This window comes from Balaenoptera physalus, assembly GCF_965194825.1.
Source record: "Balaenoptera physalus genome assembly, chromosome: X".
NCBI classification, from domain to species: domain Eukaryota; kingdom Metazoa; phylum Chordata; class Mammalia; order Artiodactyla; family Balaenopteridae; genus Balaenoptera; species Balaenoptera physalus.
In genome coordinates this window covers 86,603,219-86,675,307 of record NC_138903.1, presented here as the reverse complement: position 1 = coordinate 86,675,307, position 72,089 = coordinate 86,603,219, and the positions used below count along the sequence as shown (strand labels likewise).

Sequence of the window (72,089 nt, the reverse complement as noted above, 5' to 3'; positions counted from 1 at the left end):
TGCTTTAAGCATTAAGTTTGTGGTAATTTGTTAAAGCAGATAGGAAACTAATATATGGAGAATCCATTTCCTTGTCTTTTCTACATTCTAAAAGCCACCTGCATTCCTTGACTTCTTGTGCTGTCCTCCATCTTCAAAGCCAGCAATGTCAAATCTTTCTCTGACCCTTCTTCCATTATCACGTCTCTTTCCTTTATTTTTAAATAAATTTATTTATTTTTGGCTGCATTGGGTCTTCGTTGCTGCGCGCGGGCTTCCTCTAGTTGTGGCGAGCAGGGGTTACTCTTCGTTGTGGTGCGCAGGCTTATCACTGTGGTGGCTTCTCTTGTTGCGGAGCACGGGCTCTAGGCGCATGGGCTTCAGTAGGTGTGGCGCGTGGGCTTCAGTAGTTGTGGCTCGCGGACTTTAGGGCGCAGCCTCAGTAGTTGTGGTGCACGGGCTTAGTTGCTCCACAGCATGTGGGATCTCCCCCGACCAGGGCTCGGGCCCGTGTCCGCTGCATTGGCAGGCGGATTCTTAACCACTGCACCACTAGGGAAGTCCCTATCACGTATCTTTCCGACCTTAGCTGGGAAAGGTTCTCTGAGTTTAAAAATTCACATGTTTAGATTGGATAATCCAGAATAACCTCCCCATATCAACATACTTAATCGTTTTCACATCTGCAAAGTCTCGTTTGACATGGACGTTAATTTATTCACAGGTTTCAGGGATTGGAACATGGACATCTTTGGGGGATAGGGGCATCATTCTGCCTACTACAGAAGGCTTAAGTTCTATGCCTAGTTCATCAGCTCTCTAGAGATGATACTTTGGGAAAATGTTATCAAATCTCTAGATCATAGATTTCTTTATCTGTGTAATGATCATAATACCTTGCTATGTCACAGGGTTGCTCTCAGCATTAAATGAGTGAAAGCATGTGAAAACACTTATAAACTGCAAAGATTACATAAATATAAGGGATTGTTATTTCAGGAAGAATGGAAGGGCAACAATAACAGTAATTTAACTAATGGATAATGAAGGAGATATGAGTATCTACCTGTCCTGCACATCAAGCCTTAACAAGCTATTTATGGGCATGCTTAGGGGTATCCCTGTGAACTTACAGAGTCCTCTCATATTCTCTTTTCTGAACACTTTCATTTATCTCATTAATTCAGGTTGCCATACAGCCACTGGAGGGTGGCGTCTTATCATGACCTAGTTGCTGCTTGCCACAGTGCCCTCCGTGTCCATCCCACATTCTTTTGCTGCTCCTGAAGCTGTATACTCTAGAGGTGTCAAAGAGATGCAATAATTTCCTCAAATGCTCATTGAGCTGAGGCCACAGTATGTCCATATAGGATATCCTTTTCCTCCATTTTGCATCATATTTGGTCACCTGACCACAATGGCTGGGCCATTAAAGATTGGAGACAATGATGACTTAGACTTCATTCAAAGTTACTTTCACTCTGTGTTTTTACCAAACCAGCAAACAGGATTGGAAGGAATATACACCAGAAGCACAAGAAAATCAGTGGTGAATGCATCCTATGCAGAAATAGAGATCTGCAATGTTAGAGGAGTCAAATACCATGAACTTGCTGCCTGTTAGATGATTTTAGCTGGGAGAGGGCCCACGTCAGCACTCAAGGGTCTAACCATTACTATTCATTAAATTCTCACTATACCACAGTTAAATACTTCTGTGTCCTATTGCTTACTGACTCCTTATGGCTACCTGCAACCTGACCATGACATTCCACATCACGTGCCTCACAAGTCCTTTGTAAATACAGGTCTTTCTGCTTGTGCCTGCAATGCCTCTATTCAAAAAGCTCAGAAGTCTTTGGGAATAGATCAGGGGACAGACACTGGGCCAGCCTCCCCACGCCTTCTCCTCCATCACATCTTTGCCAACCAAGTGACCACTTACAAGACTCTCCCTGCCATTTCCTCACCTCCTCCTCATCTCACTCTTTCCACACCTCCTCTCTTCCTTCTCCTAGGCCTCTTCTCCCCAAGTGACAAAACCCATTTAAATGGACCCTGTGGATTATTCCTATCAGCTAATTAGATGCACTCGGGTGTATATGAATGGCAGTTAGGCTCAACTGGGACCACTGCTAAAATTATATTTGTTGTGATACATAACCAATAACAGGTAGAGTTATGATCACGTAACAGATACAGATCATGATTCAAATAAAAGACAAATGTCTTAAAGCCAAGAAGCTTGCAGTTCTTTATAGAACCACATCCATTGTAACTTTGGGCAGAACTAATTAACTGAGCTCCTGAGACATGGAAAAATCTGTTCCTGTCACTGGGCAGACAATAGCTAATCAGTTTGACTGAAAGTTGAGGTCAGAATGGTTTAGAAAGGATACTGCAGCCACACATGGAGAAAAAGCTCTATAAAAGAAACATCCACATCCACAATGACAATTTCATGGTCTGTGGGAAGAATCTGGAGTATGTGCACATATATTAATACCTTCCCCACCCACTATGAGATCTGGGATATACTTAGAGTTTGCACACCCTTCTGATCTGATAGATCAGAATGATGGATTCAGACCAGAGACTATCACCAAACAAGTACACAAGGAAAAGAAAAAGGTAGACATCTGAGTTCCACTCCCTGAACCACCCACATAGCTGAGCCGAACATTTAATTCTTACACTTCCTATTGAAGTGTTGTCCGAACTGCTCCTGCCAAGGGGCTCCAGGGTCTATAGAAGCCAATGAATCAGCTCTGGCACTGGAGGTGAGCAAATTGTTTCATACACACTGGGGAGTGGTAGAAAATTGCTTGCCATCATAATGCAGCGATCAGGGGTCAAGGGACTTCATATCTGAGTTACAACAAGGGATGTGCTATGGAGGAAGCTTGGTTCGTGCCCAAGTTTGTACTTTAATGCTGAGGTCATTTCACTTGGGAAGAATACAAAAATCCCAAACATTTTGTTTCATGCAATTTTGTGTCCCAGCAATGCGTTTCCACTGATTCCATTCAGTCACTTTGAAGGCTTTGCCTGCACTGCAGTGATTAATGAACATTGTATTTTGCTTATAGCAAAAATTGAAAAAATTGGGAGCAGGGCACAGCGTGGTAACTCCTCTGGTGTAAGAAATAACATACAGAGGTGCTCATCTTAACTCAGTAGAAGAACCAGGTGTCAGTCAAACTGTAGAGGTGGAAATAACTGGTCAATTCAGTCCAACAACTGGTCAGTGACTACTCAATAGCGAGTATGTAAAGCCTTGGTTCTTTCTAATAAGCTGTGTTATTATAGGTGTTTGAAGGGCAACCTGCCTCCTCAAGATAAATTTCTAATTTTTTTCTAATATATAGTGCTTCTAATATACTCTGTATATTCTTGATAGTTCTTGATAGTCTATGCTTTATAAACTCTTCACAAAAAATATGTGTTTTTTTTCCATAAACTCCTAGATGACAGAAATAGGGTATTCCTTTACTCTGTGATTTCCTCCACTATTTCTACTATTGTCTAAAATGTGATATAAGCTGGAAAAGACTGGAATACTTTTGAAGTCACAGATGACTTTCTGACCCTTTCAAAACGTATGAAAGTTCTCAATAACTGAAAAAAACATGTGAATCAAAATATCAGAAATGTAACCTATAGCACATGTCCCAAATGTCACCTTCCCATACAGGATTCGTAGGTTGCAATCTCTTAGTAACAATTGAAAAAAATATATATATATATAAAATATATATTAAAAATATATATATATATGGCAAATAAACCAGCATGCTCCTGATTCAAAACTCTCATCTTAAAAAATGAGGGGAGGCGGTGGCCAGAGCAGTACACAATAAAACATTATTTATTAGCTGTTTTATCTTGTAAGAAAAAAAGAAAAATGACAGCAAAGAAATGTCTAAGGAAACTGTTCAAGGCAAGTAAACAATACCTGAATGAAGTCAGAACGTTTGCGTTGGTAGTGCTGCTTCAGCAACAAGTTAGAGAGATGAATGCTTTTTCCAGAATATGAGTAGCACTCAGTTTAACCATATATAGTCTTCTGATGTCATGTAATAAATAATAGAATATGTACTGTTAGACAAGATGAAAGAGCATGGACGGTACATCAGGGTTTATGCAAGAAAAACTGGTGTGAGAAAAGGCAACTCGTGTAAAACCAGAGAGGGAAAATGCTTCATGCTTAGAAACATAATTTGAAAGTCACAGAAACCAAAAGTGTTATCCCTGGGAATGGAGATACCATTGATAATCAATCGTATTGGTTTAACACTTCCCAGGACTCAGAAAAGGAACCATTAGTATATAAAAGTTAGAGAAAAAATGTCTGACTGACTTGCCACAACCTCATCTTCAGTTCTGTCATTAACACTGAATGTAGATTTATGAAGACAGAGTAATTAGACTTAGCAAAGCTACAGTGAATGGATTTGTAGGGAAGCCCTGTACTGGATGACTAAGGTAGAGTTAAGAGGGGGTTGGCTCTATATTTCTTAAAGGAAACTAGAAGTTAGCCACGTGGAATTTTCTAGAAGTTACCTTCATTTTGTGACAAAGAATTGTTCTCTGTTTTAAACGCATTTAATATTTTTGAACGAGTGGCAGTGTTAGAAATTGAACAGACTATTCCCCAAAGGTTTTTAAAAGGAGAATGATAGTTCTCTGCCATACTCCAACAACAAATACATTTTAGTCATTCAATAGAGACCCTGCAATGCTCATGAAATTGCAAGGGAAAACAACAATCCTGCCAAGAACGAACATAAAGGTGAAATGCCAAGCCTCTCTGCAATTCTTTTTTTTTTTTTCCCAAGTGCTAGAAGTGTTGGCAGATGTGTACGTAGGGTCCCAATAATAAGCAAATGAACACGTTTAACCTCTGGGCCAGATGAGCTGTATAGACGAGTCATGTCAGATTGTGTCATGTCTAGGGGAAGCCACATAAGATGTCAGTACAAACTAGGCTGGTATCCACCAAATATGAGATTCAGCAGCTTCTAGGAAATGCATTCCCATCCAATTAAGTGACTTTCTAAAAGGAAAAAGAATAAGATAATTCTCCTTCAGTGAGCTATTGCTTTTGGAAAATGTATTTCATGGAAAGCAAAATTATCAAGTTAGAAAAGATTTATAGAGATAATTTAGACAAGGTTGTTTAGACCCAGGGAAGGGAAGTGATTTCCTCTAGGAAGCTGTATAGAAAAGCCAAGAACTACCTGACCAGTGCTGGATCTACATTTGCTGTTAACAAAATGTTCCAACCAGCTTTCCTGAATACCCTTCCAGATTTTCCTCCACTGGAGACTTCCTAATTCTTATTCAAAATACAAAATACTCCCTGACATTTTCACTCGGGGCATTTCATGAGGAAAGCAGAGTGGATATTGTAGGTAATAGTGATAAATACAAAAGAGGCTAAGGTCAGATCAGAGGTGATTCAAATTTACCTCTGACTTAAACCCAAATTGAAGCCATGTGGACCAATATGTTCTTACAATTTGAGCATAGGACTGTGATTACCCCCCTTCTGTCTTGAATAAAGCATATTTTGCTCAGTAGAAATATTTCCCTTTAATAGCCCACATGATGAATTAACAGAGTGCTAAATTAAAGGAATTTCATCTGTAACACTACTAGTTATTTCTTCATCATGGAATACGGGTATTCATCACCTGTAGCCTTATTTTAAGCTATGTATTCCATTCTGCTTTCATACTCAAATGCTACTGCACTAAAGGTTGGAAGAGAAACAGCCTTTCTATGGCAAGAAACACCCTTTCTTGCCATAGAAAGAGTACCTCATTCTGCCACTCACTAGCCATACAACTTTGGACCAGATAACTTTTCTGAGTTTTAGTTTTTTCGTGTATAAAACACAGTTCACAGAAAGAGTTAAGATCAGTATGCAAAAGTGCTTGACATGTAGTAGGTGTTGAATATATATACAATAGTTGAATATGAGTGTTTGGGCAAGCATTATCTTCTGTTACCAACCTGGAATTGGTTCATGGAGAATGAAATAGAATTAAAATAGAAAATGTTCTTTTTCAGGCTCATAAGCAACTTTTAAACAATGGAGGAGCATAGCAGTAAAAACATGAAGAAAATAAGGTAAACTTGTCTTGTTCCATAGGCCTGGGTTTACCCCTAGATAATTCCTTCTTGCTGTATAAGATTATATGTGAATTAAGTCTCCTAAGCTGGAACAGCCCTGGGTGCTGCATAAATAGCATGAGTATTAGTGGATATTAAAGGCACACATACATACACATAAGTGCAACACACATATACACACACACATAGGGGCTTGCCATAAGAACCTAGCCTAATGCTATATTTGGTTTAAACTATGAAGAGTTTCTTGTTTGTGCCTTTTGATTCTCAACTTACACCCTCTATATCAGAGGCTATCCTGTTTCTCAGTCAGTAATTGTTGGCTTCAAAGAACAGGAGGTATTCAGGCAGCTTAAATAGAATGGAATTTAATAAAAGACTGCAACAAACAATCTCATGGAAATCCCAGGGCATCCAACAAAGCCCAGTCAGGAACCTAGGAACCGGAAATTTACTTGTTAAATCAGAAACCATTGTTCACACTGTCTCAAAAAGCCTCTCTCATCTCTGCCCTTCTGCCTCCTCTCTCTCTCTCAGCTCGTTTCCTCTGCTTTCATATGGCACAATTTAGCTAAAGCAGCCATTCAGGTCTATTATCTGCTCATTTTCTAAGTGACTGAAACAATCATTAAAATATGTTGTACCTCAAATATTTTATATGAAAAATATTTTATTGAAGTATAATTGAAAAAAATGTATAATTACAATAATATATTAGTTTCAGGTGTACAACATAGTGATTTGATATTTTTATACATTACAAAATGACCATTGCAAAAGTCTAGTTACCATCTGTCACCATAAAGTTACTGACGTATTATTGACCATATTCCCTATGCTGTATATTACATCCTCATGAATTATTTATTTTATTATTGGAAGTTTGTATCTCAAGCTCCTTCACCTACTTCACTCATCCTCCTACCACCCTCCCTTCTGGCAAACACTTATTTCTTCTCCATATCTATGACTCTGTTTCTGTTTTGTTATGTTTGTTCATTTGTTTTGTTTTTTATTTATCTATTTTATTTTTTAATTGAAGTATAGTTGCTGTACAATATTATATGAGTTACAGGTGTACAATATAGTGATTCATAATTTTTAAAGGTTATACTCCATTTATAGTAAATATAGATATTGGCTGTATTCCTTGCGTTGTACAGTATATCCTTGTAGCTTATTTATTTTTGCTGAAAAGACAGCTGAGAGTTCCCTTGTACATAACTAGTTGCTTTTCTCTTTCTGCTTTTAAGATTCTCTCTTTAATTTTTGCCATTTTAATTATGTGTCTTGATGTGAACCTCTTTGGGCTCGTCTAGTTTGGAGCTCTGTGTTTCCTTGAACTGGATGTCTCTTTCCTTTCCCAGGTTAGGGAATTTTTTAGCTATTATCTTTTCAAATAAGTTCTCTGCCCCTACCTCTCTCTCTTGCCTTCTGATATCACTATAATGCGAATGTTAGTACACTTGATGTTGTCCCAGAAGTCATTATCTTCTGTTACCAACCTGGAATTGGTAACAGAATTGGTAATGTCTTCACTTTTTAAAATCCTTTTTTCTGTTCAGCTTGGGTGATTTCCACTACTGTATCTTTCAGTTTGCTGATCTGTTCCTCTGTATCATCTAACCCAGGGGTCCCCAACCCCCGGGCCACAGACCAGTACTGGTCCACGGCCTGTTAGGAACCCAGCCACACAGCAGGAGCTGAGCGGCGGGTGAGCGAGTGAAGCTTCATCTGCCACTCCCCATCGCTCCCCATTGCTCGCATTACCGCCTGAACCATCACCCCTATGTCCATGGAAAAATTGTGTTCCACAAAACTGGTCCCTGGTGCCAAAAATGTTGGGGACCGCTGATCTAACCTACTGTTGATCTCTTCTAGTATACTTTTTTACTTCAGTTATTGTATTGTTCAGCTTTACTTGGTTCTTCTTTATATTTCCGAACTCTTTGTTAAACTTCTCACTGTGTTCATCCATTCTTCTCCCAAATTCATTGAGCATCTTTATGATCATTACCTTGAACTCTTTATGAGGTAGATTGTTATTCTCCATTTTGCTTAGTTCTTCTTCTGGGGTTTTGACTTATTCCTTCTTCTGGGGTTTTGTCTTATTCCTTCTTTTGGAACATATTCCTCTGTCTTCTCATTTTGCCTAATTCTCTGTGTTTATTTTAAAATATTAAGTAGGTCAGTTACATTTCCTGATTTTGGAGAAACAGCCTTATGTAGGAGACATTCTATGGGGCCCAACAGCATATTACCCCCTGGTCACCTGAGTTATATGCTCTAGCGGTTCCCTTTTGTGGGCTGCACGGGCCCTTCTGTTGCAGCAGGGCTGACTACTATGGATGCACTGGTAGGCATGGCTGGCCCCTGGCCCAGCTGGCTGCTAGGCCCTTCTTTATGCGATGGCTACCAACCTGCTGGTGGGGGGCTGGGTCCCAGCATGGCTGGCTGCAGGGGTTGGGGTGTCCTGGGGCTGGTGCTGGACTGCTGGTGGGCAGAGCCAGGTCCCAGGGTGGCTTCTCATCCCAGGAGGTCCCAGGCTGGCTGCCCACAGGGGTTGGGGTGTCCTGGGGCTGGTGCTGACCTGCTGGTGGGCAGAGCCAGGTCCCAGGGTGGCTTCTCATCCCAGGAGGTCCCAGGCTGGCTGCCTGGCCCAGAGGGTCCCAGGGCTGGTGCCAGCCTGCTGGTGGATGAGTAGGCCTTGGACACTAATAGGCTAAAATGATACTCCAAAATGGTGTTTGCCAGCACTAGTGTCCTTGTAATAGAACGAGCTCCCAAAAAATGGTTTCCACCAGCATCTATGTCCTCAAGGAGAGTCCTAATTTCCTCCTGCCTCTCCAGGAGGCTCTCCAAGATTAGCAAGTGGGTCTGACCAGGCTCCTTTCAAGTTACTGCCTCTGTGCTGGGTCTTGGAATGTGTGAGATTTTGTGTGTGCACTTTAAGAGCAGAGTCTCTGTTTCCTATAGCCCTCCACCTCTCGCGTACATAAGCCTCACTGGTCTTCAAAGCTACATGTTCTGCAAGCTCATCTTCCCAGTGCACGTCCCCTGGGCTTGGAAGATTGATGTGTGGCTCAGATCCCTCACTCCTCGGGGAGAACCTCTGCAATTGTGATTATCCTCCCATTTGTGGGTTGCCTCCTCCTGGGATGTGAGTCTTGACTATTCCCCATCTCTGCCCCTCCTACCCATCTTGCTGTGGTTCCTTCTTTTTATCTTTCATTTTATCTTTTCTGCTAGTCTTCTCATAAATAGTTGTTCTGTAAATAGTTGTAATTTTGGTGTGCCCTTGGGAGGAGTCGTGCTCAGGGTCTTCCTACTCCACCACCTTGGCCATACCTTCCAAATATTTTTTTTTTTTTTTGATAACAGGATGATAAGTGGATAGCTTCTCCCTTCTAGGGCCCAGTACATGGATTCCACAATTTTTTTCTACCCTCCAGCCTTTTTCTTAAGTATGGTTTGACTTTTGTACTTTTGCACTATCTTGCTTACGCAAGCCACATCCATAATTTCCAGTTTGGATTCCTTTAAAGTGGAATGAGAACTAAAAAAGACCTATGAGAGGAAGTGATCTGATATCTGTGATTTGCTTCAAAATAATTGTAGCGAAGGAGTGGGTGGGTATAGCTAAAACAAGATTGGACATGTATGGATAATTGTTGAAGCTGGGTGATGAGAATATCCTGTTTAATTATACTAGACTCTCTAATTTTAGATATGTTTGAAATTATCCATAAAATAAAGTAAAAAACAAAATATGTGAAGCAATATGAATGTAGAATCTTCTTAATTATTATAATTTCCCCCATCTTTTACTTTTTTCTTACCCGTGCCTAATTTGACAGATTTTTTTAGCACCCTGCATTTACTGAGACTTACAAAGGCATTCAGCCTAGATTTCATTGAAGCAACAACTCGCTTTGCATTCATATTTCATCAGTTTACATAATATTTAATTAAATCACATAATTGCATTATTATGTACAACTGGCATAAATAGATTTGGAACAAACTCAACTAATTTTCAGTAAGCACACAACTCAAACTGTTGAAGCAGAAATATCTGGGCAAACTAGACTCTTCTAGTCACATTACTTCTAACCACACTACTACCTATAAGCACTTAGTGTACCATGTTTATTGGTCCTGGGTCTCACTGTCAATTAATCCAGCAAGATGATTAAGCAGAAGTTCACTAAGAGAGAATCTACTGTATTTTGTTGTTGTTGTTGTTATGTATGTGTTCTCCTACATTTTTCAAACTTTAATTCTGACTTCAGTTAATCTTCTTTCATGATCTCAAACTCAAGACAGTTGAAGATTTTATGTTTGCCTCAAATGATCTTCTGGTGTGTAATGGAGCCAGTGGGACTAATTTTTTCAGTTACTTATATTTGGCAAGGATGGGGAGGAAGGGTGTTTCATTTCTATATTCTTATTATTGTATTTTTCTGTTTTCTCACAACTCTCTGATTTGCTCGCTTAAAAAGAAATACAAGTTAGGTTGTTTTATGGACATTGGCTTTGGCGAGAAGCCTGATTATACTTGCTAAGCCTCCTAGTAGCAATATTGAGGAATTAGTTAAAATGCTGAGATGAGAGTACAGACCCAGAGAGACAAAGAATGAGTGTGCTAGTAGTCCCCAGCTCTAAGTTTCTGCAGTCATTTGTTGAAATACCTTGAGGAAGTAAGTCAGTTTTTATTTCTCTATGCAGGGTGGCAAAAGGTGATATGACGTACCAATCTTTTTATAATGATAAAACTGTAGGGACCAAAATTCCCTCTTTCTCCTCCTCCCTCCATGATACCTCAAAGCTGCTTCCAGAATGAACTAGTCATACTGCCCCTTGAGTTTCTTTTATTAAACTCACAGCCGTGGATGTTGGAAGGGACTGCTTCCCCTTCGCTTAACCACTTTAGTATGACTAACTCATGAACACACAGGAGCAAGGCAATTTGCTCCGCCATTTTTCATCTCGGGTATGCAGCAACAGCATGCATTCTGAGTCACGCAGAGTCCACTCTAAAGAATGTGTGCTGTGAGCTCAGAAGGGCTAATAATCAAATTAGGCTGCTAACAAATGGCAATTTATAATGCTGAAACTAATGAGAGGTCAAAGAACAAAACTCTGCAAGGAGTTTTAATTATCCTGTCCTTTGTGACTCCACAAGAACATTTTTAAAGGAACACTGTCACCAGTATTCAACTGGTACTTTAAGTTCCATTAAGATTTACATAAGCTATTACATAAATGGGAAATACACACTTTCTTTCCAAGTAGAGTAAGGATCTAAATCCTTCTCTTCAGGGATGGAAAACAAGCACTGTCTTGCTTTGATGTTCAATTTATTGAATCCTTTCCTTCCCATAGCACTGATGGAGAAACATGAAGCCCCTCTTCAAGGGAATCTCTAGATTGGATAGCATATAGAAAGAAAAGAACTGTAACAACCAAAACAACTACAACAGTTTTTCTGTCCTTGTTTCCTGTGCCATTTCATTTTCACTTTTTTTTTTTCTAGTTTGTTTGTGTTTTATTGACTCTGTGATGCTCAGGCCTTGACCACGAACTTTGGCAGTGGGGACAGCTGTTTCTTCTGCTGCTGCTTCTTGGTATTCAACTTCTCCTCATGCTTGTTGAACATGCAGCATGTGTTTCCTTGGGCTGCAGATCCAGAGGCTTGTACTTCTTGCCCTTGTAGAATTTCCTGAGGTTCTCTTTCTGAGTCTGATTAACAACAGTGAGAACTCGGGCAATGGATTTACAAACATCTAGGATCTTGGGGAGCTTGGATGCCACACTGCTTGTCACTTTGGTGATTTCCAGCTAAGACAGCTCCACCTACAAGTCATCCAGCTGTTTCAGCAGCTCCATCTTTTTGCCAGGAAGATCTCAAGCTTTAATCCTGGCTATGACTGCACAAGCTGCGCCACTGCCTGCTCTTGAGGTAAAGAGTTTTTTTCACTTCTTATTTTCACTTTCCTCTGTCACATATATATCCACACGCACCACCACAACCACCACACCCAGCATTTCTGCAGGTCAAAGTGCCCTTCCTCTCTCAGAGCCTAACTTCTTTCTAGGAGGTGTTTGAGATGGGTTTGTATATTTATCTGTTTGTTTGGAGAAGAGTGGCATAATTGATGAACTGACGAAAGTGACAATATCAACTGAACGTGGAACCTCTCAGGCAAAAATAAAACCAAAAAGCTGCTACCCTTAAAAGCTAAAGAAAAGTGGAGATGTTAGCAGCAACATACTGTGAACATGGCTGGTCTGGAAAGGCTTTTGCTACCAAGAGGGTTAATTGTCCAAAGGTAATGTCTACCCATCAAGCCAATTTAAGGTCAAAGAATGCATCTTGGCAAGGAGTTTTCTTTTATCAATAACTGCGTCAATAAAACAGCAAATGGAACACAAAAAAATCGAGCATACCCATATCATCAGGGCAGCAAGACAAGTAGCCCAGAGCACTGGAGGGTCTGGGTGTTGAACTAGTTGCCCTTATTACTGAAAAAAATGTTAAAGTATAAAAGCAATTCCAACAAGGAAATTGGGAACAATGCAAATAACAAAACTTTCTTCCTGAAAAGGAAGAAAAAATCTGCAAATTCTTCCGCTAAACTTGTCATCACCACACCCTGCCATGTGACATTTACATTGTTCTTTTAAATAGGTAGCCCATTGTTTTATGAGACAATGTAGCTTAAGGGCTAAGAGTGTGGGCTCTAGAGTCAAACTAAATCCAGTTCCATCACTTCTTAGCCACATAGTCTTGGGCAGGTTACTGTTTTCTTTCTAAGCCTCAGTATCCTCATGTGTAAAACTGGGATAATAGCAAGGCAGCAAGAGTCCAGGCTTTGGAGTCAAACTGCCTGGTTCCCAGTCCTCTACTCCACCACTTACTGGCAGTGTGACCTTGAGCAAATTGCATAACTTCTCTGTGGCTCAGTTTCCCCTTCAATAAAATGGGCCCGATTGATTGTCAGGACCTCACAGGATCATTTTGAAAATTATGTGTATTATAGAACACATGTAAAGCACCTAGTAAGTGCTCCACAGATGTAAGTCATTAGTACCTACCTCAGAAGGTTGTAGTAAGGATGAAATGAGACAATGAATGAAAAGCTTTTAAGCCTGGTATAGTCAGTGCTCAATAAATGCTAGCTTTTGTTAACGTGCTTGTCTTTTGACTCTCCAACTGGCTTTTAAGCTTCTAGAGGATGTCTTAAATTTTTTTCTTCATACTATAATATCTAGCACTCTGTTATATGCAAATAAAAGTAACTCAACTATAGCCAAAGGAAAGAAAGGAACAAATCCTCATGCAGAAAAAGTAGAAATTCAAATATCAGAACCATGGACTCACATGCCATGAAAAGATTGGGTTTATTAAAAATTAACGGTACAGGTCAAACAACATGTCTGATTTTTGGCAAATTATAAATATTATCAAGAGCAAACAATTTGGCATTTGATTTCTTACTTGTGTAGGGGAGTATAAATATTTTTCCCTCTACCCTTCTAGGTTCTTGGCTGAGACCCCCTGTAATAAAAGATAGATTAACAGGAGAAAAACAATTTTAATTATGTACATACTATGTAGTACCAGAGCCCCACAAAGATATGAGGCTCAAAAGGAAGCCAGACAATAGAGGCTTATATACCATCCCGAGGCAAGGAAAGGAATAGGGGTCTGGGACTTTAAAGCAGGGGAGACAAGTCATGGGACGATGAGAAGAGAAAAATGTATGGTAAACAAAAGTTGCACTGCCAGGTAGATAAATTTCTCAGGTGAAAAAATGATCTCTGATAAAAGCTCTCTTCCTGCTACCAGCCCTCTTTCTAATGTAAATTTCATTTATAAATGTAGATTTCCCTTACAAAAGGGCAACTTTGTTTTCAGAGCTTCTCCTATGTCTGTAGTTTCTCAAGATGATTCTTAGGCCAAAGAGGCATATTTTGGGGTGGCACTTCATTTGAAAATATTGATGACTACAATAGATGACTCAGTTAAAAAAAAAAAAAATGGCCAAACTAATGATGTTACATAGATACAGCTTAGGAGGTAGTTCTCACACTTGAGACTTCTGTGAATCACCTTTACAAATTTCATTACTTCGGTATACCACCAAAAAAATTCCTTCACAATTTATGCTTTATACACATACCACATTTACTAATATTTTCTTAACAACTTTTTCTTTGAACTAACTTAAATTGTGTTAAAAACAAGACAACAGGGGGCTTCCCTGGTGGCACAGTGGTTGAGAATCTGCCTGCCAATGCAGGGGACACGGGTTCGAGCCCTGGTCCGGGAAGATCCCACATGCCCCGGAGCAACTAGGCCCGTGAGCCACAATTACTGAGCCTGCGCATCTGGAGCCTGTGCGCCACAACAAGAGAGGCCGCGATAGTGAGAGGCCCGCGCACCGCGATGAAGAGTGGCCCCCACTTGCCACAACTAGAGAAAGCCCTTGCACAGAAACGAAGACCCAACACAGCCATAAATAAATAAATAAATAAATAAATAAATAAATAAATAAATAAATAAAAAAGAAAATCAGAAGTCTGTTACTCACCTTTCTTAAAAAAAAAAAAAAAAAAAAAAAAACAAGACAACAGGTCCAAAATGGAGTCCCTTATGCCAAGCCCCATGTCGCCAAGACTTAATTATGGTTTTGGCCTCTCCCAGAAATGGAATCGAAAACCAGTCAATCAGGAATCACCTCGTTAGCGCTAGTGAGGTCATCTGCCTGATAGACACCTGCCATCCCCTGAAGGAAAGTGACCCTGCCATAAACAATCCACTTTTTGCCCAATTAACTTACTTATTCCCACTCCCTTCTACCTATAAAATTCTGTCATTTTGTACAGCTCCTCAGAGCTCCTTTCTATCTGCTAGAAGGGATGCTGTCCAATTCATGAACTATTGAATAAAGCCAATAAGATCTTTAAAATTTACTCAATTGTACTTAGACTTTTAACAATTGTTTTTACTTATCGATTTGAAAAGCTGAGTTTATATCATTACATAAAATGGAAACTAGTATCATTTATCATAAATAGAAGGTGAGAGTAAAAATAAATATAATGAAAACAAAACAGTGTTCTTAAAATCTAGATAAATATTGTTACCTGGCAGAGGCTTCTGAGTCTGTGGCTTTGAGACCTGCTTTTTCTTTGTTAAAAAGTTTGTTTAGAACACATCAGAAATGTTTAAGACTAACTTTCACCAAAGTCAGAACTGAAAAAGAATTTAAAAGGGAAAACTTCCCCACTCTATGACTCAGTATTATTTAATGTCTATATACTCTGTGCACCACCTGAAATCATTTTGTGATTTCATGAAACACTGGCTTAGATGATCAATGAAGAATGGTTTCTGGCTCCCCAAATGCCTGTACAATAGTGTTCTCAGGGTGTAGCCCCTGAATTACCTGCATCCGAATCACCTATGGGTGCTTGTTTAAAAAGGGGGGTGGTAACTAATGAATCACTACTTAATCTGGAGACTGGGACCCAACATATTACATTATTAAGAAACACCCGCAGGTGATTTTGATGCACAATAAAGTCTGAAAACCAGGGCTATATTATAGCAATTATTGAAGAAGGTGGAACCATCCCTATAACAGCTCTGTAGATACAGAAAAGCTGAAAGGAAAAGTGAACGGAGAATTTAACTAAAGGAGGTAATCTGCCCCAGACCTGAACTGTGAGGCTACAGCCTGCGAGATAAGCACTGCATTTAACTGGAGTATTTTAATACCAGAATGAGGTAGAAACGAAAAAAAAAAAGAAGAAAGGCATCCGGCAATGAGAGAACAAAAAGATTCAATGAAGAAAGGGATTGATTTACAAGAAAAGAAGAAAAGGAATTTAAAATGTGGCTTTGCTAAGTGATCACTAAGCAGGGGTGTGATAACAGTTTACAAATGTTTGAATCATATACTAAAAAGAGGAGGAGGAATTTGTTAAGTAAGAACAAGAAGGGATAATTAGACTTTAAGAGAATGTAATTGACCAAATTCTCATTCCATATAACTCAGCTTAAGCATTCCTGCTCTGCATGTTGTGTCCAACTTCTGCCCTAAGGGATGTGCTCTGATCTTCTTCTCCCCAGAAGAGGCTTGAACATCACTCTAGTATCTGTGCCTTTGTTCAAGCATACTCCTCTGAAGGGGAGCAGAATATGCCATCCCAAAATATGCCTCTTTGGCGTGAGGCTTATTTTGAGCTGATTATTTTTGAGAAGCTGCAGATAGAAGATTCTCTGAAAATAGAGTAGAACTTGCCCTTTCCTGAGGGCAAATTACATTTATGAGGGAAACCTCCATTTGTAAGGGTGTCTCCCTCTCTCTACCAGGAAGAGAAAGTTGGCTCTAAATCACAAGAGAATTCTGTCAATGGAGAAGGCACTGACTGAAATCTGCATAACAAGACTTAACCCTTGTTTACTGTGCTTTTCCTGGTCACCTCTCATAACTGGCTCCCCCACCTAACTTCCAGGCCACTGTGGCTGTCATGACCTCCACATCCTTTCCAAAATTACAGCCTAGACTCTCACTCTACTAGGGCAAAGCCTACAGGTCTAGTGGCCCTAACACCTTAAAAGCATTATAGCGGAGTCTGCACTAGAGCTTGGGAGACCTCCACTTTGAGGAGCTGAGAAATTGATTGGAAGTAGGGCCAGACTCTGGCAAAACCGACCAGTTGTAAAATTTGTCTTCAGCAGCTTTTTTGTGCCACCCCCAGTTCCAGATTCCCAGACATCTCAGAATATATAAGTAAATGTCCCTCTTGTAAGAGGAGAAAGAGATCAAATAAATACCACTCATATATGGAATGTCTTAATATGTATTGGGCTCCACCCCACAGGCCTGCAAGCCCTGTACTTGCCTGACATCAAGACCAAAGAAAGAGCCCAGCGTCAACAATAGAGACATCAGTGGTTTAATGGATGGGGGATCTTACACGGCTGAAGCAACACCGTGCGCAGTGGAAGGCAGGCAGGACACAGCAGCAGTCTTGCAGTCTTCACTCCTGGGGCGGAGGTTGCTGGGAAACCAGGTGGAAATGTTCTGACCTAGGATTAGGACAATCACGAGCTGGGTCTGGGGGCACGTATGTAGGAAGGTCGGTCATGTGAGTAGGGTGTAGGTGAAGCAGGCACTGGTCGAGCAGGGGATGTACAGAGAGCAAGAGAACAGCCATCTTGAGTGGTCTGACCATATAATATGCTACCTCTGGGAACAGGAATGGTAATTACTTTAAAAGAGCACTGTGGGGGGACTTCCCTGGTGGCGCTGTGGTTAAGACTCCGCACTCCCAATGCAGGGGGCTGGGGTTCAATCCTTAGTCAGGGAACTAGATCCCACATGTATGCCACAACTAAGAGTTCACATGCCACAGCTAAGGAGCCAGTGAGCCACAACTAAGGAGCCCGTGAGCTGCAACTAAGGAGCCGGCAAGCCTCAAATAAGACCCAGCACAACCAAATAAATAAATAAAATAAATAAATATTTTTCTTTAAAAAAAAAGAGCACTGTGGAGAAAGGAAGATGCTTAAATCAAATGCAAAAATTCTAAAGTTAGAATTTTAGACACTGAGCATCTGAGTGCTGAGCTCTTTGGGGGAAGAGGAACACCATAAATAGACCTCAGTTTACCACATTAGTGATTCTGTAGGGGAGGAAAAATAATTTTCCATTTACCCTTTTGGTTCTTGATTGAGACTCCCTGGTAATCAAAGACAGATTACAAGAGAAAAACAAACAGAAGTCTAATAACATGTATACCTCCTGTATACATGGGACATACTCAAGAAAACTAACCCCCTGAGATGAGCTGGGCCAAGCCATCACCTTAAATACTATTTCCATCTAAAAACAAAAGAAGTTGGGGAAGGGAGATGCCAGTTATGGGAGGTGACCAGGAGAAGCACAGTAAACAAGGGTAAGGTTGTTATACAGATTTAAGTCATTTCCTTGTCCATTGATATTGTTGCTAGTAAGTTTAAGGTTCTTTCTTCATCGCGAAAGAATTCGGAAACAAAGTGATAGGTAAGAAGTGGATTTATAGAGGCAAACACACTCCACAGACAGAGTGTGGGCCATCTTGGAAGGCAAGAGGCAAGATGCTTCGAAATATGGCATGGTTAGTTTTTATGGGCTGGATAATTTCATAGGCAAATGAGTGGGAAGATTATTCCAACTATTTTGGGGAAGGGGTGGGAATTTCCAGGAATTGGGCCACCACCCACTTTTTGACCTTTCATGGTTGGCCGCAAAACTGTCATGGCGCTGGTGGGTGTGTCACTTAGCTTATGCTAATGTATTACAATGAGCATATAATGAGGCTCAAGGTCTACTGGAAGTCGAATCTTCCACCATCTTGGACCTAGTTGGTTCTCACTAGTTTTCATCATGTACTATGGCTATGTCTTCCTTTCAAAGGTTGTGCCTTGCACCCTTCCCTCCTGTTCCAATATGAGTTTCTAGAAATTTACAGTCATCCTTCTCTTCCTGGTAGAGAGAGGGCGACACCCTTACAAATGGAGATCTCCCTTATAAATATAAATTTGCCTCAGGCAAGGGCAACTTTTACTCTGTTTTCAGAGATTATCCTGTGTCTGCAGCCTCTCAAAAATAATTAGCCCAAAATAATCCTCATGCCAAAAGGATATATTTTGGGGTGGCATATTCTGCTCCCCTTCACCACGTTAGTGACGCTAAACTGCTGTCCCCAAATTTCAAACTGATCAGTGACACCTGAAAAAACCTGGATATTGAAGCTATGCCCTGTACTGCCCTCTTCTGTCCCCTGACAGTTCAGAGACATTGACCTACTGAGTGACTTTCAGAGCCCACTTACTGAAGGTCTGACATAGCCACATAGCAGTTTGTAACTTTAGATACACTACCAAATGTAAAATAGGTAGCTAGTGGGAAGAAGCCACATAGCACAGGGAGATCAGCTCCGTGCTTTGTGACCACCTAGAGGGGTGGGATAGGGAGGGTGAGAGGGAGACGCAAGAGGGAGGAGATATGGGGATATATGTATATGTATAGCTGATTCACTTTGTTATAAAGCAGAAACTAACACACCATTGTAAAGCAATTATACTCCAATAAAGATGTTAAAAAAAAAGTATTTTTCAGCTTTACATACACCTTCACATATACCACCTGTATTTCCCCTCCCAGTCCTTTTATAGTTTCTCAATAGCTCACTTTACCGTGGACTCACATGAGCTTAGAATGCTGTTCAATCAACCAACAATTTCCTGACTGAATGATTAAGTTAAGAAATGTGGCATAAGTGGCATAATTTGAGACTCATGCTAGACTAGACTGAGAAGCAGAAATGCAGAGGAAGGGCTTTAAAATACATCACTTGATGGATAGCCTGAATCATTGCTGGGTCTCTTCCATCTATGTATTTTATATAATAAAGTAACACTGTACTTTCCAAGGAATTTCACATTACCATAGAAGATTCTCTTTCATTGTATTTTAATTTGGGTTTAATATAGAAAATATTTGAATGTCTTATTCATCAGCTGAATAGTGTTTCTATCAGAAGTAGATAAAGGCTGTGTTGCTTTTGTCTGTTCAGCACTTTTTCCTCCTTCACTTGGGAGTAGAGCTCTCCTTTCCTCTGGGGAAACACAGTTCATGTGGTTTTACTCCTGCCCTGGCCACTGGGGTGGTCTTATGACCCAGAAGTGTTCTCATGACCCAGATTTGGTCAATCAGAATACCCCATGTCTCTTGCCCCAGTGATTGGTCCAGGGATGATCACATGATTCAGGTCAGACTAGTCAAGGTGCTTTGGCTGAAATCACTGCATGCAAGTCTGGGGTCATCCTGCCATGCCTGTGCCTCTGTGGAGGGGAGCTGTACGAGAATGAAGACAAGCAGAATTGATGGATGGAGAGAGAGAGAGTTGGAACTCCTAGATGTAGCTGTGCCTGGAGCTCACTGAAAACCCCCTTCGACTTCACAAGTACATAAGCCATTACATTCTCCTTTTTTGCTTATTTGGGTTCATACTGGGCTTCTGACACTCGCAACCAAAATATTTCCACATAACACATTTCCAGGTTTTACTTAGGAAAAATGAATTAAACATAGAGGAATACTTTGTTTTATGTAATTGGTATCTTTTTCAGAAGTTGAGGTTAAATAAATTTTTGTGAATCAAATCATACGAAGAGGGACAGAACATGCCATCCAAAATGTGCCCCTTTGGCATAAGGATTATTCTGAGCTATTTTGAAAAGCTGAAGACACAGGAGAAGCTCTGTAAACAGTGGAAATGATTCTTTTGTAAGGGACATTTACATTAGAAAGGGGGCCTGTAGCAGGAAGCTCACTTTTTCCCCTGAGAGATCTGCCTGGCAGGGCAAGCTTTGTTTACCAAACATTTTCTTTTCTCACCTTCCTGTGAATTGCCTTCCCTGCTTTGAAGCCCCAGACCCCTATCCCTTTCCTTAGCTCAGGATGATATATAAGACTCTATTGCCTGGCAGCTTTTTGAGTTATATCTTTGTGGGGATCCCATACATACTTATGTGCTATGTAATTTAATTTACTTTTCTTCTGTTCATCTGTCTTTTTGTTGCTGGGGGTGGGGGTGGGGAGGTTTCAACCAGGAACATAGAAGAGTAGAGGGAAAATTGTATTTCCTCCCATATACATACTACATAAAAAACAATACATTGTTAAAAGGAGACTTGTTGGGAATCTTTCATAGTACAGGTTTTTTGGGCGGCTTTCTGTTTGTTTGTTTGCTTTTAAGGAAAGGCATTACAAACGTAGAAATGTGCAGGTACCTGTTGGCGATTCTGGGAGAGCTACTTGACCGCTTTCATGATCCCAGAAAGAGAGCAATGACTTTATTGATTTCATTATTTCTCGGGTATTAATTCTCACTCTTGTAGGCTTAGAAATTTGATTTAGTTGGTACACTAAGATAGGATCTATCCCTCAGGGAAGGATTCCCAATGAGCAAGCTCACAGAGACTAAAATAGAAAACCAAAATGCCAATTGATTAATGGACAATTACAAAGACAGTCCTCCAATGGACAAGAATCCTTGCGTCAGCAGATCATTGCATTTTGTTTTTGAGAGCATAAATTTCATCCTGATAATCTTGATTCAGTTACATATGCTTTTCATAGGCCTATAGTATAGTACAAGCATACTTCGGAGATACTGGGGGTTGAGTTCACTGCAATAAAGCAAATATCCCAATAAAGTGAGTCACATGATCTTTTTGGTTTCCCAGTGCATATAAGGGTAATGTTTATTAAGTGTACAATAGCAAAAGCAATATATATACCTTAATTTAAAAATACCTGACTGCTAAAAATGCCCAATTATAATAGTTACATCAAAGATCACTGGCACAGGGGCTTCCCTGGTGGCGCAGTGATTGAGAATCTGCCTGCCAATGCAGGGGACACGGGTTCGAGCCCTGGTCTGGGAAAATCCCACATGCCGCGGAGCAACTAGGCCCGTGAGCCACAACTACTGAACCTGTGCGTCTGGAGCCTGTGCTCCGCAACAAGAGAAGCCGTGATAGTGAGAGGCCCGCGCACCGCAATGAAGAGTGGGCCCCGCTCACCGCAACTAGAGAAAGCCCTCGCACAGAAACGAAGACCCAACACAGCCAAAAATTAAAAAAAAAAAAAAAAAAAAAAAAAAGTTCACTGGCACAAATCATCATAACAAATATAATAATGATGAAAAAGTTCTAAATATTTTGAGAATTACCGAAATGTGATACATAGACATGAAGTGAGCAAATGCTGTTGGAAAAATGGCGCTGATAGACTTCCTCCTTGCAATGTTGTCACACACCTTCAATTTGTAAAAAATGCAGTAACTGTAAAGTGCAATAAAGTGCAATAAAATGAGTTATGCCTGTATATAAAAAAGTTTGGAATCAGATATCAATGTTAACAAATCATGGAACTTCACATAAAAATCTGGATTTACAACTTCTCTTGAAAAATCACAATACCTACCAACACTAATTTCTCTGATCATGGCAACCATTGCATGGATCTGAGTAGGGCCTGAGCCCTTTATATGAGACATGGACTCTCCTATATACTAGAGTCCCATCAGGCCCATTGTCTTCATTTATATTCCCTTCCTGGCCTATACAGGTATTTGAATTTCATACATTTAGAAAGGAAAGCTACATGTGAAGTCAATAAGCTCTTTCCTTCCCCCTAGCCGCAGAGTTTGATTCAAGAGTGGGAATGTGAATGAAGCCAATGTAATCAGAGTGAATCTCAGGGGTTTTGCTGCGAATGTTGGGGCAAAGATGTTCACTGTTTTTTCTGCTGCAAATGAAAAAGGAGGCATAAAGATTATTTTGGGCTGATTATTTTTGAGAGCTTGCAGACACAAGAGAATATCTGGAAACAGTAAAAGTTGCCCTTGTTAGGGAAATTTATGCTTATAAGGGAAATCTCCACTTGAAAGTGTGGTTCCCTCTCTGTACCAGACTATTTAGATGACTAAATCTCTAGGAACTTATGAATGGAAAAGGCAACCACTCAAATCTGCATAACAACCATACCCTTGTCTACTGTGCTTTTCCTAATAGCCTTCCATAACTGGCCCCCACAACCCTCAACATCTTCTTTGTCTTTAGCTGGATATGGTATTTAAGGTGATGATTTGGGCCATTTCCAGAAGTTACTCAGTTTTTGTGGGTCTCTCCAATATATATAGGAGGTATACATGGTATTAAACGTGTTTGTTTTTCTCCTGTTAATCTGTCTTTTATTACAGGGTGTCTCAGCCAAGAACCTAGAAGGGTAAAGGGAAAATAATTTTTCTTCCTCTACAGGTGATTTGCCACAAAAAGTATTCTGATATGGGAAAGGTATATTTTTTCTCCAATAGAATGTCTAGCAAAACTATTGTTACTCATGAGAGCGTGGCAAATCCCTTAGAAATCCCAAAGCAAAAACAGATTAAGAATTACTACTCTCAACTACAAGATATAATAAAATTAGGGTTCACTTACTGAATTCCAGTTTTAGTCTCACTTTCAGGAGGTTGTACTTAATTCACCTGGATTAGACTTTTGGATCTTCCCAGACCCTTTAGTCCTCACAGGCAACTTCTTGCTTTACCCACACATGGCTAGTCACATATCTTTTTATAAAGATTTAACATTTGAGGTCAATTATATTAACCCAATCTCCAAGGTTTGTGTGAGATAATTTATAGACTTACTCATGTACTGTAAATAAGAGGAACATATATGACTGCACAGCATATAGTCTACTTATACAGGATATTTTAAAATCCAGGAATATATCTCTTATCGAAAGAATCATTATTTGGCAACTCTAACAATCTGAAATATTGATAAATATCAGGAAGAAACTAAAAGATCTTTCTATGAAGCCTATTACATATAATGAAATTCTCACAAAACTGAACATTGCTTCAGTCAGAGGACTTCCCCCACCACCACCACCACCACCCCACACACACACACCCTCAGGACCTTAGAGCCATTTATTCTTATTTTGTATAGAATTCAAACTAAACTGATTTCTCAAGTCATAAAAGTTTAGGAGTAATAAATCAGAAGTATGTGTGGAGGTGGCATTGTTGAAGTAGGCACTGGAAGGAAGGGAGGGGGATGGAAGAGAGACAGAGAGACAAAGAGAGAGACTCAAAAACCACAGCATTATTATTGAGCCAGAGAAGCTGAAATACAAGAATTGGTTCTGAAAGCAACACAGTATCATGTACAGGGTAGTGTAATTGCTGGTATTTAATTTGATGAACCTGATTAGCCTGAAAGTTAAATTATGTCCAATAACTTTTATTTAAGAAGAAATATAACTATGTTATATATTTTACAAGTATTTCTTCCCAAAGAATTAAGCTGTAGCTTTTAAAGAAATATACTTCAGTTATAACAAATAACACAGTTCTTGGCATATGATAGGAGATATATATATATATATATATATCAGGTACTTGTAAATCCATTTTGCTTTCTTGTGGATATCATGTCTACTAATTGACAATTTGAGTGTGTGTGTGTGTTTGTAATTGTTGGGGGAAAAAGAAATCATTTATGTGGAATATTACTTACTTATAAAAAAAGCTGTGTTAAGCTGACCATATTTTTCAACTATAAATTAGGCCATATAGTAGGAAAATAAAATATTTTTTTCCAATTTGTGAATGTATGTGCAAGTCTTACAAAAGCATAGAAACAAAATAATTCCACTTTATTTCAAAGAATAAAATGAGATGAAATTAGGGCTGTCCATAAAAAAATTTTAAATTTGTATGGAAACACAAAAGACCCAAAATAGCCAAAATAATCTTGAGAAAGAAGAACAGAGCTGGAGGCACCGTGCTCCCTGACTTCAGACTATACTACAAAGCTACAGTAATCAAAACAGTATGTTACTGGCACAAAAACGGATACAGAAATCTATGGACTAGGATAGAAAGCCCAGACATAAACCCACACACCAATGGTCATTTAATCTATCACAAAGGAGGCAAGAATATACAGTGGAGAAAAGACAGTCTCTTCAATAACTGGTGCTTGGAAAACTGGACAGCTACATGTAAAAGAATGAAATTAGAACATTCTCTAACACCATTACAAAAATAAACTCAAAATGGATTAAAGACCTAAATATAAGACTGGACACTATAAAACTCCTAGAGGAAAACATAGGCAGAACACTCTTAAACATAAATTGCAACAAAATTTTTTGGATCCATCTCCCAGAGTAATGGAAATAAAAATAAAAATGAACAAATGGGACCTAATTAAACTGAAAAGCTTTTGCACAACAAAGGAAGCCATAAACAAGACGAAAAGACAACCTACAGACTGGGAGAAAATATTTGCAAACGATGCTACCAACAAGGGGTCAATTTCCAAAATATACAAACAGCTCATACAGCTTAATATTAAAAAAACAGCCCAAACAAAAAATAGGCAGAAAACCTAAGTAGACATTTCTCCAAAGGAGACATACAGACGACCAACAGGCACATGAAAAGATGCTCAATATCGCTAATTATTAGAGAAATGCAAATTAAAAGTACAATGATGTATCACCTCACACTAGTCAGAATGGCCATCATCAAAAAGTCTACAAATAATAAATGCTGGAGAGGGTGTGGATTAAAAGGAACCCTCCTATACTTTTGGTGGGAATGTAAATTGGTGCAGCCACTATGGAGAACAGTATGGAGGTTCCTTAAAAAACTAAAAATAGAGTTACCATATGGTCTTGCAATCCCACTTCTGAGCATATATCTGGAGAAAACTCTAATTTGAAAAGATATATGCACCCCAATGTTCATAGCAGTACTGTTACAATAGCCAAGACATGGAAGCAACATAAATGTCCATAAACAGATGAATGGATAAAGATGTGGTATATATATCCAATGAAATATTACTCAGCCATAAAAAATAATGAAATAATGCCATTTGGCAGCAACATGGATGGAACTAGAGATTATCATGTTAAGAGAAATCAGACAGAGAAATACAAATATCATATGATATCACTTATGTGTGGAATCTAAAAAAAAAATGATACAAATGAACTTATTTACAAAACAGAAATAGACTCACAGACATAGAAAACAAATTTATAGTTACCAAAGGGGAAAGGGGAGGGGGAGGGATAAACTAGGAGTATGGGATTAACAGATACACACTACTATACATAAAATAGGTAATCAACAAAGACCTACTGTATAGCACAGGGAACTATATTCAATATCTTTTAATAACCTATAATGGAACAGAATCTGAAAAAGAACGTATATAAATGAATCACTTTGCTGTACACCTGAAACACAACATTGTAAATTAATTATACTTCAATAAAAAAAAAAAAAGAAGCCTCATGTAGGTATAAAAACTCACCTTACTATTACATCAAAAAAAAAATTTGAAGAAGATGAAATATTTATAAATCAGTTTCAATTTAAAAAAACAACAGAAAGTTAAAAACTAAACACATTCTCTTTGACTACTGATCATTTTCAGTATTAAATGTCATTTCAACCTTGGGTATTCTAACTTTGGAGAACTTACCTAGATGGTTTAATGAGAGCAAAAATCCCTCTCATTTCTCTTATCAAATATGTATAACATGATTTTCCAGTCAATTATTAATTTCTGAGGGGCATTTAAAAATAGACCTGGAAATATTAACTAAAGTCATGTGGTTAACTGTACAACTCATTATAAAGAAACTGAGAAAGTTGTTAAATATGCCTTAAGCATCTTCATCATGAGCATAAGCAAAAAATCTTGGTAACTTCATTTGATTATTGTTTATAAAAGCAAGCCAATGTTCAAAAGATTTGAAATAAAGTTGTGATTTTGAAAAAAAAAATTAGGGCTGTCCAAAAACAATATCTGGGATGTGTTCTATATGGAGTATAATCCCTTACCCACCACAAAATTTCCTTAAGTGAAAGTGTATCCTTCAAGAATTTACTTTGGCATAACTTCTACAGCAACAAGGATTTGGTTCTGTTGAGGATAATTTAAAAGAAGGGAATGACCACGTGAACGAACACATTGCTATGGCCCCTTCCAGGATTTGGAAGTTGCTCCTGCAAATGAGGGTCTTGGAGCGTAAGCTTCATTAGTTTCATGGTAAATTTACCTCTGAGGGAGGTAATCCTTCACATGTCCAGAAAGTAAGTAATGATAGATTTAAATTAACTGTACAGAATCATTTATTATTAAGTGTATATATCCAGAATTAGCCAAACTCTGAGGATTGAGCGCACAGTCCTTCAGACTGCCTAGTCTCACCAAGACTTCTGACACCAACTGCAAGGAGTAAGTCTAACTACTGTTGAAAAGAAACAGACCCCAAATGGAGTCACTTGTAAGACCCACCTAAATACTTAACCTAATTGCAGTTTCAGCCTCTCCCAGGAGTGGAATTTTAAACCAATCAGTATGGAACCTCCTGATTAGCATAGTAAAACCCCTGCCATTCCCTTCCCCCCAAAAGAAGATGAAATGGCCTGAAACAATTCTTTTTTTGCTAATAGCCTTCTCATCCTGCCCAGTTTCTGCCTATAAATACCTTACATTTTGTACTTCTCAGAGTGCCCTCCTGCTTGCTAGGTGAGCTGCTGCATAAAGCCAATTAGAGTTTCAAATTTACTTGGTTGAATTTTGTTTTTTAACACTACAAATTTGGAGAACACCGTCCCCAAGACTGCCCTCACTTTTGACACAAATTGCAAGTTCAGGGGAGTTCCCAAAACCTTCCTCAAGTTTGAAAATTCACTACAAAGAATCACAGTACTCCCTGAAGGCTATTATACTCACAGTTACGGTTTATTATGGAAAAGAGGCACAGATTCAAAGGAAGAGACTCATAGGACAGGGTATGGAGGATTCCAAATGCAAGGCCTCCCTTGTCTCCAGGATGTATTACCTTCCCAGTGTACGTGAGCTTTGGGTCTGGAGATTTTATTAGGGCTTCATTGCATAGGCAGGATTGACTGATTGATTGCCCATGTGGTTGAACTCAATTTCCAGCAACCTCCTCCTGTCCCCAGAGATCAGGCTGATACCACATGGTCTGAGGGGCTCATTATAAGTCACCTCATTAGCATGAACTCTCAGATGTAGTTGAGGGGCCCACCATGAATAACAAAGACACTCCTATTACTCAGGAAGTTTCAAGGGCTTAGACATTACCTCCCAGGAACCAGAGACAAAGGTCAGTCCTCTCTTTGGAGCAGGACAAATTCTTTACTACACAGTGTAAAATACCACTGATGTACTCTTTAGTATACTTCTAATTTTATTTTTATGAATCTAAAACTATTCATGTTTCTATAGGACACCATGGTTCCCCACCTTTGCTTTTTTCTTGCAGGCTTATAAATTCCTCATCTTCTTCATAGTTGCCAGGTAGTTTGAGGGGAGATTATTTTGTCAATATGATTTAGGTCATCTCTGTAAAATGTGACAATTTACAACTGCGACAAATGTCAAAACTGGTTAAATTGATTTTATTTTTGTATTAACTATTGCAAATGACAGCAACACATTTAAAAATAAATTTAAGGTAAGAAACGAATTGATTGGCTAGAGTATCTAGAGTAACTAGAGTATCTTGCAAGGAGTATCTTGCTTTAAGAATAGCTGGAATCAGACTTTTAGAAAGTACTATCATGAGTTTTTGAATTTCCATTTTATGTATTATATGTATACATATATATATATATTTGCTGTTGTTGTTGTTGGGATTCTAACTCTGATCACTCATTAATGCAATTTCTCTTTTAATTCTTCGAATACATTTGTAATAACACCTTTGAAGCCTTGTCCATTATAGTCAGTATGTAGACCCATTCTGAAGTATTTTCTGTTGACTGCATTTTTTTCCTGAATGTAAGTTACACTTTCCTGTCTCTTCACATATCTATAATTTTTTAAATTGGACATTGCAGATAATACATTATGATGATTCTGGATTATGTTTTATTCTGAGGATTTTATTGCTATAAAAGGAAGTTAATTTGCAAGAATTGAAACTGTAAACTCTGTCTCCTCCACGGAATGTAGCCCTGATATATTTGCTCAGTTCTTAAGGTTTCCTGCTACTGCTATTTTTACCTCAGCTTTCCAGGGGTTTCACCTGCACCTGCATATCTTGGTGGTCAGCCAAAGATTTGGGCACAGATAGTGGGGTTCTGTCCTCTGATACCTCAAGCCAGTAACACTTCAGTTTTCTGCCCACCTGAGCAGATTGGGGAGCACAGTCAGATTTTAACAAAAGAGAAGCAGCAAATTCACAAACCTCTTAGTGCACCTAGTGCAGCTGTTTTTCAAGAGTAGAAAAACCTTATTGTTTTCTCACCAGATGCCCTGGTATCTCTCTTACACATGTGTAGTTTAGCAGTAAACCAGGATTAGCACAGAGTTTATGTTCAGATTTTGTGTCTCACCCATTTTGCAATTCTCTTGCTTCCAGAACTTTCCCCTTAAATTTACAGTTGCTTTTCCAGTTTTGAACTCTTCTCTGCTCTCATAATGCTGATTTTTTTTTTTTTTTTTGGCTGTCATAGACATGGTAGTAGGGAGAAATCTCAGGAAAGAAAACCACAAACTTGTAATTCTGCCTCCTTGAACTGCAGTTTTTCAAGAGTAAATTTTTCTCCTTCTTCTGTCTGCTTCTGGACACCTAATATTTTACACTGTTGGGAATATATGTATTCTAGATTTTATAATTATTAACTGCATAAGGTTTCGCCTAACCACTTCACTTTGCTGTCATTAATGGAAGTACTTCAATAAAACATTATTTTGAAAAGAATCTAAAAGGAATTTGTGGGCTCAATGTAGTCATTAGGAATTTTGATAGCAAATTGACAATTGGACTTTTTTCTTCATTTTCACTTGTTGGCATCACATGAACAGAATGTCAAGCCTATGTTTGTTTGTTTTTTTCCACATCCACAGAAATAGCCAATTGCTAAACCTTTGATTAGATTATCCCAGACACAATCTCATGGATATTAAGAAGGGAGAAATCCCCTATCTCATGAAAAAGAGTTGATCGTATAAAATCAATTAAAATATGATTTGGTAAAGTGTGTATACCAAAAAGCAATTACATGATTCAGCATCTTATTAGCATTTTTGAAAAATATTAACTTGACTGAATTCTTTGGTTAAGATTATAAAGAAATTCTACCAATTTTTGATCTATACATAGAGAAGATTACATACAAATGTAATATCTTATTTTAGAAAATTGGGTTAAAAAGATGATTCTCTTAGAAGTTGAGAGTGGTATTTTATATTTTCTTTTCTTGTAAAAATTTGTATTAATTTAGAATGCTAGTTGAGAAAAGATTTTAATTTAGAAAAACAAATTCCCTGAACTGATCCAGATGTATGTATCAAAGTGAAGTTACTCTTAGAACAGACATTAATTTTAATGTTCATATTTTCCAAAACACATACACATGCACGTGCACACACCACACACAGGGCATCTCTTGATGTACAACTACTCTGGTTTTCAAAAGTCATTGATTCTGGAACTTCCTTGGTGGCGCAGTGTTTAAGAATCCACCTGCCAATGCAGGTGACAGGGGTTCGAGCCCTGGTCCGGGAAGATCCCACATGCCGTGGAGCAACAAAGCCCATGTGCCGCAACTACTGAGCCTGTGCTCTAGAGCCTGCGAGCCACAACTACTGAGCCCATGTGCCACAACTACTGAAGCCCACATGCCTAGAGCCCATGCTCCACAACAAGAGAAGCCACTGCAATGAGAACCCCACGCACCACAACGAAGAGTAGCCCCTGCTCGCCTCAACTAGAGGAAGCCCGCACACAGCAATGAAGACCCAACATAGCCAAAAATAAATTAATAAATAAATAAATTTATATTTTTAAAAAAGTCATTGATTCCACTTGTGTCTATGAGTACTATGAACTAAATAAATAAGCAAGTGCAACCTCTCCAGGTGGGTAGCAATTCAAAGATCATTCTTTAACATTTCAGAAACATAATACTGAGCACCTCTTTACAAAGAATGTCTCCCCACTATTGAAATTTAAGTGCAAATTACAAATAGACCAACAGTGAAAAAGCACATAGCTCAATGCCTCAACTACTAATAAGAAAGGCAGCTAGTATGACAAAATCAACTTTGTGTAAGGACCAGAATTGTCATTTGTGACCAGACTCTGGGCAGTTAAAAGATCAGACCATATAACCTTCCCCCATCCTAGTGTTTCCTTGGGATTTCTACAAAAAGCACTTTCCCTTTGTGTTGCTTCCTTTTTCAGACTTTTTTCTCCACACAGCCAAAGAATTTTGATAAGAAAGCAATGTAAGGAAAAGTTAGAAGGGAAAACAGTAATAGCTAATATTTTTAAATAGAAAAATAATCTAGATTCTATTTTGCTTTATTTTTCAATAAAGCTCAATTCAATAAAGTAAAATACTTTCTCAAGATTTCCTGCAGTTTATATAGAAATAACAAGACCATGTCCATGTGGAGTAATTTTTAAGTAAGCACAAATCATAAGTCACAGTTCCATGATATTTTATAAAGTGAACTTTTGTGCATACCACCTATATACATAAATAGAAAATGCCCAGCTTCACAGAAGCCCCTCATAGCCCCTCCCAATTCCTTCTTCCCTAAAGGTAACTACTGTTATGAGTTCTATCACTATAGGTAAGTTTTGCTTGTTTTTACTTTTATACAAATGAAGTAATAAAATATGTATTTTTGTCTGACATCTCTTGCTCAATATTTGGTTTTGTGACACATTCATGCTGTTGCATGTATAAGTAATATGTTCATTGTCATTGCTGTATAGTATTCCATTTTATGACTATGTCAGAATTTATTGATTTTACTGTTGAATATTTTAGATGCACCCAGTTTTGTCTTTTATGAATGGGTGTTGCTGTCAACATTCTTATACATGTCTCCTGGTGAACATATGTACTAATCTGTAGGATACATACCTGGGAATAAAAGTGCTGAGTCATAGTGTAGTCTCATGTTTGTCTTTAGTAGATATTGCCATTTGGGGCAATTTTGAATGGTTCTTGATAGGTTTTTAGGGAATGATTTGGATCTGATAAATACCATAAAAGTCCTTCAGCAAGACAGCTACAAACATTCTCTGAGATTCAGGGAGCATGAACAGAGTAGTGAATGTGATTCACATTCATTCACTCATTCAACAAGCTTTTGGTAAGCAATTTAATATGTCAAACACTGTGTTAGGCATTGGCATTACAGCATTAAACAAATCAGTCTCTGTTCTCACCAAGTAACTTTACAATTCCGTCTATTAAAATCATTTGTATTTAGCAGAAAACATAGAAGAAAATCTTTGTGACCTTGTTTTTTGAAATAAATTATCCTTCCACCCATCTCCCGCATTCATATGTCAAAGCCCTAATCCCCAGCCTCTCAGAATGTGACTATATTTGGAGATAGGGCCTTTAAAGATGTAATTAAGGTAAAATGCGGTCATACAAGTGGATGCTAATCTAATATGACTAATGTCCTTATAAGAGTAAGAAGAGGAGATTAGGATATAGACATGTGTATGCACAGAGGAAAGACCATGTGAGGACACACTGAGAAGTTACCATTTGTAAGTCAAGCAGAGAGGCCTCAGAAGAAACCCAGACTGCTGACACTTTGATCTTGGATCTCTAGCCTCCAGAGCTGTGAGAAAATAAATTTCTGTTCTTTAAGCCACACAGTCTGTGATATTTTGTTATGGTAGGCCTAGCAAACTGACACACCTTGGGTTAGGCAAATAATTTTTAGATATGACAGTAAAAGTGTGATGCATAAAAGAAATTCATAAACTAAACTTAATAAAACTTTAAAAATTTGCTCTGCAAAACATTGTTAGAAGAATGGAAAGCAAGCCACATAATGGGAGAAAATATTTGCAAATCGTATCTCTGATGAAGGAATTATATTAAGTATATATAAAGAATTCTTATAACTTAATAATGAGAAAACTGAATCCCAATAATGAAATAGGCAAATCCTTTGAAGGGACACTTCAGCAAAGAAGGTATACAGATAACATAAAACCATATGTAAAGATGCCTGACATAATTAGTCATTATGGAAATTCAAATTAAAACCACACCTATTAGAATGGCTAACATTCAAATGCCTGGGCATACCAAATGTTGGTGAGGATGTGGAGGAACTGAAACCCTCATATGCTGCTGGTGGGAATGCAAAACAGTAGAGCCATGTTGGAAAACAGTTTGGCGGTTTTCTTATAAACATGCACTTACCGTACAACTGAGCAATTCCACTCCTGGGCTTCTGTCCAAGTGAAATGAAAACCTATGTCCACATAAAAAAATGTATTAGAATGCTCATAGCAGCTTTATTCATAATTACCCATAACTGGGAACAACCCAAATGTCCCTCACCCGGGGAGAGGATAACAGACTGTGGTATATCCATACAATGGAACACTACTCAACAATAAAAAGGAATGAACTTCTGATACCTGCAATGACATAGGTGTGTCTCAAATTCATTATGCTGAGTGATACATATATACTGTGTGATTCCATTTACATGTTATTCTAGAAAAGACAAAACTATAAGAATGTAGAACAGATCAGTGGTTGACAGGCAATAAGGGTTTGACTACAAAGATGACAAGAGATTTTCGAGGGAGCAGGGGAGAAGGCAGTGATGGAACTGTTCTGTATCTTGATTGTAGTGGTAGTGGTTACATGACTCATAGAATAGTCAACAAACAGAGTGAATTTTACTGTATATAAATAAAATATAAATGACAAAAAGTTGATGGACTCAGATATCCACATACAAACACCATCCTTCCTCCTGAAAAAAAATCATTTGCCAAGTTTTCTAAAAGTAGAGATAAGTTCAAGGATGGATAAGAGTGAGGCAAAAGATACCAGGGTGTGTATGGAGAAATGGAAACAATGTATTATTGTAAAGGAGTGATGCTGAAGAAGTTGACAGGAATGAATTTATGGAGGGCCTTGTATGTACTACAAAAGGATTTTGACCTTGTATGGTAGGGACTGGGAGCCATTGAATGATTTTGAGAAAGAGCATGGTATGGTCAACTTTTACATAAATCAGTCTGGTTGTGATAAAGAGATAGGATTTGACTTGTAGAAAGACTGAAAGCACGGAGATCAGTTGGAAGGTGTTTGCTGTAGTCCAAGTGAGATATGAAAAAATCATGCACTCAGGCAGCTGCAATAAGAATATAAAGTAAGGAGAGGTTTCTGAGCCTCATGGAGTGTGGATACATAAGTTCAAGAGAGCTAGAAGGGAAGTAATGACCTAAGAAAAGGATCTCTTAACTTTGGAAGGCTTCAGAGTACCTTCTTCTTACTATCTTGTTTCAGTCATAAGGGAGAGAATCACTACTGCTTGATCCTATCTAATTTCTGTGATACGAACCCACATGAATCCCAGACAATTTTTTCAATTACATGGTCTCACATGTTTTTTAGATGTTTCAGTGAAATCCAGATGGCAACCGAATAACAGTGATTAAATGACCTACAGTTAGGATGACCATATATCCAATTTTGCTAAGATATAGTCCCTGTTTATTCCTGATCTCCTAGAATAATTATTATAGTGTATTAATAATAGTACCTCCTTTCATTCTCAAAAGCACCCTGGTTTGGATGGCAAAATTTATGGTCACCCTAGCCTATAGTAGCTTCTCCATTTGACTATTCTTCAAGGGGAAAAAGGAGGGAACATAAAAATGCCAATACATTCATCTTTTTTTTTTTTTTTTTTTTGGCCGCACTGCACGGCATGTGGGATCTTAGTTCCCCAATCAGGGATCGAACCCACGTCCTCTGCATCAGAAGAGCAGAGTCTTAACCACTGGACAGCCAGGGAAGTGCCAATACATTAATCTTTTGAGTATAAACCAAGAGAGTTTTTTTCATCTTCAAAGGCCTATAGAGCAGTAAAACAGAATGGAAAGCTATATAATCTGAACACAAAGGTAATCATTTAACTATATATGTATATATACACCCAATTAACAGACTTGATCCTCAAATAATTATTGAGTTCTTCCCATTTACTTTTTCTTCCTGTGTACTAAATTTTGTGTAAAATTTAAAACCTTACTATCCCTTGGTACTTAAAAATTTCAACAGAGTGCCCCAAGGCCTTGAAGGGAATTAGGAGGTGAGGTCATGACTGATTGTGATACCCCTGACTGTTCTCCTTTCAAAGATTCATCCTTCATTCTGTCTTCTATAATCCTGTGAGAAGCCAAAGCAAGCTTGCTCAGAAGGGTTCCTTGTGAAATATCAAGAATTCTACACTAAATCATCACCTCACTCGTGCTAGGTCCACATAGGGCAGACAGAAGAGAAAAGAAGCATAACAACTTTGCTTCGTGGCACACTGTTCTGTCACATCAAGACTGGTTTTTGACACACCCCAAACCCTGTTTTCACACTCTGACCATAATGGTAAAATATAATTCTGGCCTGTGTAAACCAATATGAAAGTGACAAACAAATAGAGTACTGAGGCAGAGAAGATTGGATTTCTTCCAGAGAAGATTTTAAAATACAAAAAACTGTATTTTATTATTTCTACCCATCCTACTTCCATAAAGGACTTAAAGCAATAAAAACAAATAAGTTGTAATGAATTATAATTATGTTAGCAATAATCAAATGAGGAGTAGCCATTATATTGCCTTTTTTTTTTTTTTTTTTTTACTTCTTTTGCTTGATCTTTAGTTTTAAAATAAGAGTCCTGCAAAAACTCTTCACAGGTTCAACAGCTTGAATAAGATACTAACTCAAAAGATTAAAACTTGGCTCTTTTATCTTTGTAACAGTCTGATGCCTTCAAGCTTTCTAAAATGAAATTGAATTTGAATAAGGATAGCACTCCTGAGGTCTGTAAATTGTCAGTTCTCAAAAGGTTCCTTGTCTGTATTCCATATTCTCTTTCTAAAGCCTATAGGACAGATAATACAGACTCAGTTCTAAGTAGAAGATGTTACATGCATGTCAAATTTTTTTCTTTTTAAAGAAACTGATGTGCTCTTCAAGTCTATTAAATCTGAAAGATATCTGCATAAAATTTATCCACAGAAGATGTTTTGACATGGTCAGCATGGGCTTTTGCAAAGAGGTAAAGAAAAAGGCTCCCTTCATCTTCTTGTACCCCCAGTAGGGCCCAGAATAGGTACTAAATCAGTTACCACCACCATCTGTTCTATTATTTATTATGTTACACTGTAATTTATCTGTTTCTCTATCTATCTCCCCCACTAGACTCCATGAACTGCTTGAGGGTAAGGGTTGTTTCCCATGCATCTTTATTTCTCTGGCACCTAGCATGAAAGGAATTCAGTAACTTGCTGAATAAATGAGTAGGGTTTCATTTTAATTTTGTTAGAGGCCATATACTTAACACTGTGCCTCTTGCATAGTAAGTGTTCAATAAATGTTAACTGTTATTTGCTATAATGGGGTCAAATGGAACTGGGAGCTGTACTGGAGCAGATTCTTACTGGCTGTTAAATTTTCAGGAATTTTGCAAGCTGGTTGTTAAATTATTGGTAGAAATAGCCCATGGAGGGAGAATTCATACCCTGGAAATTAGCAAATGCCACAGTTCCACACACAGACACCCCCTCCCCCCAAGTCGGCAGTTAAACATTTACCAGCACACCACTGAAGTCAGATAACATTACTACATACTGGAGCTTGAATCCCTCTAAATGTTATTAATGTTCATATGATAAAGTGTGCATGTGATATGTGTTGAATGTAGGAGAGAGAGGAAAGTGGAACATTGGGGACAGAGAGGTAGTCTGCCAGCAACTGAGTGAAGTTCCAAATCCAACCTCCCATAACGCTTCACCTCTCTCAGACAATAGCCTTTGCAACAATTTATGATGCAGGGTCTCCTGGTGGGCTTAATTTAGGCCAACAAGAAAGAACCGGCTGATGGTCTTAATTCAATATCAATCATTATCGTGCTTCAGAAAAACTTCAAATGTTGCGACACCAACAATATAAAGGTTTACTAACCATTGAAATTCTCCACGATGAAGTAGTTTGCTTTAAAATGTGAGTTTTTTGTGTAAAGTAGGAGTGTTCACAGGGAAGCTAGATGAAAATCTGCAGAGAAACTGCAGAATGAATTCTCACTAGGTGATTCTCTCGCACCGTGCTTCTCAAAGTCTGATCTGCAGACTTCTTGGGACCCACCCAAGACCTACTGAATGAGGACCTGCATTTTAATAAGCACCTCAGGTTATTCATATGGAAATTAAAGTTTGAGAAAGCTTTGCCCTAGATCACCTCTAAGGTCACAGCTAACTCTGGGATTCTATGCCTCTACCGTGACTTGATGAAGACATACAAATCACGCTTATAATATTTGGAAGGAAATAAAATGACAGAATGAAACAATTCGACACTAAACTCCAGATACAAGTTCCAAAATAAACTCGACATACTTAATGATAGGCGAAAATCGGCAAGATGAAATTCAAAAGGCAAAGTATGAAATCTACATTTAGAGAAATTCCCAAAACAAGGGAATCAGGCACATCCACAGGCCTAAGTCTTGTCAAAGCATCCGGATGAGTGACATACAGGCAAGTCCTTCTGTCCTAGATTCTGAGCTCTATTCATGTGCTCTCATGGGTTTATATTACTTTGTGAATTTTCTGAAGTCACTGCAGGAATATGCAATGACCTTCTGAACTAGACCATTTAGTAAGACCCTTAGTTACAACATCTGCTTCTTTTGGGCTCTCCCCATCTCCCACTGGACCTGGAACAGAGCTCTTTACCAAGTGAGTGACCAAACAATGCTGCTGACTGATAATAATTATTAGTAGCATTTTAGATAGTACCCTTGTTTCTATTCCCTTCCAGTGACGACAAAATCTTCATAACACAACAAAATATCTCCATGATAGAAATTATTTATATTGTAAGCAGTAAATACAATATAAATTTTAACAAATCAATTAACAAGTGATAGACTGCTACAATTTCTAAATAATATCCTGCAACTAATATTTTCAGTTTAAACTTTATACTCTAAACTTTAAATGTTTCCCCAAAGTGATCAAATCCATTGACCACTTCTCTGAACCACTGCATTTCTTCCTGATCTCTGTTGGGTAGAACAGAGTTGGCAAATGTGTTGAGAAGCCAGAGCTGTTGTATTAAATGAACAATATGCATATTGTGACCTGCTGAATGAGGAGACACAAGCCACCACACGGGGATGGCAGGGAGCTCCCTCAGCATCTTACCTCCCACTTTGGGAACCTGAAACCCATGGGGTCGTTTTGATTGAAGGTGCAGTTTCAATCAATACACCCACACAAAGGAAATCGAATCACAAGATTTATTATTGCTTACAGATCCGGGGTTGGGGGTTGCTGGCAGCGCAGTGAGCCAGGGGAAGGGTAGTCCTTCATCCCAGGCGACAAGCCAGTAGGAGATAGAGAGCAGGGCAGCAAGTACTTATTACCTATAAGGTGGTTGGGACGAGGTCACTAACTTCGCGGGCTTAGCTTTAACTGTGGTTATTTTAAAAGGTGTCCCAGGGAAAAGCAAAGCAGGAACTTATGGCGGGCATCCTAAACTCAAGTCCTTATCTAAATGTCCAGACTCTGGATGTGAGTAGGGTTATCATACTCTAAAATGCCTAGGCAGCAACTCAGAAAAACAAAGTTGTTTTCCTCAAAAGGTGTTTTTCCCATCACAGCAAACTTTTTGTAAAGGGCCAGACAGTAAATACTTGGGCTTTGTGAGTCAGATAGTCTCTGTTGCAACTACTTAAAAGCAGCCATAAACAATACGTAAACAAAAGAGAGAATGAGTGCTGCTGTGTTCTATTAAAACTTGACCACAGCAGGCAGGCCACAGTTGGCTGAGCCTGAGTTGGAAGATTCCGTATCACAAGAATCCAAGGTCCCCTCTTGCACTTACTCCAGGGAAAGACTGCTCCAATTCACATGGATTTGCCCTTCTCAACCCAGGAACCCATATGGATCTTGTTTTTTCAGTAGAAACCAATGAGTATGATCCAGATTCATGTCAACCAAATATTGCACAAATGTCTTTTTTCCCCATTTCTCCTTCTTTCTTCTGTCCTTGTGTCAATACAAGGCTCTATTTTATTCTGCTTCTCTTTTGCAAAGTCGTTCTGGAGGAGAATTCACACACAGAAAATTTTTCTTTTGGTTCTAATAATAGAGATGGGCAGGCCCACGAGCCAAGGCTGAGCTAAGTTGCCTAGAGAAATCTAGGCTGAGAGGGCTGGAGACATTTTGCTCTTCCTCCCCTCTACCAGTCATGCCAGAGGAGTGACCAGTCAGAGAAAACAGCCCTGCCCTCTGGGGGCTGGGGGGTAGGGGGGTAGGGGAGGATGTCATAACTAATTCCCCCTAAATCTGTTTAGTTCCAAGTCCATGATACTCCTTCCCATGACACTACTTCCCACACTGACTTATTTAACCAATTTGAAGAGGATTAAGGGCTCAGTTGACACTTACAAACGAGTTTCATGTGGTTGAATGAAAAACATGTTCTGGCAGCTTTGAGCTGTATGTAGCACAATGAGTTGGAATGTCAGAAAAAGGAATCTGGAAATTGGATCCCATTTTGAATTCAAGCCAATATCAGAAAGACCTTAAAGGTTCCGTTTTAATTTGCAAATTGAGATTTACCAGAAGCCAAGAAAGACAAACAGTCTTCATCAAGGCAGCATTTTTGCAAGTTTAATCCACCAGTTCACAGTTTCTTTGACCCTTGTGGTACTCGAGATTATTTTGCTCCTCCCAGAACACTGTGCAATAAAAGGGAGCTGATCAATGGAGAGAGACCTACGCTGCCTGTGAGAAGATAGCCATGGGGGATGATAAAACTGTTTTATTTCATGCTTGAGTATATCTAATATTTTTTTCAATATTTTCAATTCAGAATTTTTACCCTGCTTAAAACAAAACAAGGAGAAAAAAAACCCAAAACCTTATTTTAACTTTTGAAGTGCGTTAGAAACACTGACTTTGGCTTGGCTCCTGAAGAGATTTGGGGGGTTAATTTATTTCTTTGAGAAGAGAGACAGTACAGAATCAGATAATCCAGCTGTTATAATTTTGAAGAAAGCATAAGTGTGATTTAGAAGCATATTCACCTTGCTATGTGCCTGCTAGTAAAAGATAGTAGTGAAATCCTCAGTAGAGGCACCAATTGCAGTAATCTTAACGAACTGGAGCTTGAAAACCATCAAGAAATAGCCACAACATCTGCAATACAGAGAACAAGCAATGGAGAAAACAATGATAAACAAGGAAAATGTTAATATTCTATTTATTCTTTGCAAGACATGCATCAAATATCCCCCAGCGTCTCTCTTTAAACATGGAAATGAATGTAGGCTACTTCCCCTTTCACCAAAATGAATGTTGAAGAGAAGCTTCAATCTCATTGACTAATCCAGCTGTTCCTTTAAATTGAATTTTTAAACATATGGGCACACAAGCCAATCTATATGCAGAACAATTCTTTGAACAGCATGCAGACGGTTTGGGATTACATGCTATGTATCACACAACTGAGTTTTCACAGGACAAAAGAATGAATTCCTTATTGTGACACTTGAGATAACAATACTAAAGAATTTCAGCTCAACTTTAAATTGCTCCACAACTGCTGTAGTTTTCTTAGTAGGAGTCTAACAGCCTCCTCAGCTTCTGGTTTCTTCTACCAAATAATAACTGCTAAACTCTACTAAAGAATGGGTCATTGATCTTCTCATTCATTCAGTCATTCAACAAACATTTCTTGAGCAACTCATGTCTGGTACTCTCTCTTTTTTTTTAATATTTTATTTATTTATTTATTTCCTGGTCACACTTAATTAATTTAAATTAATTAATTAATTTAGTTAGTTATTTTTGGCTGCGTTGGGTCTTCATTGCTGCACGCGGACTTTCTCTAGTTGCGTGAGCAGGGGCTACTCTTCGTTGCGGTGTGTGGGCTTCTCGTTGTGGTGGCTTCTCTTGTTGCAGAGCACGGGCTCTAGGCATGCGGGCTTCAGTATTGTGGCACGTGGGCTCAGTTGTTGTGGCTCACAGGCTCTAGAGCACAGCCTCAGTAGTTGTGGCGCACGGGCTTAGTTGCTCCGCGGCATGTGGGATCTTCCTGGACCAGGGCTTGAACCCGTGTCCCCTGGTAGGCGGATTCTTAACCACTGTGCAACCAGGGAAGTCCCTAGTACTATCTTTTTTTTAATGTGTATTTTTTTTTATTGACGTGTAGTTGATTTACAATGCGTGAATTTCTGCTATACAGCAAAGTGATTCAGTTATACCTATATATACATTCTTTTTTTATATTCTTTTCCATTATGGTTTATCTCAGAATATTGAATATGGTTCCCTGTGCTATACAGTAGGACCTTGTTGATTATCCTGGTACTATCTTAAACATTGAGAATAGAGAGATAAATATGGAATAAAACCTCTAAAAACTACATTCCTAATAGGTAAGACAGACTTATATAGAGATGAATTATATGAAAAGAAAGAGAAAGGGAAACACATCCCTAATTTGAGATTTTTATTCCAATTCAACAAATCTCCTTTTCGTCACCATATAACATATTGACCTTATGTTTTAATTTATGTGTGTCCCTGGGAAATTCCTCTTGTCAGTCATCTTTCTTGGAAAATAAATGATTACTTAAACCAGCACCTACTATTGTATATAGGACACTGACAACCAGGACAGAGCAGGCTGGAATGTGGAGGGGGCCTGATGGAACCTGTTACCAACGATGTATGAGGATGGAAACAATTCAGCCCTGAGATTTCCACTGACATAGTATTGGTACACAGTGAGGATTTCAGCTGCTGATTCTGCCCCAGATCAGTTGCCCATAGTTTTGCTGATAAGGGGAGCCGATGAAGGGAAGAGGAGACAGGAAAGGAAAAAATGTCTTTAAATATTAAGGTATTTTTGTGGTCTAAGCAGGGTTGGTATACAACCTGTATGCACTGGTTAGGCATCTGTTCTTATTGCTCACTATTTTAATATCACCCTGAGTGTAGGTACCAAATTTACTGTATAAAGTGCACAGAGAATTGAAAGAAAATGTGGTGTATATATACAACGGAATACATTTAGCCTTTAAAAAGAAGGAAATCCTGCCATATGTGGCAACACAGATGAACCTGGAGGACATTATGCTAAGTGAAATAAGCCAGTCACAAAAAGACAAGTGCTATATCATTCCACTTCCACGAGGTACCTAAGATAGTCAAACTCATAGAAACAGAGAGTAGAATAGTGGTTTCCAGGAGTTGGGGAGAGGGGGAAATGGGGAGATACTGTTCAACAGGTGTAAAGTTTGTTACACAAGATGAATGAGTTCTAGAGCTCTATGGTACATCATGCCTATAGTTAACAATACTGTATTGTGCACTTAAAAGTTTGTCAGAAGGGTAGATCTCATGTTAAGTGTTCATACCACAATAAAAAATGGAAATATAATCTTGAAGAACTTTGCTAGAGTTCTGAGTCTTTGAAGTCTCAGAAGTCTCTGAGAGAGACTCTGAGAGAGACTTTGAAGTCTCTCTTTGAGTCTTTGAAGCCATGTCACCTTTAAGACTAAATTTGGGAGGAGGTGCCACCTGGGATGAGTCTTTAAAGGATAAATAGGAGTTAGGCCTGCAAGGAGAGGGCTGGGGACATCCGAGGCAGAGGGAACACACTCATAAATGGGAAACATCATGATGAGTGTAGGTGAAAGTACAAGGATTTTAGCGTGGATGAAGAGGAGAGATAGCAGAGCAGAAATGTACACAGGGTGCAAATTATAACTAGTCTTATATGGCAGGTTATGGAGTTAGGACTTTATCCTACGAATCATGGGGAGCCATTTGAAGGCTTAAGTAAAGCAAGTTGGGGAGGGGAGGCCACCATATGATCAAATTTGCGTTTGAAAAGGTTACTCAGGCTGCAGTGTGGAGAATAAATGGGATTGGGCAAAGGAAGGGAGTGAGAATAATTTTGAATACCTGAGGGTTGCATTTTTGCTGGGCTGATACAGCAGAAGGGACAGGTTATATGACTTGGGAGAGGCCAGTAAGGGGCAAATAGACTAGAGGAAATTGGAGTACAGTAGTCAAGGTAGTGAATGTCTCACTTATAGGAGAGAGCAGCTGTAATGGGTTTGGGGAACAAATGAGTTGGAAAACTTGGAGGTTATAACCAGAGAATGGATTCTTGGAGTGTAAGATTTCTTACGTGGTGTGGTTTAAATTAATTGTGATATTGTGATGTATAATAAATATTTTGGTCTTTAGTCCACGATTCCTGGCTTACAGCTTCCCCAAACCCTTGGAATTTCCTGAGCAATAAGAGCGATGGGAGCATCTTCTGTCATAATATTTGGCCTCTTGTCCTCAGTTCCTGAAATCCCTTCAGAGCCATAAAGCCGAAATGGGTGTCTTTGAAGCCGAATATGGCCTCTGTACCCTGACACCGAATTAAATCTTGGAGACAGAGTTTTGGGTGAAGTAGAAAAGAATAGCTTTATTGCTTTGCCAGGTAAAAGGGGTCACAGCAGGTTAATGCCCTCAAAACTGTGTGTCCCAACCTGGAGGTGGTAGGTAGTGAGAAGTTTTATAGTCATGGTTCAAAGAGGGCGTGATCAGCTTCTGGACATTCTTCTGATTGGTTGGTGGTGAGGTAAGCGGTCGTCAGCATCATCAACCTTCCAGTTCCAACCTGTCTGGGGTCTATGTGCTTGTGGGCAGCACACAGTTAACTTCTCCCACCTGGTGGGGGTTTCAGTGTCTGCAAAACAGCTCAAAGATATTGTTATGTGTATCCCTTGAGGGGAAACCAGGCCCCTGCCCCAAGGCTGTACTATTGTTTTTTTTTTTTTTTTGACTGTTCCTCCCTTGTCTCTGCATCCCCTCCCTTCCCTAATTAGCAACTGTTTGAACCCGCTTGTTGGAATTCAGGGAAGGTCATAGAGGCTGAATGAAGGCTGTTTCCTGTAATCAAGAAATGGGGGACACAGGAAGGCTTTTGTGCCCAGGAACCCCACAGGGTCCTGCTCAGTATCATCATGTTATTCATAACAAACCCCTTTGTCAACTGAGTTGATATTAATGAGGTGACTTTGGAAATCCTCTAAAGATGAGGGGCTGATTTCCAGGGGAACCAACCAGAATGTAAGGGTTGAAACTTTCAGTCCCATCCCCTGATTTCCAGGGAGGGGAGAGGGGCTGCAGGTAGAATCAATCACCAATGGTCCATGATTTAATCAATCATGTCTCTGTAATGAAGCCTCCATAAAAGCACAAAAGGATGAGGTTCAGAGAGCTTCCAGGTTGGTGAACCAGAATGCATCTACATGCTGGCCCCAAACTCCACAGGGGCAGAAGCTCCTGTATTCAGGACCTTACCCTATGTATCTCTTCATGTGGCTGTTGATTTGTATTCTTTAATATCTTTTGAAGTAAACCAGTAATCTAGTGAGTCAACTGGTTTTGTGAGTCCTGTGAGCCACTCTAGCAAATTAATTGAACCCACGGAGGGGGTTGTGGGAACCTCAGATTGACAGCCAGTCAGTCAGTAGCACAGGTAACAACTTGGACTTTAGATGGGCATCTGAAGTGAGGGGCAGTTTTGTGGGACTGACCCCTTAATTTGTGGAATCTGATGCTATCTTTGAGTAGATAGTGTCAGAATTGAGTTGAATTGTAGGACACCCAGCTGGTGTCAGAGAATTGCTTGTGTGGGAAAAAGCCACACATTGGAACTGGGTACAGAATTGTAGTGTAACGAAAATGTCTACAGTGTAGCCATGATGTTGAACGCAGAGGTAGGAGTAGAAGCAGACAAAACCCAAGGCTGCAAGACAGCTGCAATTCTGATGGTATATCAGAATCATCTGTGGTGGTTTTACAGGTTACAGAATGTAGGGCCCCCATCCTGAGAGATTCTGATATGGTAGGTGGAACTCAGGCATATGCACTTTAAAAAAACTTTTACAGATATTTCTAATGTGCAAGCCAACTTGGGAACCCCTGAACTGAAGTTGGATGGATCGTCCATACAAATCCTAAATCTCCAAATGACAGCAAATTCGGTCAGCGTAGAAAGCAAAGTCTTCACCGAGTGTGAGATAGTGAGCCAGTAGTCAGTATGTAAGGAAGAGGAAGAGGAACTGATTGTGGCATAGCCAGAGGGTAAAAACTTGAAACGAGCAGGGATTTTTACTGGAGGGTGAAGGATTTAACTCAGCATCACAGAGCAAAGGATGAAGGTGTAAACCTCACCTCCCAACAGTGACTTCCTTTAAACTAGATCATACAGCACAAAACTGTTTGTTCATCCTCAGTTCACAACTGGCATTTCCAAATTTCTACTTCACTATTCTGAGAAAAGTGATTTTGGAGATGTTCTCATATTCTGAAGTTCTACTTTCCACTTTTCAAAGCTCATTGCCCTCTTTTAGATATTTCCTTCACTTTTAGGTAATCACTACGCTTGGAAGGAAGAAATTTTCTTCTACCCTTCTAAGTTCCTCCGACTGCCTAAGAATTAAGTTAGCATGAGACAGTTTAACAGGAGAAAATCAAACAAATTTAAATAACATGTATACATGGGAGAGACCCAGGAAAACTGATTAACTCTCCAAAGTGGCCAAAATCCTCACCTTAAATACCATCTTCAGCTAAAGACAAAAGAAGATGCTGGGGGTAGTGGTTTGGGACTTCAAATGGGAGGAAGGCAACTCACATGGAGATGGAAAAGCAAATGTCTGGTAAACAAATATTGGCTGGGCCATGCAGAAAGGATGGGACACAGAGTGGATTCTGATCTCTAGGTTTTGCTGAGTTTTTCTCTCCACACCTAGCCTATATTCTTTGCAGATATCTGGTGATAGCTCTATTCCAGGAACAGGCCCTTTATCTAAATTCCTGTAGGCAGTTAAGGGGGAGGTAACAAGAAAAAATTCCTGAGTCTTCTGTTTCTTAAAAACAATCAGCCTAAATTAATCTTCATGCCAAAGAGATACATCTTGGGGTGGCAAATTTTGCTCCCTGACAGTAGCCTCTTGGGGGAATGAAGTGAATCCTGTGGACTTGAATCCAGGTATTTTTAAATGAATTATTTTCTACAAGATTCAGGAGCCCACTTCACTTACTTGGTTTTCAAGATATTTGTGTGAAAGAGGATCAGGATAGAGTGTGATTAGATAATGTAAATTAGATCATTTTTAGAAAAATGGAATTCTATAGAATACATTATGGAGTATTTAGATTGAAGGAAATTCCAGATGACTGTCTCTAGTAACAGTAGTAGTAGTAAGAGTAGTAGTAGTAGTAATTCAGCATTACAAAGAAATGAAAAGCATCAAGTCTTGTTTACCTAGTATATTTTATTCTTTATCTTTTAAAATGCATTCATTATAAAAGTAATGCAAGCTCCATATAAAAGTACTGAATAATTCACAGGTATCTAGAGTAAAAGTGAATGTCTTCTTTCTACAACACCACTCCCAACTCCCCTGTCCTAGTGTGCATCTTTTTCCAGAACTTTCCCTATGCATTTATAAAATATATACATATATATATATATAAATGTATTATGCATTTTCTGCAACTTCTCTTTCTGTTAGCAATATATCACAAATATCCTTCTATACTAATACATATGGATGAACCTCATTCCTTTATCATCTGTATAGCATTTCATAGTATGGGTGCACAATAATGTTTTAAAACATACTCTCCTTTTTTGGGTGTTTGTTTCAAATTTCCTTCTTTTATAAAAATAATTCTCTCCAAAAAATTCTTGTACGCATATTTTTGTGTGCATGTGCTAATATTTCTGTAGCATATATTCCTAAAAGGAGAATTTCTAGATCAAAAGATATGCATATTTAAATTGTTTTTAGGTTATTGTCCAAGTGTCCTTCAAAAAAACTTACATTTCCACATATATCAAGTGCCCATTTCCCCCACCCTCTTGCCAATTGTGTATATTATAAGTCTTTTTCATTTTACAAGTTAGCATATTGTTTTTATTTACATTTCTTTGATTTCAAGTAAGGTTTCTTTGATTTCAAATAAAGCTGAGAGCATCTTTTCCTATTTTATTGGCAACATCTCTTTTCCTTGAATTTCTTCATATACATTAGCCTTTTCGGGGGGGTGCCTTCTTAATGATTTGTAGGAGTTCTTTATATATTGTGGATATAAATGCTTTCTCTGTTATGTACATTAAAAATATTTTTTGCCAAATCCAATGCCTGTCTTTTAAATTTGTTTAGGATGCTTTTCATAATACAGAAAGAAAATTTTAATTTTCACATACATCATATCTTTACATAAAGCCATCCTTTATGGCTTCTAGCTTTTATGTTATGTTTAAGAAAGACTTTCCCACACAAAATTATTTTCAAGATAAATATTCTTTTACATTTTCTTAGAATGTATTGTTGCAAGTTGAGTTCCACAGTATGCAGAATCTGAAACAGAGTTTAGCCTTTTGGATGTTTCTTAGGGAATGATCTTGGGACCAACACCTGTGGAAAATGGAGGGCAAGGAAGCAGAAGTGGTCAGAGGAAGAAGCTGAGCCAATGACCACCTCAACCCACCTCATGGGTACCTCTGGTGCTCAAATGGTGCTTCAAAATTTTTTTGAGTTGGGCTGTGATGGCCAGGCCTATATATTCCTGCTTTTTCATCAGTCACTGGATGTGGGCTGCCCTGGGAAGGAGTGTGACCCTGCGTGAGGCAGCTCTTTACAACTGAAGCAATTACTGAAGAGGCCGGCATCTGAAGACTGTCTCCTGACAGCACTCTCAGCAAATGGAGCAGTAAGTCCTTCACTGAAGAGACGTCTGGGCAGTACTTCACAGTGTCTACCACGCATGTGTATGGTTTAGAGTCTTTAACCCATCTGGAATTTATTTTTGTGTATGATACGAGGTAGACAGAGGTTCTGATTTTCCTATTCCAGTAGACAGCCAATTCTTCCAACATTTGCTTGATAGTTCATAATTTCCCACTAATCTTTTTACTCATTTTTTAAAAAATTCAGTCAAAACATTTATTAATTTGTAATCTACTTCATTGGTATTTATGATAACTCAGATACAATGTGGATTTTTTCTATTACCTTAGAGAAAAATAATTGTCTTAGTTCGGGCTGCTATAACAAAGTACCATAAGCGGTTTATAACAATGGAACTTTAGTTTTTACAGCTCTGGAGGCTGGAAGTCTGAGATCAGGGTGCCAGCATAGTCAGGTTCTGGTGAGAGCCCTCTTCCGTGCTTCAGACTATCCCTGACTTCTTGCTGTGCCTTCACATGGCCAAAAGTAAAAGGGCTTGCTCTCTTCCTCCTCTTATAAGGACACTAATCCCAGCCTGAGGCTTCCACCCTCATGACTTAATTACTTCCCAAAGGCCCCACCTCCTAATAACATCCTACTGGGGCTTAGGGTTTCAACATGAATTTTGGGGGGAGACACAAATATGCCGTCCATAACACTAATCAAAAAACAGAAGAATGTGTGAAATCATAGGGCTACAGAAAAGAATTTTCTATCATTGAAGATTTTTTATCATTAGAGTCATAAATCATCAAAACCAGAAGGGAACATAGTACATATTTTCCAGTCTCATTTCCCAGATGAGAAAACTGAGACCTGAAGAGTGGTAGGGGTAGATTAAAAACCAGATCATAAGACCTGATTTCCAGACCAGTGTTACTTCCTCTGTATTGGCAGCTTCTAATATATCATTTTACAATGTAGGCCTTTGAGGCTTTTTAATACTTTCATTAAAATATTTATTTGTTTACAGTGATTTATACTTTCTAATATGTCCTCTAGTTGAAAATAAGAAAACAGCATTTCATTAAATAATCTTCTCTACTGTAGACTCTTCACAAAGCTCAACTGGCCTCTCTTCTCATCCTCTAATTATTTAGAATTAGTGTAAAATTTTTTGTGCTGGCCGCACTCTCCTAGAAACCATGGAGTAATTAGCAAGTAGAAGGCACACCGAAGGCAGATGATACTATATTGGCTTGTAAGGATAATTGTAAGTTTACTGATAAAAATCCATTTTTATTGGCTCACTTATACTTCATAATAAGGCCACCGTGGCACTTCCTGCTCAAGGCACATAAGTGAGAGCTAGTGTGTATTTGATTTTAATAAATACTGTCTGTGGGAAGCCTGGACAGGAATGAACAGATGTTGGAACCATATGATAATAGTGTGACAGAGTAAAAAAACCTCTGCATTTATATGGCACACCTGGTGTTTATGATACTTTTGCAACTTTTATAACTACAGCATGTGGCCCTTTGCTGCTGTTCTTTAATTTTCAAATACCCAGGATCTTATGTCTCTTGCAGTGTAGACATGTCCATCAGAAGAAAAAGAAAGGCCATATACATGTCACGATTCATGCAGAAAGAGACTACTGCCTCCCCACAAGGAACTTATATTAAAATTGTTAGTTAAATTTAAAAATATGAGAAAACATTTGGATCGGCTTTTCCCAGTTCTTAAGGGGCAAGAAAAATTCACTCAAGGATTGCCACATCACCCATCTGCACTGCAAACTTTCCAATATTTTTAATTTGCAATATAGATAATTTAGGGGAAATATCTAAAATAAGTATAGCACTATAGGCTCTAGGTTATGCCAGTTGTATTCTATTTGATCCAAGTGATGTAGGTTGAGTTGGACAAAGAGAGTATAATTTGATGTAACTCAAGTTTGATTGAATTTCATGATTTTTCCTCTGAGCTTTAGGGGGTGTTCCATGTGTTAAAGGATACCAAATGTATATACCTGAACCTAACAGAATATTGTAAATCAACTATACTTCAATAATACTTTTTAAAATAACTTAAAAAGGATATCATATGTAAAATAGTTCTTCTAAATTTTCAGTTGTTCTAATGAGTAAATCAGATTAATAGTATAACTCACTCAAGAGATGGTTTTTAAAAACATCACTAGACACACACACATAGCTTTATACTAAAGTTCATTTAGTAACTCTCTAACTCTTCTGGGGTTTTCTGGACTAGAACTTGGAGGAACCTTCAGAGTAGTGAATATGATCTGAGTTCTATAGCAAAACATGCTCCCTGAAGATGACCCCAATTTCGACAAGACAGATTTTTCAAAAATCACATCCTACTTGGGTTTTTGTGATGATGAACCTGCTAGGGTTTGTCAGTTATCAAACTTATATTAATATTTTCATGAATTGATAGATTTCAGTGAGAAAGAAGTCCCTCAGATGGCAACCTGAAACCCCTAAATCAGGGATGGAAAACACTCAGTGGTGTAATGGATCATGGATTCTTTCTCATTAAGTACCAGAAACCTTCAACACATGGCCCCAGGAGCCCACTCCCAAGCATTCAGGGTTGGTTTATGGGATAAACCAGGAATGAAAGACAGAGGGCATGAAACAGGGAAAGAAAAGAGAACCAATTCAAGGATGCATTATCAGGTGGCCCACCATTGAGTGCTCAGTCATGTAGGACCATCTAAGTTGCCTCATGAAATACAACCCAAGACCATCCATGTAAAAGAAAGGGAAAAATGTTTAACCATCAGCTCTGTTTCCCCTTGGCTAAAAGTTGCCCTACAGGGTATTAACTTTCCCCACCTCACTTCCAGGTTGCCCCTGCTTGAATGCCAAATGCCTTCCTGGAGCACCCCTGGGCAAGGAATCAGAGAAGCCCTGTTCCCAGAAGTGAGAGTCATTTGTGGCTGGCCAGAGACAAAGGACTGTCAGTGGCATTGAAGCTGGTCAAGGCCTACTAGGTTGCCCAGGTATGACTGGGTGGGAAATGAAACCAGAGGATTTGAAGTGTTGCACAAGCAATGTTCAATATACCTTACACAGGGCCTGCCAGTGAGAAATTATTGGACTATTCCATACAGTAGTGACAAGCAGAAGAGCAGTTTGTTTTTTACAGCTGTTATTTTTAAACTCTCCCCCATAATTTAAGCCTAAACTGTAAAGTTTGTTCCCCTTTCTATTAGTATTAATGAAATAATGCTACTGAGATTGGTTACTATGATTAGCACCATGGAACTGATGAAAAATGGATTTTTTTATTAGTATTTTGTCCTTATTAGTAAAGAAGTTCCACAATCATGCCATTACACATAATTTTGAATAAGCAGCTTCTCATAATTATGAAATATAGAGTTATGGAACCTAATTTAAATAATTCCACTTATTCTCTGAGGTTTTTAATCACATATTGTGATTTTTTTGTTTTCGAGATCAAAGATGACAGGTTTACCTTTTGTGAAAGAAGACAATTTACTTATCAACAAAATCTTATTGTATCATAGTTACTAACATGTCTATTTCTCTTTCTGGCATTGATTTAAAATATTTTGAAATAATGAAATTGCTGTAACTTAACTTTGTGGATATGCTTCACAATATTCCTACTTAGCCTGTTTACTAAAATTACCCAAGCGTATATCCACGAGTATGGAGAATGGGGTGGAGAGTTGAAGGGGGAGTGGAGGAAGTTCATTTTGGAAGGCAGTATTATTAATACCTGCCATTTATTGAACTCTTGAAATGTGCTGTTCACTGTGCTAAGCAAATGCTATTTCTATATCATGTCATTTAATACCCACCAATAGGTGTTTTTATCTGCATTTCATAGATAAGGAACATGAGGGTCAGGTAGGCTGAGTAATATGTCCATGGTCACATAGTAGTAACCGATTTAGCCAGGATTCAAACGAGTGTCTTTTATTTCAGCATTCAGGCTGTTATTCAGCACAGTTAGCTGCCTATAATTTAGATGTCTGGAATGACCAGGAGAAGACATATAATTCTTTGTATACTGAGCCCATTAGAAATTGGGTCTCTTGCTAAATGTCTGTAGCCAAGTGTCTGGAAGTATCTGTCACTGCTCACTCCTTTTGCAGCTTAGAGCCACGGATGTCCTGTCCAGCTTGGCTGCCATGAACTGCCCTTTCCCTGTCAGCTGCAGTCAGACCATATTGCTTGGCTTTCTTTTGGTATATTCTCAAAGCAGTCCAAGCAGCACATTATTCCCAAGAAAAGTAATGCATAAAAAACAATCACATCTCTATTCATCAATTTTTCATCAAACTTACAGATGTCCATTTGAGAGTTTTTAATAAAGTCTCTAAATATTACAGCTTCAATTGCACAATTTGAAAGCTATGATGCTGTTTGAGCCTCTCTCACAGGAAAAGTCCACATGGCCTCCCTATTTACTTTAAGTCCATATCACTCCCATTCGTATTCTCAAATGTTGAATTAAACAGTATTCATTAAATTCATTAAACTCACCCATTTTTTTTTAACATGTCCAAATAGGGACATGGGTACTTAATGAAATTGTTATTCTTCATTTATCATCCAGCAGAAATGACCCAGCCTAGGCAAAGTGGGTTAGAGGCAATATTTTGGGTTCTTTATTTCTAGAACATGTGTGACTCAACTTGGAGGAAACCACATTATCTCTGCCCCAGTCTCAGCAAATGTTTCTTTATAATTGGTAATGCTTGACCAAATTAGCCTGTATGTCATGAACCAAGACTACTGAAAACCATGAGCTTAATTAATTGGCAGGTAGAATGTCTTTCTACACATCCTAGTTCCTGTTGGAGCAGTGTGTGTTCAAATGGGTCATCACACCAAGACAGAGGTTAAATCCTTCATCTTGTTTTGCTACAAGTTTCCAATTGACATATACCATTTAGTGGTTATAAGAATGATTAAGGCACTACAAAAAGGGTCTATAGCAATAATTAGCTAACTGTACATCAGAAGATCAAAAGACACTTAGAAAGTTTGCTTACCTAACTACTAAGCTTTGCTTGCTCTGGGAGAGGTCAGAGTTCTTTTGCTTTGGCAGATTAATGTCACTTCCTTGATAGAGTAATGGATATATGCTAAGGAGAGTTAAATTACCTACAGAGCAATTCCTGAATTGTGGGATCAAGATTCTTTGTGACAGCTCCCAAGAGGGAATAAATGCTTTTCTGAGATAGTCAACACTGTCTCAAATCCTTACATTGATCCGGGCCCATAAGGGGCTACAATCACCCTATAAGTCAAGGCAGTCTAGCTGTTGTAACAAAGAATTCCAGTATCTCAGTGATTACAAAGAATGAAGGTTTAGTTCTCATTCTCCACATAGTCCAATGAGGTGATGAGTGGGAAGCATTCTATAAAGTCATTCAGGACCCCAGGCTCCTTCCATGGTGTGGTCTGCCATCCCTAGTGCCTCAGAGCCCTCCACTGGATCCTCTGCTTCTGGCTGGGTGACAAGGGGAGGGAGAGAATATGGAAAAGTTTCACCTGTTTTTAACAGCCTTAGCCAAGCCATGACACCCATGGCCTCCCCTCACATTCCATTGGCAAGAACTAGTCACATGGCCCCACCTAGATGCAGCAAGACTGGGAGATATTGTCTGGTGATATGCCCAAGAAAAGGAAGGAAATGGGTTGCACCTGACACAACCACAACAATAAACACATTCCAAAAGGATGCACTTTCGTAGCACCTTGTTTGTTTACTTTGTAACACATCATGCAATGCCATTACTTTATTTGTTGATTAATTTGAGGTTTACCCATCGTTTTATTTGTCTGTCTCCACAACAAGAATGTACTCAGGACAGTGACCATGTCTGTATTTTCCACTATTGTATTCCCAGCATCTGGCATAGTGTCTGGTACTTTATAGGCACTTAAAGATTTGTTAAATGAATGAATGCCAGTGCTACGGTAACAAAGATGAGGGAATAACTGTAATAGTTCCTTAATTCTAAGATGTACTATCTAACAAGTAACAGATTTTCAGTGGAGTGGGTAAACACCGCCATAATAAATATCCATGTTGATGATAAGACACATTCAGATTCCAGAAATATTACTAAGAAAAACATATTAAAATGAATCATAATTCTGCCTGATGGGCTCTGGAAAGTTTCACTGAGGACATGTTATTTGAGCTAATGGAAAGATGGCATTGTCAGGTTTTAAAAAGTTGGGAAAAGACATTCTGGACATGGAGGAGAGCATGCACAAAGGCAGTGCAGCTTCCTCCCTTTGGGAAGTCAGTAATTCGGTATAGTTAACTGGAAGAGTGCTTAAGGGGAGAACTGAAGATGAGTCTGGGAAGGCAGGCTCCAGCAATGGGGTGTCATTGACAACTCTGAAGCAAAGAACTGTCATTGTCAGGCTTGTGTTTTACCAACTTCATTCTGGCAGCAGTAGGAAGGGTATAATTAAGGGGGTCTAGAATGGAGCCAAGGAAGCCAGTTATGAGGCTATTGGAAGTGTGGAAGGTACATGGAAGGGTTAGTGTTTGTTCTATACGTCAGCTCCACAAAATGCGGTATGAAAACACACAATATAATCCCTTCTTTACAAAAGATAATTAATATAAATTTAAGGAGTAGAAACAGCATTTGTTGTATGGGATTATTTATTGCAGACAATTCTTTATTACCACAGCAAATTAGCTTGAACAGCCCAAGAGAAATAGAAATGATTTTGTTAATACAGAACTCTTCTTTATAATGATATTCTTTGTAATGTCCTGTATTGAAACCCAGTTTTTCCTTCTGTCTGTTTTAGCAATTAAGAACATTCCATCTCCATCATCTATTAAATTACTGTGTGTGGGGGGATGGGATATTTTGCCTTCTTTATTCCCATTTCCAGGTCTATCCTTTCTCCTATGTAAATAAGAATTTATTAGTTACATTTCAATGTTTTATTTACAGATTTGAGGCTCTCCTAAAGTACCTCTTGTTCTTAATAGCATTGTGATTGTGGAGCTGAGAAATGTAAACCTTCTGCGGACTACACGTTCTACTAAATATATTGCAAGGATGATCTTGTGCTTTCTAGATAGATCCCAGTTTAATGGAAAGGACACAGGCTTTACAGTCAGAACAACCTGGACTGAGTTCCAGCCACTTACTAGCTGTGTGACCTTGGGCAGGTCACTTCATCACTGCCCCATGGGTTAGTTGTGAAAAGGAAGAGGAAGTACCTCCCTACTATATGTAAAGGGCCTAGGACATTGTCCCAGGGCTTGGCTAACAATAATCTGTTCCAGCCTCCAGGGCACTAGCCAGCCATCTCCCCACAGCCCAGATTCACCCTTTTTCTTTTCACATCAGCACTACATTTTGGCTGGCATTCAAACAGTATTTTTTTTCCTTTTGTTATATTACTTATAGAAAATGTTTTTGCATAGCATTCCTTGTCTCTTGTGTTGCATGTAAAGTTGTTTTCTTCCCTAAGTGGCATGGCAGGCAATTCTGCCCATTTCTCCCAATCGGCTTTTATAGAATTTTCTCCTACAAGATTTTGTTTCTTTAAAGTTTGTTTCCTGGAACTTTCCTGGTGGTCCAGTGGTTAAAACTCTGAGCTTCCAATGCAGGGCATGTGGGTTCAACCCCTGGTCGGGGAAATAAGATCCCACATGTCGTGTCGCGCGGCCATAAATAAATAAATAAATAAATAAATAAATAAATAAATGAGCTTAAACTATAAAAATATATATATAAAATAAAGTTTGTTTCCCTATCAGCAGTAGGATTTGTTATAAAAATTAAATCAACAGCAATTATTCCTTAACTGTTCCCTTTAACATATGCTTTGCCTTGTATGTGTCTCCCAATTAAGTAGTAGGCTCGTGGAGTGTCCATATGATCCCCCTTTTATCTTAAAAAATTTTTGTTGTTGTTGTTTTCTGAAAGTTGGAAATACCACTTCTCTTCCAATCTGCAGACGGTTTCAATGAAATCTCGATTTTCTAATTTCCAGTTGAGTGCACACAACTTTATCTTTTTTAGTATTTTATATTTTGGATCCAGTCCTCTTGCCCTGAACTTTTACTGAGGCGTCAGCATTGTAAAGTCTTTCTTCCACTCCCACACATCTAGTTATTCTTTGTCCTTAATCATTCCATTTGGGGTCTGGCTCTATTAGTTTTTATTTAACCTGTGCAAACAATCTTGCTTATTCCTCCTACTCAATTGCTTTGGCTATGTAAACTTGATTACACTAAAACAGATTTTATGCAACTTACGACTTTCTTTCTTGGCGGTGGTGATTGTAGGGAATTCCTTTAACGGTTATTTGTTTTAAGAGACTTTTATTTTGTTTATTATACAAGGTGGGCAGGAATCACTGCTTCTGTGCAGTTTTTCCTCTATACATTAAAAGCAACTTAAGACATGTCAGTCTTGAAATCACTTGGAAAGTGGAAAATGTCTCAGTATCCCTATCAGTAATCTGGAGAATCCATATTTTCTGCTGACAGAGTTGAAAGGGACATTACAAATAACACCCCCTGCTTCTAGCCTTTAGCAAAGGACCACCTCCCAAACTACTGAATATACTCAGAGAATTGTTGGGGAGGAGGACATTTTCATCTACCCTTCTAAGTTCTTTTGGCTGGTTTAAGAATTAAATTGACATGAGACAGATATACAGGAGAAAATCAAACAAAAGTTTAATAACATGTATACATGGGAGAGACCGAGGAGAACTGAGTAACTCTCCAAAATGGCCAAAATCCTCACCTTGAATATCATCTTCAGATAAAGACAAAAGAAGATGTTGGGGAGAGTGGTTTGGGACTTCAAAGGGGAGGAAGGCTATTCACATGGAGATGAAAAAGCAAATGTTTGGTAAAAAAAATGTTTGCTGGGCCATACAGAGACAATGGGACACAAAGAGGAATTTTAACAAGCAGACTTTGCTAAGTTCCTCCCACACCTAGCTCATACTATAGTTATCTATGGTGATAGCCCCCTTTCTGGAATAGGTCCTCTATCTATATTCTTTTAGAAGTGACCAGAGCAGAAAGCTTTTATACCTTTTAGACAAAGAAATAATACATTTGTGAAGAATTGACAAGACAAACGGGTTTGGGCTTGGGATAGCAAATGGGGAAGAAGTAACTATGTTTGTTTATACAGCCTTCTAGGCCCTAAATTCCCTGTCTCCAGTGGTAAGGGTGTCTATCTTCCTGGTACAGGGAGGGTATCTTTCACATGGGAGATTTTTCTTTTTTTTTTAATTTATTTTTATTCTAATATTTATTTACTTATTCAGCTGCTTTGTTTCTTAGTTGTGGCATGCGGGATCTTCATTGCAGCATGTGGGATCTTTAGTTGCGGCATGCAAACTCTTAGTTGCGGCATGCATGCGGGATCTAGTTCCCTGACCAGGGATTGAACCCAGGCCCCCTGCATTGGGGGTGCGGAGTCTTACCCACTGGACCACCAGGGAAGTCTCCTCACATGGGAGATTTATCTCTTGCTTTCAGGAGGACCAAAGAAGACCAGAGTGTCCTTCTTGCGCCAGCTGTTCCCTAAGTATGTTTAATTCAAAATAATCTGTATGCTGAAGGGGCATATTTTGGGGTGGCATATTCTGCTACCCTTCACCAAAATGCAGGGAATGGTTTCCAGTCACATATGCTGGAGCTTTTGTTTTGCAACTACATGAGGAAAGAAGAAGGTTTGCTTGGGAGAAGATACTGAGGGAGACTAGAGTGAAGGTTCAAGGGGATGGAATGAGATCTATCTACATTGGGTCTTTGGCCTGGATTTGGCACTGTTACAAAGATAGTAGGTCAGAAGGAGAAGCTGAGGAACAAAACACAATCTTGCTACCCAGAGACAAGATCCTTGATGTATACAATGGCGTTATCTTTGTAGAGAAAGAAAAATAATTTTTTATATTTTTTCATGTTTGGGGTGTTATATTTTGCTACCCTTCATCATTACGGTCTATAATAGTGGTGAGGTCCCGCCAGGATATTTTAAGGGCAGTGGATACAAACAAATGGGAGTTGGAGGGGAAGAATACAGAAGATCCTACTCATGAAAGTAGCTGACGAGCTGGTTTTTAGGCTCAGGTGAAGCATTCCTCTGGGGACTCTCAGAAATAACTGGGTAACATTTGCAGGTTGTAACGCTGAGACCCTGTTTCTACGCAGTTGGAAGTTAGCAAGTCAATGAACATCTGGGTTACAGTTGGTAATGCTTTCCCATACTAGCATACAAAGCACAAAGTAGAGAGAGCTACAACTCAACATTGTCATGTTCTGGCCTCAAAAAGAATTTAGGGTACTCACTAACCACATCTCCAGAAATGGAAAACTCTCCAGCTTCTCTGTAAGAAACACTGATCCACCCCGACACTCACCTCAACATATATGCACACATATCTAACCTTGTTTAATTTAAAAGCAGCTCGCAAGGCTGTATAGTCAGTTTGCCACCCCTTCATACACACCCACCCCCAATCTGCTCTCCCACCTGAGCACAAAGCACAGTTGCTCTTTTGAAACATCTGGTTTCTGCTACAAAGTTCGACCTTTTCTTCATGGTCTCCTGCTGCCTGCAGGGAGAAAAATCTTTCACCATCCAATTTCTCAGTTTGTTTTTAGCATCCTCCAAAGCCCCGATTTCATCCCTTTCCATTACCACCCCCTCTTCATTTGTTGTCCTTCCATCTTCTTTCTTTTTTTTTTAATTAAAGATTTTTTTTGAAGTATAGTTGATTTACAATGTTTCAGGTGTATCACAAAGTGATTCAGTTATACATATATGTGTGTATATATATATATATATATATATATATATATATATATATATATATATATATATATTCTTTTTCAGATTCTTTCCCCTTATAGGTTATTACAAGATACTGAATATAGTTCCCTGTGCTATACAGTAGGTCCTTGTTGCTTACCTGTTTTATACATAGTAGTGTATATCTGTAACCCCAAACTCCTAATTTATCCCTCCCACTTCCTTTCCCCTTTGGTAACCATAAATTTGTTTTCTATGTCTGTGAGTCTATTTCTGTTTTGTAAATAAGTTCATTTGTATCATTTTTTTAGGTTCCACATATAAGTGGTATCATATGATATTTGTCTTTCTCTGTCTGACTTACCATCTTCTTTCTACACTCCACCCATCTCCCTGCAGGGAAGCGCCTAGTAACCTACTTTCCCTAAGAACAAAAGGGTTCTTTGTGCTCAATTCCCCAGGGGATTGACATTTGAATAAGGGACAATCCTCCAACCAAATGAAATTAATTACACCTGAGGAAATTGGAGACTTCAGCAAAAGGTCCTGAAAAGTTTGTATGGAAAGTAGGGACTTGCCGCAAATCCTACCACTTAACAATTGCATGCTTTAGGGTAGAGTAGCGTCCTTTATTTTGGTATAGCCTTGGGACTTTACCACACACCCCACTCTTCCCCTGCATCTTTTCTTTTTTTTTTTTTTTAATTAATTGATTTACTTATTTATTTATTTTTGGCTGTATTGGGTTTTCATTGCGGTGCACAGGCTTCTCATTGCAGTGGCTTCTCTTGTTGCAGAGCACGGGCTCTAGGCACGCAGGCTTCAGTAGTTGTGGCATGCGGGCTTCAGTAGCTGTGGCTCGCGGGCTCTAAAGCACAGGCTCAGTAGTTGTGGTGCACGGACTTAGTTGCTCCACGGCATGTGGGACCTTCCCGGACCAGGGATCGAACCTGTGTCCCCTGCACTGGCAGGCAGATTCTTAACCACTGAGCCACCAGGGAAATCCCCCCTGCATCTTTTCTTGAATTTCATTTCCTTACACATCTTTCTCAAGTTTTTCAGGGAGGGAAGCATTTTCTGACGACAACAATAAAATCTAGATTCTGCTGATCCTAGTTGTTTTCTAGCCAAAGGGAGTAAAAACATAGGTCATGTAAGATAGAGAGACAACTGATCTTCTTAGCTAGGGAATTTTCCTTGTCACCTTTATGTAGTTACTAATTTATATCTTCGATAGCTATATATTCTAGGGTTCCTTTCCTTTGAAGAGTTTGATATGCCCTTATTGGTCTAAAATTCAAAATAACAATAAAGGTTCTTTTGTTAATTAGTGAAAAACTGTCTTAATATGGTCTTGAAATGAGACTAAAATGGCCGGGAAAAGGCCATCAGTGGGAAAGGGATTGTTCGTGGTCTAGTTTGCAGTAATGAGGACAGGACCTTAGTGGGTGAACCTAAATTATGCTGTTTTGTTATTCAGAAGCAGTGGGATGGAGACAGAGCCAAAGGAATTGTACATTCGTAAATAGAAGTAGGTTAAAGTAATTAATCCTATGTCTTGCAGCTCCAACATTCTTTCCCTTAAGAGAAATAACCCAGGGTCCAAAGCAGCTAACAGCAAGGTGCAATGATAAAGTGATCGAGTTCTCTCTGATTTGGGACCTGTTATTTGTTTCAATGTATGTTGTGTGCAAAGCACATGTTTTAGGCGAAAGAGCAAGTATAAATTTGGTGTAACCTCAGATCCTTCCCAGTCACAGATATGGAAAATGCTTTTAGAAACATAAAGTCACATTTTTAAAAGCAACTCATTGGAACTCTTCAAGAAGCAATTAGATGCCATCCTGAGGGGAAGAAAGCTTCAATAAAATGAGTGGGTGATTTCTCTTAGCATTTCTTATATTTCTAATTTCATGCTTAATGAAATGGAAGCATGAGAAAGAAGCTCTGCCCATTACTGTTTTCTTTTTTTTTTCCTGGGGTAACTTTGAAGTCATTTTTGAAAATTTCACCGTTATTTAGGGTCCCAGAAAAATAACTGCATTTAGGAGTCTTACTCCTGCCATGTTAATCCTGGAACTAAGTGCTTCATCCATTGATACAAGAGAAAACACCAAAACAACCTTCAGAAATTCATTTACAGAACCCCCCCAAAAAAGATGGATCTGCAATCTTAAAGCTTTGCCAGCACAGTAGTATGCATATTCCTTTAGAGCAAACATAGAGTGCCTATTATGTGCCAGGCATGGTTTAAGTGTCATACCTAAGTCAACTCACTAAATACACAAACTCCTCAGACAGAGGAACTGAAACATTCCCACTGTAAATATGAGGCAACTAAGGCTCAAAGAGGTTAAGTGGTTTGCCCCATTAAGTGGTGGAGCTGCTCCAAAGTGGGTCCAAAGCCCATGAATCTCCACATATTCATCCCAGTATACAGCTTCCCCTGTACACAGCATGCTTCTAAGGCACATAAGTAAAGACATATGCTAGTCTGCGGGCATTAGTGTTAAAACTCCTGGTCTGACACTGATTAGAAAGAGCCCCAGGCAGGTGTGGAAGAGCAGAGTTGAAATATACTGTGCCTGGAAAACAGAGTCTCTTGCTGGCTCAGCAACAGATCGGAAACCCAGGGGCTCTTAGTTCTCCTCAAAGCTTTGTCTGAGCACAGATGTGACCTTGATCTCACTAATGAGCCAGGCTGGCCTCAGTTTTCTCATCCGTGACTTAGAAATGGAGACTTAGAATACTTCAAAACATACCCAGGTGACAGGAAATTTCAAGAACCTAGGCTCTCATACTTGAGGTACAATACATAGTTCTGTATGGAGTTAAGTATATGCTCAATGCAGAAACGTGGACAAAAGACCTATTCCCATTTAGGAAAGAAAAAAAGCCATTTACCAAGTTTTCCCTCTGCTAATAAATGTCACTTTGATAGATATGACTAAATAGAACATTGAAGGAATGGAAAGGTCTGCCATTTTCAGGAATAAACTTTTTGAATATTCTTTGTTTCTACACTTAGTCAAAGTAATATGGTTTTAATAAACATGGAGCTAATAAAATAGTATTATTTTGAGCTTATGAATTGTTAAGCCTATTTTTTATAATGATTAATGATGAATCATTTTATAAAGCTTGGGTGATTCATCAACAGAGCAGCATGCCTGTAAAACAGGTGTTCTGAGAATTTAGAACCTCTGTAACATAAAGTTTTTTTTTATTCTCTAATTTAGGAATTTCCAAATTACCTGCAAATAGGAATAGAAACCAGGAAAGTAGGAGATATATACTCTTAGCTCTTCATATTACTTCCATCTTCATGGAATCTTAATAAATTCAGCTATAACAAAATGTAAACTACAAGTAGAGTCCAATTTCAAAGGAGATCTAGCTGCATTATCTAAAAAAGACTGTGTAGCTTTTGTACAAGTATTTTTCTTTGAAATATTTTGTCCCTGCTGTAATCTTAAAGGATTTAAAAAAAAAAAAAAAAAGGGAAGAATAGCAAAGCTATGTCTGCTCCAGAGCTCAGATGTTTTGAAAAAGGTGGACAGCTTCCCTGGAATTATTTTTCAGAAGGAAGGGTATAAACTTTATTTTAGATAGAAGATATAAGGTGATGTGACAAAGATCATGGAGGAAACAAAGAAGCTAATAACTGCCCACTGAATTCCGCTCCTCTGAACTCATAAAATCATCATTTGATGGAAAGATAATGATCATAACTATACTTTTGTCTCATGATATTTTTAGCTTATCTGAAAAGAACGTCAATATAAATGATCAACAATAAAGAAATGCTTAAATTATGATATACCTATCAGATAGAATATGCTGCAGCCATTATAACAAATGTTTTAAAAGAATATTTAATAACAGATTGTTTAGAACATAAATGAATAAAAATGCCAGAATACAAAACTATAAGAAGAGTATGAACACAATTTAAAATATATAACTAGAAAAAAAGAAACAATAATGTTAATGAGTATTTCTGGTGGTGGTTTTATTTGATCCTTTATACTTTTCTGTATTTCTCAAGTATCCTACAATTAACATATATTTGTTTTGCTACTAAAAAACAAATATGCATTTTTAGTCTTAAAGTTTAAAACTTGCACTTCTTTTCAGACGAGTAACATATGTTGACTTATTTTTATCATTTATTATTATTTTTCTGGAAACAAAACAAAAGTTACTGACATAAAGTCAAGAGTGATAGAATTTTACTTTTTAGACTCTATCTCTCTCTCTCTGTCAAGGTATATGACCCTCATTCTTGAGATTTCTGTAAACTCAAGCTTGAGAGCTCTCATTTTACATTATGTTTCACTTTCCTCTGTAAAGAAGTCCATTGTCTTTATAATTGTCATGTGTTAATGTTTGTATAATCATTTGTCCATTCATTTATTCACTCAACATTCTCTTATTGAGGAACATAGGCATAATAATACCTCAATGTGGGGGGATAGCTTAGAGAAGGAAAAACTAAAGATGGTAGACCAGTTAGACAAGGAAAGATGTATGCCTAAAACAGGCTAGTTAGTATGAGAATGTGAAGGAAGAAAGTCAAAAGACATCCTGAGACAGAGAAAGACAAATATCATATGATATCACTTATATGTGGAATCTAAACAAAATGATACAAATGAACTTGTTTACAAAACAGAAATAGACTCACAGACATAGAAAACAAACTTATGGTTACCAAAAGGGAAAGGAAGGAGAGGGATAAAGTAAGAGTTGGAGATTAACAGATACAAACTACTATATATATAATAGATAAACAACAAGGACCTACGGTATAGCACAGGGAACTATATTCAATATTTTGTAATAACTTAAAATGGAAAAGAATCTGAAAAAGAATATACATATGTACACCTGAAACATTGTACACCTGCTATACACCTGAAACATTGTAAATCAACTATACTTCAAAAAAAAAAAGATATCTTGAGAGTATAAAGAGAATGTGATGACTTTTTATGTGTAGTTATGCCTAACATGTACTAGATAGTGTGGTAATGTAGACTGTATGACAGTAAACAAAACACCTTCTCCTCATTCCTCAAACCTCCAACCCAACATCACTCACTCCCTTTCATTCTCAACTGATGTTCTGGGAAAACAGAGCAATCAGAAGAGAACTTAATTACATTTCCACCTCTAAATCTACAATTCTCTACACCCTATGCCATATAGTCTTCCTTTTCTCCTGCTAAAATGGAAGACTTGTTCACCCCTTGATGTATGTCCTGAGTTGCACCCCCTGTCACCTCCACAAGGACATCACTCTTATAATTGCCCAGCTATTCTACATCCTCAAAATTTCCCCCTCTAATGGATCATTCTAATCAACACACAAATATTCTGTTATTCTCTCATCTTAAACAAACATTCCCTTGAGCTCAACACTCTCTGCAGCTATCACCCCATTTCTGCTAAAATTAAGACTCTATAAGCTGGTATTTATTCACATAGTCATATGATTTTGTAAAATTTATTAAGTAAAATACAAATTATTCTGATGTTAAGAAGCAAATTTGAGAAGATGCTTCGGAAACTTTCCATAAAACAAGTGAAAATTTACAGACTCCTTATTTGGCTGAATATGACAGGTACTCTTTTTGTCATCTTTAAATTTATTTATTAAAGTACAGAGAGAAAATTCAGATAAAAAATTAATGAAATGTGAAGCAAAAGTAATAAAGATGAGTGATGAAATCAATAGAAATTATTCTGACATTGAGAAGTGAATTGAAACATTTTTTTCCAGATTATGCCAAAAGCAGTAATTCATTAAGAGGAAGAGATAAATTTTGAATAGAAGTAATGAATAGGCTCTTGGATTGTTTAAGAGTTCAAATAGTGAAAAGAAGTGAATCATATGAATATACCAGGAAAAGATTTAAACTTCTTGCTGATTTGATACAAAATACTGACATTGCTGAAGATAACATAAAACCCATAATAATGCTACTTACAATGAGCACATTGATGCAAAACTGGTTAATGAATGTCATCAATTCAAATAATATTTAATATTAGTCACTGTACAAAAAAATTGAAGTACTCTGAAATCTTACAGCTCATAAATTAAATAAACTTGATAGAAGTTTCCCAAATTTGACAAAAAAACCTTAATCTCTATATGATATTACCAATATATGTTGAGAAGGTGAAAGAAAGTGCAAAAGCTATCAATAAAAAAAAATTGATCAACCATGATAGAGATGATTGACTTCTCAAAGAGTTTACAGACAAAAACTGTAGGGAAAAAAAGATAGTATAGCCATGTACCAGACAGTTAATTACTATGAGTATTATGTTATTTTCCTGGATTTGTATCATGTTTGTGGTCTTTGCCAGGTTTTTTTAAAAAAATAGATGATTTATTGATATCTTTTCTTGTTATGTAACAACATTTACTTTCAATTGCTACAATAACAAATTAGCCCAAAACTTAAACAATAACAGATGTATCATTTCACATCTGTAGGTCAAGAATTCAAAGGGTCTTAACTTGGTAGTTGTCATTCAAGGTCTTTTATTAGGCTGCAGTTAAGATGTCAGCTGGCACTGCACTTATGTGAAGGCTTGACTGGTGACGGTGTTGCTAAACTTTCCATTCCTATATAACAAGGATCCCCTTTCCTCCAGTTTCCAACATTTCCCATTTTCCTTTAAGCCCACATCTGAAGCCTCCTCAAAGCCCATCAGGATGCTATGAACAGTCTCATGAATGTTAGGCTTAATATAACACCTCATCAAAATCCTTCTACCCTTTGATTACTACCTAGTTTCAAAGTTTCTCCATATTTTATGTTTTTATTATGGTAGCACTCCACTCCTGGCCCCAAAATCTGTAGGTGTCTTTTCTTACATAACAAATTAGCCCCAAACTTAGTGTCTTAAAAAAATGATCATTTATTACCTCACACAGTTTCTGTGGGTCAGGAATTCAGGAATGGCTTCACTGGGTGGTTCTGGCTCAGGATCTATTATGACATTGCAGTTAAAATATTTCAGGATGCAGTGAAGATCATGGGGGACCATCTTGGAAGCAGACCACAACACATTCAAAATAAATATTTGCCTTCATATCTTATTTTTCTTTGTAATTTTGTATTCATTACATGTATAATTTTCCTTTTCCACAACACGTGGATGTCCAATAAATCAGACTAAAAGTCTTGACTTCTCTCATTGTCTCAGACCACACAGATGGTCTATTAGTACATCCTGTTAAGTCTACCTTCAAAATATATCCCTAATTCAGTTACATATCACAACCTCCACTGTTACCAAGCTTGCTGAAATGATAATCATCGCTCACTGAGATTTACTACAATAGTCTTTTCTTTGGTCTTCCTGCTTCTATCTTTGTCCTCCTCTCATCTATTGCCAACATGGAAAAGTGATTATTTAAAATAACAGCCATGTCATGTTACCACTTTTCTCAAATCCTCCAATGACTTATTATCTTACCCCAAGCAAAAGCCAACCTCCTTATATGTTCTATAAGACCTTACATGCCCTGGTCCCTGTCTACCTCTCTGACAGCATAACCACCTCTCTCCTCCTGCTCACTGTGCTCCAACTGGCTTCCATGCTGCTCCTACCTCAAAAACTTTATATTTTCTGTTCTTCTGCCTGAATGCTCTTTCCCCAAATACACCTCTTTTTTATACTTTTTTGTATATAAACATATTACACACTTTACATTCTAAAAAGGATTTTGTACTGCCTCTTACCCTCCACTAAAATATAAGCTCTCTGAGGACCAGAGCTTTGTTTTGTACATGGTAATATTCCTAGCACATAGAACAAGGCCTAACACATGATAGATATTCAATCAATATTTATTGAATGAATGAATAGATGAAGGAATCAATGAATAATTGAATTTTTGGAGAGATCACATTAGAGCTAGAACTGTGCAGTGTTAATATGGTCAAGAGGAAAAAGGATACAGAAAAACAATGATATGATTGTCTCTGTTAAATGCTGTAGAAAGGTAAATGAGACTGGAAATAAGAGAAGGGGGGAAAAAAAGGTCAAATTTAGAAGATTAGATGATTATTTGATAGAATAGTTGTAATGCAGTTGTGGAAGCAGAAGTCATTGCCAGAAGATAATGAGTGAGGTAGGGAAACATAGATGCTATGAATATCCTTTTGAGAAAGAGGATAATGAAAAATGGAAAGGAGGGAGAGAAGAAAGGAAGGAGGAGGAAAGGGAGGGAGGAGAGAAAGAGGAAGGGAGGGATATAGAGAGAGGGAGAGATGGAGAGAGAAAGAGGGAATGAGAAGAAGAGTACCCAGTGCAATGGTTAAGATCTTAGGCTTTGGAGTCAGACAGTTACGCTTTCAAGTCCCAGCTCCACCACTAAATATATACATATATATATCTACAATTTACACTTTGTGTGTGTGTGTGTGTGTGTATATATATATATATATATATATATATATATATATATATATATATGTACATACAGGGTATAAATTGCGCAGGATGCATCTCAAAAACCATTTTAAGAGGTTTTTGTCTCTCTACTACTAGGTTGTTGATAAATATATCAAAAACGGGTAGGTAAATCACTGGGCATTGTACTGCATCAATCAATACGGTGATTGTATGACAAACGTTTTCTATTTTTCTGTTTGCTAAAGCTAGCCAATCTAGTATGTGTTGGTGGTGTTTGTCTGTTTGCTGTAAAGGAAAGGGGTTTCTTCTGGAATGAGATTGGAAGAGGATCAAGAGAAGAGGGGACCCGGTGGGCTGCTCAAATCTTCTACAGTAGGGTAGTCACACTAAAATAATCCCATTGAGTACAGCTGCTACTCTACCACTGTGGCAGTGAAGGCTGTTATTTGAAAACAAAGCAAAACTTAACAGCACTTAGTGCTTCCTGGTGACCTCTCCCCAATGTTTACTAGCTCTGCTTGCAGCTCTGAATAAACTGAGGGAGGTAGGAGAGGATGAAGGGGAGAAATGGTGGGTCAGCCCTTAGATTTGAAAATATTTTTTGATCCGAAAATACCACCATCATCAAGAATAACAAACATTTGATGAATATTTAGTACTTGAGAGCAGTTCTAGGGTCAGATGAATGATTTCTTTTTTTTAACATCTTTACTGGAGTATAATTGCTTTACAATGGTGTGTTAGTTTCTGCTTTATAACAAAGTGGATCAGCTATACATATACATATCCCCATATCTCTTCCCTCTTGCGTTTCCCTCCCTCCCACCCTCCCTATCCCACCCCACTAGGTGGTCACAAAGCACTGAGATGATCTCCCTGTGCTATGCGGCTGCTTCCCACTAGCTACTGGTTTTACATTTGGTAGTGTATATATGTCCACACTCTCTCACTTTCTCCCAGCTTACCATTCCCCTCCCTGTGTCCTCAAGTCCATTCTCTAGTAGGTCTGCATCTTTATTCCCATCCTGCCCCTAGGTTCTTCATGACCTTTTTTTTTTTTATTTAGATTGCATATATATGTGTTAGAATATGGTATTTGTTTTTCTCTTTCTGACTTACTTCACTCCTTATGACAGACTCTAGGTCCATCCACCTCACTACAAATAACCCAGTTTTGTTTCTTTTTATGGCTGAGTAATATTCCATTGTATATATGTGCCATATCTTCTTTAACCATTCATCTGTTGATGGACACTTAGGTTGCTTCCATGTCCTGACTATTGTAAATAGAAATGCAATGAACATTGTGGTACATGACTCTTTTTGAATTATGGTCTTCTTAGGGTATATGCCCAGTAGTGGGATTTCTGGGCCGTATGGTAGTCCTATTTTTAGTTTTTTAAGGAACCTCCATACTGTTCTCCATAGTGTCTGTATCATTTACATTCCCACCAACAGTGCAAGAGGGTTCCCTTTTCTCCACACCCTCTCCAGCATTTTTTGTTTGTAGATTTTTTGATGATGGCCATTCTGACTGGTGTGAGATGATATCTCATTGTACTTTTGATTTGCATTTCTCTAATGATTAGTGATGTTGAGCAAACTTTCATGTGTTTGTTGGCAATCTGTATATCTTCTTTGGAGAAATGTCTATTTAGGTCTTCTGCCCATTTTTGGATTGGGTTGTTTGTTTTTTTGATATTGAGCTGCATGAGCTGCTTGTAAATTTTGGAGATTAACCCTTAGTCAGTTGCTTCATTTGCAAATATTTTTTCCCATTCTGAGGGTTGGCTTTTCGTCTCGTTTATGGTTTCCTTTGCTGTAAAAAGCTTTTAAGTTTCATTAGGTCCCATTTGTTTATTTTTGTTTTTATTTCCATTTCTCTAGGAGGTGGGGCAAAAAGGATCTTGCTGTGTTTTATGGCATGGAGTGTTTATCAATTTCTTTTATCTTCTCAAAGAACTAGCTTTTAGTTTTATTGATCTTTGTAATTGTTTCCTTCATTTCTTTTTCATTTATTTCTGATCTGATCTTCATGATTTCTTTCCTCCTGTTAACTTTGGGGTTTTTTTGTTCTTCTTTCTCTAATTGCTTTAGGTGTAAGGTTAGGTTGTTTATTTGAGATGTTTCTTGTTTCTTAAGGTAGGATTGTATTGCTATAATTTTCCCTCTTAGAACTGCTTTTGCTGCATCCCATAGGTTTTGGTTCATCGTGTTTTCATTATCATTTGTTTCTAGGTATTTCTTGATTTCCCCTTTGATTTCTTCAGTGATCTCTTGGTTATTTAGTAGTGTATTGTTTAGCCTCCATGTGTTTGTACTTTTTACAAATTTTTTCCTGTAATTGATATTTAGTCTCATAGCATTGTGGTCGGAAAAGATACTTGATACAATTTCAATTTTCTTAAATTTACCAAGGCTTGATTTGTGACCGAAGATATGATCTATCCTGGAGAATGCTCCATGAGTACTTGAGAAGAAAGTGTATTCTGTTGTTTTTGGATGGACTTTCTTATAAATATCAATGAAGTCCCTCTTGTTTAATGTGTCATTTAAAGCTTGTGTTTCCTTATTTATTTCATTTTGGATGATCTGTCCATTGGTGAAAGTGGGGTGTTAAAGTCCCCTACTATGATTGTGTTCCTGTCGATTTCCCTTTTTATGGCTGTTAGTATTTGCCTTATGTATTGTGGTGCTCCTGTGTTGGGTCCATACATATTTACAATTGTTATATCTTCTTCTTGGATTGATCCCTTGATCATTATGTAGTGTCCTTTTTTGTCTCTTGTAATAGTCTTTGTATTAAAGTCTATTTTGTGTGATATGAGAATTGCTACTCTAGCTTTCTTTTGATTTCCATTTGCATGGAATATCTTTTTCCATCCCCTCACTTTCAGTCTGTATGTGTCCCTAGATCTGAAGTGGGTCTCTTGTAGACAGCATATATATGGGCCTTGTTTTTGTATCCATTCAGCTAGTCTATGTCTTTTGGTTGAAGCATTTAATCTGTTTACATTTAAGGTAATTATCGATATGTATGTTCCTATTACCATTTTCTTAATTGTTTTGGGCTTATTATTGTAGGTCTTTTCCTTCTCTTGTGTTTCCTGCCTAGAGAAGTTCCTTTAGCATTTGTTGTAAAGCTGGTTTGGTGGTGCTGAATTCTCTTAGCTTTTGCTTGTCTGTAAAGGTTTTAATTTCTCTGTCGAATATGAATGAGATCCTTGCTGGGTAGAGTAATCTTGGTTGTACGTTTTTCCATTTCATCACTTTAAAAATGTCCTGCCACTCCCTTCTGGCTTGCAGAGTTTCTGCTGAAAGATCAGCTGTTAACCTTATGGGGATTCCCTTTTATGTTATTTGTTATTTTTCCCTTGCTGCTTTTAATATTTGTTCTTTGTATTTAATTTTTGATAGTTTGATTAATATGTGTCTTGGCGTGTTTCTCCTTGGATTTATCCTGTATGGGACTCCCTGTGCTTCCTGGACTTGATTAACTCTTTCCTTTCCCTTATTAGGGAAGTTTTCAACTACAATCACTTCAAATATTTGCTCAGTCCCTTTCTTTTTCTCTTCTTCTTCTGGCACCCCTATAATTCGAATGTTGGTGTGTTTAATGTTGTCCCAGAGGTCTCTGAGACTGTCTGCAATACTTTTCATTCTTTTTTCTTTATTCTGCTCTGCAGTATTTATTTCCACTATTTTATCTTCCAGGCCACTTATCCGTTCTTCTACCTCAGTTATTCTGCTATTGATTCCTTCTAGAGAATTTTTAATTTCATTTATTGTGTTGTTCATTATTGTCTGTTTGCTCTTCAGTTCTTCTAGGTCCTTGTTACACGTTTCTTCTATTTTTTCCATTCTATTTCCAAGATGTTGGATCATCTTTACTATCATTACTCTGAATTCTTTTCATGTAGACAGCCTATTTCCTCTTCACTTATTTGGTCTGGTGGGTTTTTACCTTGCTCCTTCATCTACTGTGTGTTTCTCTGTCTTCTCATTTTGCTTAACATACTGTGTTTGGGGTCTCCTTTTTGCAGGCTGCTGGTTCGTATTTCCTGTTGTTTTTGGTGTCTGCCCCCAGTGGCTAAGATTGGTTCAGTGGGTTGTGTAGGCTTTGTGGTGGAGAGAACTAGTGCCTGTGTTCTGGTGGATGAGGCTGGATCTTGTCTTTCTGGTGGGCATATCCACGTCTGGTGATGTGTTTTGGGGTGCCTGTGACTGTGTTGTGATTTTAGGCAGCCTCTCTGCTAATGGGTGGGGTTGTGTTCCTGCCTTGCTAGTTGTTTGGCATAGGATATCTAGCACTGTAGCTTGCTTGTTGTTGACTGGAGCTGGATCTTGGCGTTGAGATGGAGATCTCTGGGCGATTTTCGTCATTTGATATTAGGTGGAGCTCGGAGGTGTCTGGTGTACCAATGTCCTGAACTCGGCTCTCCCACCTCAGAGGCACAGGCCTGATGCCTGGCCGGAGCACCAAGGCCCTGTCAGCCACACAGCTCAGAAGAAAAGGGAGAAAAAAAGAAAGAAAGAAAGAAAATATATATATATATAAGTAAAGTTATTAAAATAAAAAATAATTATTAAAAATTCAAAGAATTTTTAAAAAGTAATAAAAAAAAGAAAGAAAGAAGAGAGCAACCAAACCAATAACAAATCCCCCAATTATAACAAGTGCTAAAAAGTATACTAAAAAAAAAACCCAACAGACAGAACCCTAGGACAAATGGTAAAAGCAAAGCTATACAGACAAAAATCACACAGAAGCATACACATACACTCTCACAAAAAGAGAAAAAGGGAAATATATATATATATATATCATTGCTCCCAAGGTCCACCGCCTCAATTTGGGATGATTTTTCATCTATTCAGGTATTCCACAGATGCAGGGTATATCAAGTTGATTGTGGAGATTTAATCTGCTGCTCCTGAGGCTGCTGGGAGAGATTTCCCTTTCTCTTCTTTGTTCGCACAGCTCCTGGGGTTCAGCTTTGGATTTGGCCCTACATTTTCATGTAGGTTGCCTGAGGGCATCTGTTCCCCGCTCAGACAGGATGGGGTTAAACTAGCAGCTGATTCTGGGGTTCTGGCTCACTCAGGCCAGGGGGAGGGAGCGGTACGGAATGTGGGGCGAGCCTGTGGCGGCAGAGGCCAGCGTGACATTGCAACAGCCTGAGGAGTGCCATGTGTTTTCCTGGGGTAGTTGTCCCTGGATCACAGGACCCTGGC

General features: G+C 38.4%; 1 long non-coding RNA gene across 1 annotated transcript; it reads left to right on the top strand.

The window, feature by feature from the left end:
• The first annotated feature begins 24,133 nt into the window (after window positions 1-24,133).
• Window positions 24,134-63,330, top strand: LOC309651841. The gene is made up of 2 exons (XR_014258434.1): window positions 24,134-43,369; window positions 43,403-63,330. It is a non-coding gene; the product is annotated as an uncharacterized lncRNA (long non-coding RNA).
• Window positions 63,331-72,089: the final 8,759 nt, after the last annotated feature.